The following is a 72,089-nucleotide window of genomic DNA, read 5'->3' on the forward strand; positions in this document are numbered from 1 at the left end:
GCCCATCACGATGAGAATCACCCGTTCCACCTCATCACCATGTGAATCTCCCGTTCCACCTCATCGCCATGACAATCTCCCGTTCCACCTCATCATGATGAGAATCTCCTGTTCCACCTCATCATGATGAGAATCTCCCGTTCCACCACATCATGATGAGAATCTCCTGTTCCACCTCATCACCATGAGAATCTCCCGTTCCACCTCATCGCCATGAGAATCTCCCGTTCCACCTCATCACCATGAGAATCTCCCATTCCACCTCATCACCATGAGAATCTCCCGTTCCACCTCATCATGATGAGAATCTGCCGTTCCACCACATCACCATGAGAATCTCCAGTTCCACCACATCATGATGAGAATCTCCCGTTCCACATCATCAAGATGAGAATCTCCCATTCCACCACATCATGATGAAAATCTCCCGTTCCACCACATCACCATGAGAATCTCCCGTTCCACCTCATCACCAGGAGAATCTCCCGTTCTAACTCTTCATGATGAGAATCTTCCGTTCCACCTCATCACCATGAGAATTTCCAGTTCCACCCCATCACGATGAGAATCACCCGTTCCACCTCATCACCATGTGAATCTCCCGTTCCACCTCATCGCCATGACAATCTCCCGTTCCACCTCATCATGATGAGAATCTCCTGTTCCACCTCATCATGATGAGAATCTCCCGTTCCACCACATCATGATGAAAATCTCCCGTTCCACCACATCACCATGAGAATCTCCCGTTCCACCTCATCACCAGGAGAATCTCCCGTTCCAACTCTTCATGATGAGAATCTTCCGTTCCACCTCATCGCCATGAGAATCTCCCGTTCCACCTCATCACCATGAGAATCTCCCATTCCACCTCATCACCATGAGAATCTCCCGTTCCACCTCATCATGATGAGAATCTCCCGTTCCACCACATCACCATCAGAATCTCCAGTTCCACCACATCATGATGAGAATCTCCCGTTCCACCACATCATGATGAAAATCTCCCGTTCCACCACATCACCATGAGAATCTCCCGTTCCACCTCATCACCAGGAGAATCTCCCGTTCCACCTCATCATGATGAGAATCTTCCGTTCCACCTCATCACCATGAGAATTTCCAGTTCCACCCCATCACGATGAGAATCACCCGTTCCACCTCATCACCATGTGAATCTCCCGTTCCACCTCATCGCCATGACAATCTCCCGTTCCACCTCATCATGATGAGAATCTCCTGTTCCACCTTATCATGATGAGAATCTCCCGTTCCACCACATCATGATGAGAATCTCCCGTTCCACCTCATCACCATGAGAATCTCCCGTTCCACTTCATCATGATGAGAATCTCCCTTTCCACCTCATCACCATGAGAATCTCCCGTTCCACCACATCACCATGAGAATCTCCCGTTCCACCTCATCACCATGAGAATCTCCCTATCCACCACATCACGATGAGAATCTCCCGTTCCACCTCATCATGATGAGAATCTTCCGTTCCCCCTCATCACCATGAGAATCTCCCGATCGACCCCATCACGATGAGAATCACCCGTTCCACCTCATCACCATGAGAATCACCCGTTCCACCTCATCAACATGAGAATCTCCCGTTCCACCTCATCACAATGAGAATCTCCCGTTCCACCACATCACCATGAGAATCTCCCGTTCCACCCCATCACGTTGAGAATCACCCGTTCCATCTCATCACCATGAGAATCACCCGTTCCACCTCATCATGATGAGAATCTCCCATTCCACCACATCATGATGAGAATCTCCCGTTCCACCTCATCACCATGAGAATCTCCCGTTCCACCTCATCATGATGAGAATCTCCCGTTCCACCTCATCACCATGAGAATATCCCGTTCCACCTCATCGCCATGAGAATCTCCCGTTCCACCTCATCACCATGAGAATCTCCAATTCCACCTCATCGCCATGAGAATCTCCCGTTCCACCTCATCACCATGAGAATCTCCCGTTCCACCACATCATGATGAGAATCTCCCGTTCCACCTAATCATGATGAGAATCTCCCATTCCACAACATCACCATGAGAATCTGCCGTTCCACCTCATCACCATGAGCATCTCCCGTTCCACCTCATCACCATGAGAATCTCCCGTTCCACCTCATCACCATGAGAATCTCCCGTTCCACCTCATAAGCATGAGAATCTCCCCTTCCACCACATCATGATGAGAATCTCCCGTTCCACATCATCAAGATGAAAAACTCCCATTTTAACCACATCATGATGAAAATCTCCCGTTCCACCACATCACCATGAGAATCTCCCGTTCCACCTCATCACCATGAGAATCTCCCGTTCCACCTCATCATGATAAGAATCTTCCGTTCCACCTCATCAAGATGAGAATCTCCCGTTCCACCTCATCACCATGAGAATCTCCCGTTCCACCTCATTACCATAAGAATCTCCCGTTCCACCACATCACCATGAGAATCTCCCGTTCCACCTCATCATGATGAGAATCTCCCGTTCCACCTCATCACCATGAGAATCTCCCGTTCCCCCTCATCACCATGAGAATCTCCCGTTCCACCTCATCACGATGAGAATCTCCCATTCCACCTCATCACCATGAGAATTCCTCGTTCCACCTCATCACCATGAGAATCTCCCGTTCCACCTCATCATGATGAGAATCTCCTGTTCCACCAAATCATGATGAGAATCTCCCATTCCACCTCATCACCATGAGAATCTCCCGTTCCACCTCATCATGATGAGAATCTCCCGTTCCACCTCATCACCATGAGAATCTCCCATTCCCCCTCATCACCATGAGAATCTCCCGTTCCACCCCATCACGATGAGAATCACCCGTTCCACCTCGTCACCATGAGAATCTCCCGTTCCACCTCATCGCCATGATCATCTCCCGTTCCACCTCATCATGATGAGAATCTCCTGTTCCACCTCATCATGATGAGAATCTCCCGTTCCACCACATCATGATGAGAATCTCCCGTTCCACCTCATCACCATGAGAATCTCCCGTTCCACCTCATCATGATGAGAATCTCCCGTTCCACCTCATCAAGATGAGAATCTCCCGTTCCACCACATCATGATGAAAATCTCCCGTTTCACCACATCACCATGAGAATCTCCCGTTCCACCTCATCACCATGAGAATCTCCCGTTCCACCTCATCATGATGAGAATCTTCCGTTCCACCTCATCACCATGAGAATCTCCCGTTCCACCCCATCACGATGAGAATCACCCTTTCCACCTCATCACCATGAGAATCTCCCGTTCCACCTCATCGCCATGAGAATCTCCCGTTCCACCTCATCATGATGAAAATCTCCCGTTCCACCACATCACCATGAGAATCTCCCGTTCCACCTCATCACCAGGAGAATCTCCCGTTCCACCTCATCATGATGAGAATCTTCCGTTCCACCTCATCACCATGAGAATTTCCAGTTCCACCCCATCACGATGAGAATCACCCGTTCCACCTCATCACCATGTGAATCTCCCGTTCCACCTCATCGCCATGACAATCTCCCGTTCCACCTCATCATGATTAGAATCTCCTGTTCCACCTCATCATGATGAGAATCTCCCGTTCCACCACATCATGATGAGAATCTCCCGTTCCACCTCATCACCATGAGAATCTCCCGTTCCACTTCATCATGATGAGAATCTCCCGTTCCACCTCATCACCATGAGAATCTCCCGTTCCACCACATCACCATGAGAATCTCCCGTTCCACCTCATCACCATGAGAATCTCCCGATCCACCACATCATGATGAGAATCTCCCGTTCCACCTCATCATGATGAGAATCTTCCGTTCCCCCTCATCACCATGAGAATCTCCCGATCCACCCCATCACGATGAGAATCACCCGTTCCACCTCATCACCATGAGAATCACCCGTTCCACCTCATCAACATGAGAATCTCCCGTTCCACCTCATCACGATGAGAATCTCCCGTTCCACCACATCACCATGAGAATCTCCCGTTCCACCCCATCACGTTGAGAATCACCCGTTCCATCTCATCACCATGAGAATCACCCGTTCCACCTCATCATGATGAGAATCTCCCATTCCACCACATCATGATGAGAATCTCCCGTTCCACCTCATCACCATGAGAATCTCCCGTTCCACCTCATCATGATGAGAATCTCCCGTTCCACCTCATCACCATGAGAATATCCCGTTCCACCTCATCGCCATGAGAATCTCCCGTTCCACCTCATCACCATGAGAATCTCCAATTCCACCTCATCGCCATTAGAATCTCCCGTTCCACCTCATCACCATGAGAATCTCCCGTTCCACCACATCATGATGAGAATCTCCCGTTCCACCTAATCATGATGAGAATCTCCCATTCCACAACATCACCATGAGAATCTGCCGTTCCACCTCATCACCATGAGCATCTCCCGTTCCACCTCATCACCATGAGAATCTCCCGTTCCACCTCATCACCATGAGAATCTCCCGTTCCACCTCATAAGTATGAGAATCTCCCCTTCCACCACATCATGATGAGAATCTCCCGTTCCACATCATCAAGATGAAAAACTCCCATTTTAACCACATCATGATGAAAATCTCCCGTTCCACCACATCACCATGAGAATCTCCCGTTCCACCTCATCACCATGAGAATCTCCCGTTCCACCTCATCATGATAAGAATCTTCCGTTCCACCTCATCAAGATGAGAATCTCCCGTTCCACCTCATCACCATGAGAATCTCCCGTTCCACCTCATTACCATAAGAATCTCCCGTTCCACCACATCACCATGAGAATCTCCCGTTCCACCTCATCATGATGAGAATCTCCCGTTCCACCTCATCACCATGAGAATCTCCCGTTCCCCCTCATCACCATGAGAATCTCCCGTTCCACCTCATCACGATGAGAATCTCCCATTCCACCTCATCACCATGAGAATTCCTCGTTCCACCTCATCACCATGAGAATCTCCCGTTCCACCTCATCATGATGAGAATCTCCTGTTCCACCAAATCATGATGAGAATCTCCCATTCCACCTCATCACCATGAGAATCTCCCGTTCCACCTCATCATGATGAGAATCTCCCGTTCCACCTCATCACCATGAGAATCTCCCATTCCCCCTCATCACCATGAGAATCTCCCGTTCCACCCCATCACGATGAGAATCACCCGTTCCACCTCGTCACCATGAGAATCTCCCGTTCCACCTCATCGCCATGATCATCTCCCGTTCCACCTCATCATGATGAGAATCTCCTGTTCCACCTCATCATGATGAGAATCTCCCGTTCCACCACATCATGATGAGAATCTCCCGTTCCACCTCATCACCATGAGAATCTCCCGTTCCACCTCATCATGATGAGAATCTCCCGTTCCACCTCATCAAGATGAGAATCTCCCGTTCCACCACATCATGATGAAAATCTCCCGTTTCACCACATCACCATGAGAATCTCCCGTTCCACCTCATCACCATGAGAATCTCCCGTTCCACCTCATCATGATGAGAATCTTCCGTTCCACCTCATCACCATGAGAATCTCCCGTTCCACCCCATCACGATGAGAATCACCCTTTCCACCTCATCACCATGAGAATCTCCCGTTCCACCTCATCGCCATGAGAATCTCCCGTTCCACCTCATCATGATGAAAATCTCCCGTTCCACCACATCACCATGAGAATCTCCCGTTCCACCTCATCACCAGGAGAATCTCCCGTTCCACCTCATCATGATGAGAATCTTCCGTTCCACCTCATCACCATGAGAATTTCCAGTTCCACCCCATCACGATGAGAATCACCCGTTCCACCTCATCACCATGTGAATCTCCCGTTCCACCTCATCGCCATGACAATCTCCCGTTCCACCTCATCATGATTAGAATCTCCCGTTCCACCACATCACCATGAGAATCTCCCGTTCCACCCCATCACGTTGAGAATCACCCGTTCCATCTCATCACCATGAGAATCTCCCGTTCCACCTCATCACCATGAGAATCTCCCGTTCCACCACATCACCATGAGAATCTCCCGTTCCACCTCATCACCATGAGAATCTCCCGATCCACCACATCATGATGAGAATCTCCCGTTCCACCTCATCATGATGAGAATCTTCCGTTCCCCCTCATCACCATGAGAATCTCCCGATCCACCCCATCACGATGAGAATCACCCGTTCCACCTCATCACCATGAGAATCACCCGTTCCACCTCATCAACATGAGAATCTCCCGTTCCACCTCATCACGATGAGAATCTCCCGTTCCACCACATCACCATGAGAATCTCCCGTTCCACCCCATCACGTTGAGAATCACCCGTTCCATCTCATCACCATGAGAATCACCCGTTCCACCTCATCATGATGAGAATCTCCCATTCCACCACATCATGATGAGAATCTCCCGTTCCACCTCATCACCATGAGAATCTCCCGTTCCACCTCATCATGATGAGAATCTCCCGTTCCACCTCATCACCATGAGAATATCCCGTTCCACCTCATCGCCATGAGAATCTCCCGTTCCACCTCATCACCATGAGAATCTCCAATTCCACCTCATCGCCATGAGAATCTCCCGTTCCACCTCATCACCATGAGAATCTCCCGTTCCACCACATCATGATGAGAATCTCCCGTTCCACCTAATCATGATGAGAATCTCCCATTCCACAACATCACCATGAGAATCTGCCGTTCCACCTCATCACCATGAGCATCTCCCGTTCCACCTCATCACCATGAGAATCTCCCGTTCCACCTCATCACCATGAGAATCTCCCGTTCCACCTCATAAGTATGAGAATCTCCCCTTCCACCACATCATGATGAGAATCTCCCGTTCCACATCATCAAGATGAAAAACTCCCATTTTAACCACATCATGATGAAAATCTCCCGTTCCACCACATCACCATGAGAATCTCCCGTTCCACCTCATCACCATGAGAATCTCCCGTTCCACCTCATCATGATAAGAATCTTCCGTTCCACCTCATCAAGATGAGAATCTCCCGTTCCACCTCATCACCATGAGAATCTCCCGTTCCACCTCATTACCATAAGAATCTCCCGTTCCACCACATCACCATGAGAATCTCCCGTTCCACCTCATCATGATGAGAATCTCCCGTTCCACCTCATCACCATGAGAATCTCCCGTTCCCCCTCATCACCATGAGAATCTCCCGTTCCACCTCATCACGATGAGAATCTCCCATTCCACCTCATCACCATGAGAATTCCTCGTTCCACCTCATCACCATGAGAATCTCCCGTTCCACCTCATCATGATGAGAATCTCCTGTTCCACCAAATCATGATGAGAATCTCCCATTCCACCTCATCACCATGAGAATCTCCCGTTCCACCTCATCATGATGAGAATCTCCCGTTCCACCTCATCACCATGAGAATCTCCCATTCCCCCTCATCACCATGAGAATCTCCCGTTCCACCCCATCACGATGAGAATCACCCGTTCCACCTCGTCACCATGAGAATCTCCCGTTCCACCTCATCGCCATGATCATCTCCCGTTCCACCTCATCATGATGAGAATCTCCTGTTCCACCTCATCATGATGAGAATCTCCCGTTCCACCACATCATGATGAGAATCTCCCGTTCCACCTCATCACCATGAGAATCTCCCGTTCCACCTCATCATGATGAGAATCTCCCGTTCCACCTCATCAAGATGAGAATCTCCCGTTCCACCACATCATGATGAAAATCTCCCGTTTCACCACATCACCATGAGAATCTCCCGTTCCACCTCATCACCATGAGAATCTCCCGTTCCACCTCATCATGATGAGAATCTTCCGTTCCACCTCATCACCATGAGAATCTCCCGTTCCACCCCATCACGATGAGAATCACCCTTTCCACCTCATCACCATGAGAATCTCCCGTTCCACCTCATCGCCATGAGAATCTCCCGTTCCACCTCATCATGATGAAAATCTCCCGTTCCACCACATCACCATGAGAATCTCCCGTTCCACCTCATCACCAGGAGAATCTCCCGTTCCACCTCATCATGATGAGAATCTTCCGTTCCACCTCATCACCATGAGAATTTCCAGTTCCACCCCATCACGATGAGAATCACCCGTTCCACCTCATCACCATGTGAATCTCCCGTTCCACCTCATCGCCATGACAATCTCCCGTTCCACCTCATCATGATTAGAATCTCCTGTTCCACCTCATCATGATGAGAATCTCCCGTTCCACCACATCATGATGAGAATCTCCCGTTCCACCTCATCACCATGAGAATCTCCCGTTCCACTTCATCATGATGAGAATCTCCCGTTCCACCTCATCACCATGAGAATCTCCCGTTCCACCACATCACCATGAGAATCTCCCGTTCCACCTCATCACCATGAGAATCTCCCGATCCACCACATCATGATGAGAATCTCCCGTTCCACCTCATCATGATGAGAATCTTCCGTTCCCCCTCATCACCATGAGAATCTCCCGATCCACCCCATCACGATGAGAATCACCCGTTCCACCACATCACCATGAGAATAACCCGTTCCACCTCATCAACATGAGAATCTCCCGTTCCACCTCATCACCATGAGAATCTCCCGTTCCACCTCATCACGATGAGAATCTCCCGTTCCACCACATCACCATGAGAATCTCCCGTTCCACCCCATCACGTTGAGAATCACCCGTTCCATCTCATCACCATGAGAATCACCCGTTCCACCTCATCATGATGAGAATCTCCCATTCCACCACATCATGATGAGAATCTCCCGTTCCACCTCATCACCATGAGAATCTCCCGTTCCACCTCATCATGATGAGAATCTCCCGTTCCACCTCATCACCATGAGAATCTCCCGTTCCACTTCATCATGATGAGAATCTCCCGTTCTACCTCATCACCATGAGAATCTCCCGTTCCACCACATCACCATGAGAATCTCCCGTTCCACCTCATCACCATGAGAATCTCCCGATCCACCACATCACGATGAGAATCTCCCGTTCCACCTCATCATGATGAGAATCTTCCGTTCCCCCTCATCACCATGAGAATCTCCCGATCCACCCCATCACGATGAGAATCACCCGTTCCACCTCATCACCATGAGAATCACCCGTTCCACCTCATCAACATGAGAATCTCCCGTTCCACCTCATCACCATGAGAATCTCCCGTTCCACCTCATCACGATGAGAATCTCCCGTTCCACCACATCACCATGAGAATCTCCCGTTCCACCCCATCACGTTGAGAATCACCCGTTCCATCTCATCACCATGAGAATCACCCGTTCCACCTCATCATGATGAGAATCTCCCATTCCACCACATCATGATGAGAATCTCCCGTTCCACCTCATCACCATGAGAATCTCCCGTTCCACCTCATCATGATGAGAATCTCCCGTTCCACCTCATCACCATGAGAATCTCCCGTTCCACCTCATCGCCATGAGAATCTACCGTTCCACCTCATCACCATGAGAATCTCCCGTTCCACCTCATCATGATGAGAATCTCCCGTTCCACCTCATCACCATGAGATTCTCCCGTTCCACCTCATCGCCATAAGAATCTCCCGTTCCACCTCATCACCATGAGAATCTCCAATTCCACCTCATGACCATGAGAATCTCCCGTTCCACCTCATCACCATGAGAATCTCCCATTCCACCACATCATGATGAGAATCTCCCGTTCCACCTAATCTTGATGAGAATCTCCCATTCCACCTCATCACCATGAGAATCTGCCGTTCCACCTCATCGCCATGAGAATCTCCCGTTCCACCTCATCACCATGAGAATCTCCCGTTCCACCACATCATGATGAGAATCTCCCGTTCCACCTAATCATGATGAGAATCTCCCATTCCACAACATCACCATGAGAATCTGCCGTTCCACCTCATCACCATGAGCATCTCCCGTTCCACCTCATCACCATGAGAATCTCGCGTTCCACCTCATCACCATGAGAATCTCCCGTTCCACCTCATAACCATGAGAATCTCCCCTTCCACCACATCATGATGAGAATCTCCCGTTCCACCTCATCATGATGAGAATCACCCGTTCCACCTCATCACCATGAGAATCACCCGTTCCACCTCATCAACATGAGAATCTCCCGTTCCACCTCATCACCATGAGAATCTCCCGTTCCACCTCATCACGATGAGAATCTCCCGTTCCACCTCATCGCCATGAGAATCTCCCGTTCCACCTCATCACCATGAGAATCTCCTATTCCACCTCATCACCATGAGAATCTCCCGTTCCACCTCATCACCATGAGAATCTCCCGTTCCACCACATCACCATGAAAATCTCCAGTTCCACCACATCATGATGAGAATCTCCCGTTCCACATCATCAAGATGAGAAACTCCCATTTTAACCACATCATGATGAAAATCTCCCGTTCCACCACATCACCATGAGAATCTCCCGTTCCACCTCATCACCATGAGAATCTCCCGTTCCACCTCATCATGATAAGAATCTTCCGTTCCACCTCATCAAGATGAGACTCTCCCGTTCCACCTCATCACCATGAGAATCTCCCGTTCCACCTCATTACCATAAGAATCTCCCGTTCCACCACATCACCATGAGAATCTCCCGTTCCACCTCATTGTGATGAGAATCTCCCGTTCCACCTCATCACCATGAGAATCTCCCGTTCCCCCTCATCACCATGAGAATCTCCCGTTCCACCTCATCACGATGAGAATCTCCCATTCCACCTCATCACCATGAGAATTCCTCGTTCCACCTCATCACCATGAGAATCTCCCGTTCCACCTCATCATGATGAGAATCTCCTGTTCCACCAAATCATGATGAGAATCTCCCGTTCCACCTCATCACCATGAGAATCTCCCGTTCCACCCCATCATGATGAGAATCTCCCGTTCCACCTCATCACCATGAGAATCTCCCGTTCCCCCTCATCACCATGAGAATCTCCCGTTCCACCCCATCACGATGAGAATCACCCGTTCCACCTCGTCACCATGACAATCTCCCGTTCCACCTCATCGCCGTGAGAATCTCCCGTTCCACCTCATCATGATGAGAATCTCCTGTTCCACCTCATCATGATGAGAATCTCCCGTTCCACCACATCATGATGAGAATCTCCCGTTCCACCTCATCACCATGAGAATCTCCCGTTCCACCTCATCATGATGAGAATCTCCCGTTCCACCTCATCAAGATGAGAATCTCCCGTTCCACCACATCATGATGAAAATCTCCCGTTTCACCACATCACCATGAGAATCTCCCGTTCCACCTCATCACCATGAGAATCTCCCGTTCCACCTCATCATGATGAGAATCTCCCGTTCCACCTCATCACCATGAGAATCTCCCGTTCCACCCCATCACGATGAGAATCACCCGTTCCACCTCATCACCATGTGAATCTCCCGTTCCACCTCATCGCCATGACAATCTCCCGTTCCACCTCATCATGATTAGAATCTCCTGTTCCACCTCATCATGATGAGAATCTCCCGTTCCACCACATCATGATGAGAATCTCCCGTTCCACCTCATCACCATGAGAATCTCCCGTTCCACTTAATCATGATGAGAATCTCCCGTTCCACCTCATCATGATGAGAATCTCCCGTTCCACCACATCATGATGAGAATCTCCCGTTCCACCTCATCACCATGAGAATCTCCCGTTCCACTTCATCATGATGAGAATCTCCCGTTCCACCTCATCACCATGAGAGTCTCCCGTTCCACCACATCACCATGAGAATCTCCCGTTCCACCTCATCACCATGAGAATCTCCCGATCCACCACATCATGATGAGAATCTCCCGTTCCACCTCATCATGATGAGAATCTTCCGTTCCCCCTCATCACCATGAGAATCTCCCGATCCACCCCATCACGATGAGAATCACCCGTTCCACCTCATCACCATGAGAATAACCCGTTCCACCTCATCAACATGAGAATCTCCCGTTCCACCTCATTACCATGAGAATCTCCCGTTCCACCTCATCACGATGAGAATCTCCCGTTCCACCACATCACCATGAGAATCTCCCGTTCCACCCCATCACGATGAGAATCACCCGTTCCATCTCATCACCATGAGAATCACCCGTTCCACCTCATCATGATGAGAATCTCCCATTCCACCACATCATGATGAGAATCTCCCGTTCCACCTCATCACCATGAGAATCTCCCGTTCCACCTCATCATGATGAGAATCTCCCGTTCCACCTCATCACCATGAGAATCTCCCGTTCCACCTCATCGCCATGAGAATCTCCCGTTCCACCTCATCACCATGAGAATCTCCCGTTCCACCTCATCATGATGAGAATCTCCCGTTCCACCTCATCACCATGAGAATCTCCCGTTCCACTTCATCATGATGAGAATCTCCCGTTCCACCTCATCACCATGAGAATCTCCCGTTCCACCACATCACCATGAGAATCTCCCGTTCCACCTCATCACCATGAGAATCTCCCGATCCACCACATCACGATGAGAATCTCCCGTTCCACCTCATCATGATGAGAATCTTCCGTTCCCCCTCATCACCATGAGAATCTCCCGATCCACCCCATCACGATGAGAATCACCCGTTCCACCTCATCACCATGAGAATCACCCGTTCCACCTCATCAACATGAGAATCTCCAGTTCCACCTCATCACCATGAGAATCTCCCGTTCCACCTCATCACGATGAGAATCTCCCGTTCCACCTCATCACCATGAGAATCTCCCGTTCCACCTCATCACCATGAGAATCTCCTATTCCACCTCATCACCATGAGAATCTCCCGTTCCACCTCATCACCATGAGAATTTCCCGTTCCACCACATCACCATGAAAATCTCCAGTTCCACCACATCATGATGAGAATCTCCCGTTCCACCTCATCATGATGAGAATCTTCCGTTCCACCTCATCACCATGAGAAACTCCCGTTCCACCCCATCACGACAAGAATCACCCGTTCCACCTCATCACCATGAGAATGTCCCGTTCCACCTCATCGCCATGAGAATCTCCCGTTCCACCTCATCATGATGAAAATCTCCCGTTCCACCACATCACCATGAGAATCTCCCGTTCCACCTCATCACCAGGAGAATCTCCCGTTCCACCTCATCATGATGAGAATCTTCCGTTCCACCTCCTCACCATGAGAATTTCCAGTTCCACCCCATCACGATGAGAATCACCCGTTCCACCTCATCACCATGTGAATCTCCCGTTCCACCTCATCGCCATGACAATCTCCCGTTCCACCTCATCATGATTAGAATCTCCTGTTCCACCTCATCATGATGAGAATCTCCCGTTCCACCACATCATGATGAGAATCTCCCGTTCCACCTCATCACCATGAGAATCTCCCGTTCCACTTCATCATGATGAGAATCTCCCGTTCCACCTCTTCACCATGAGAATCTCCCGTTCCACCACATCACCATGAGAATCTCCCGTTCCACCTCATCACCATGAGAATCTCCCGATCCACCACATCATGATGAGAATCTCCCGTTCCACCTCATCATGATGAGAATCTTCCGTTCCCCCTCATCACCATGAGAATCTCCCGATCCACCACATCACGATGAGAATCACCCGTTCCACCTCATCACCATGAGAATAACCCGTTCCACCTCATCAACATGAGAATCTCCCGTTCCACCTCATCACCATGAGAATCTCCCGTTCCACCTCATCACGATGAGAATCTCCCGTTCCACCACATCACCATGAGAATCTCCCGTTCCACCCCATCACGTTGAGAATCACCCGTTCCATCTCATCACCATGAGAATCACCCGTTCCACCTCATCATGATGAGAATCTCCCATTCCACCACATCATGATGAGAATCTCCCGTTCCACCTCATCACCATGAGAATCTACCGTTCCACCTCATCATGATGAGAATCTCCCGTTCCACCTCATCACCATGAGAATCTCCCGTTCCACCTCATCGCCATGAGAATCTCCCGTTCCACCTCATCACCATGAGAATCTCCCGTTCCACCTCATCATGATGAGAATCTCCCGTTCCACCTCATCACCATGAGAATCTCCCGTTCCACTTCATCATGATGAGAATCTCCCGTTCCACCTCATCACCATGAGAATCTCCCGTTCCACCACATCACCATGAGAATCTCCCGTTCCACCTCATCACCATGAGAATCTCCCGATCCACCACATCACGATGAGAATCTCCCGTTCCACCTCATCATGATGAGAATCTTCCGTTCCCCCTCATCACCATGAGAATCTCCCGATCCACCCCATCACGATGAGAATCACCCGTTCCACCTCATCACCATGAGAATCTCCCGTTCCACTTCATCACCATGAGAATCTCCCGTTCCACCTCATCACCATGAGAATCTCGCGTTCCACGTCATCACCATGAGAATCTCCCGTTCCACCTCATAACCATGAGAATCTCCCCTTCCACCACATCATGATGAGAATCTCCCGTTCCACCTCATCATGATGAGAATCTTCCGTTCCACCTCATCACCATGAGAATCTCCCGTTCCACCCCATCACGATGAGAATCACCCGTTCCACCTCATCACCATGAGAATCACCCGTTCCACCTCATCAACATGAGAATCTCCCGTTCCACCTCATCACCATGAGAATCTCCCGTTCCACCTCATCACGATGAGAATCTCCCGTTCCACCTCATCGCCATGAGAATCTCCCGTTCCACCTCATCACCATGAGCATCTCCTATTCCACCTCATCACCATGAGAATCTCCTATTCCACCTCATCACCATGAGAATCTCCCGTTCCACCTCATCACCATGAGAATTTCCCGTTCCACCACATCACCATGAAAATCTCCAGTTCCACCACATCACCATGAGAATCTCCCGTTCCACCTCATCATGATGAGAATCTTCCGTTCCACCTCATCACGATGAGAATCACCCGTTCCACCTCATCACGATGAGAATCTCCCGTTCCACCTCATCACCATGAGAATCTCCCGTTCCACCTCATCGCCATGAGAATCTCCCGTTCCACCTCATCATGATGAAAATCTCCCGTTCCACCACATCACCATGAGAATCTCCCGTTCCACCTCATCACCAGGAGAATCTCCCGTTCCACCTCATCATGATGAGAATCTTCCGTTCCACCTCATCACCATGAGAATTTCCAGTTCCACCCCATCATGATGAGAATCTCCCGTTCCACCTCATCACCATGAGAATCTCCCGTTCCACCTCATCACCATGAGAATTTCCCGTTCCACCACATCACCATGAAAATCTCCAGTTCCACCACATCATGATGAGAATCTCCCGTTCCACCTCATCATGATGAGAATCTTCCGTTCCACCTCATCACGATGAGAATCACCAGGTCCACCTCATCACGATGAGAATCTCCCGTTCCACCTAATCACCATGAGAATCTCCCGTTCCACCTCATTGCCATGAGAATCTCCCGTTCCACCTCATCATGATGAAAATCTCCTGTTCCACCACATCACCATGAGAATCTCCCGTTCCACCTCATCACCAGGAGAATCTCCCGTTCCACCTCATCATGATGAGAATCTTCCGTTCCACCTCATCACCATGAGAATTTCCAGTTCCACCCCATCATGATGAGAATCTCCCGTTCCACCTCATCACCATGAGAATCTCCCGTTCCACTTCATCACCAGGAGAATCTCCCGTTCCACCTCATCATGATGAGAATCTTCCGTTCCACCTCATCACCATGAGAATTTCCAGTTCCACCCCATCATGATGAGAATCTCCCGTTCCACCTCATCACCATGAGAATCTCCCGTTCCACTTCATCATGATGAGAATCTCCCGTTCCACCTCATCACCATGATAATCTCCCGTTCCACCACATCACCATGAGAATCTCCCGTTCCACCTCATCACCATGAGAATCTCCCGATCCACCACATCACGATGAGAATCTCCCGTTCCACCTCATCACGATGAGAATCTCCCGTTCCACCTCATCACCATGAGAATCTCCCGTTCCACCTCATCGCCATGAGAATCTCCCGTTCCACCTCATCATGATGAAAATCTCCCGTTCCACCACATCACCATGAGAATCTCCCGTTCCACCTCATCACCAGGAGAATCTCCCGTTCCACCTCATCATGATGAGAATCTTCCGTTCCACCTCATCACCATGAGAATTTCCAGTTCCACCCCATCATGATGAGAATCTCCCGTTCCACCTCATCACCATGAGAATTTCCCGTTCCACTTCATCATGATGAGAATCTCCCGTTCCACCTCATCACCATGAGAATCTTCCGTTCCACCACATCACCATGAGAATCTCCCGTTCCACCTCATCACCATGAGAATCTCCCGATCCACCACATCACGATGAGAATCTCCCGTTCCACCTCATCATGATGAGAATCTTCCGTTCCCCCTCATCACCATGAGAATCTCCCGATCCACCCCATCACGATGAGAATCACCCGTTCCACCTCATCACCATGAGAATCACCCGTTCCACCTCATCACCATGAGAATCACCCGTTCCACCTCATCACCATGAGAATCACCCGTTCCACCTCATCACCATGAGAATCTCCCGTTCCACCTTATCGCCATGAGAATCTCCCGTTCCACCTCATCACCATGAGCATCTCCTATTCCACCTCATCACCATGAGAATCTCCCGTTCCACCTCATCACCATGAGAATTTCCCGTTCCACCACATCACTATGAAAATCTCCAGTTCCACCACATCATGATGAGAATCTCCCGCTCCACCTCATCATGATGAGAATCTTCCGTTCCACCTCATCACCATGAGAATCTCCCGTTCCACCCCATCACGATGAGAATCACCCGTTCCACCTCATCACCATGAGAATCTCCCGTTCCACCTCATCGCCATGAGAATCTCGCGTTCCACCTCATCATGATGAAAATCTCCCGTTCCACCTCATCACCATGAGAATTTCCAGTTCCACCCCATCACGATGAGAATCACCCGTTCCACCTCATCACCATGTGAATCTCCCGTTCCACCTCATCGCCATGACAATCTCCCGTTCCACCTCATCATGATGAGAATCTCCCGTTCCACCACATCATGATGAGAATCTCCCGTTCCACCTCATCACCATGAGAATCTCCCGTTCCACTTCATCATGATGAGAATCTCCCGTTCCACCTCATCACCATGAGAATCTCCCGTTCCACCACATCACCATGAGAATCTCCCGATCCACCCCGTCACGATGAGAATCACCCGTTCCACCTCATCACCATGAGAATAAACCGTTCCACCTCATCAACATGAGAATCTCCCGTTCCACCTCATCACCATGAGAATCTCCGGTTCCACCTCATCACGATGAGAATCTCCCGTTCCACCACATCACCATGAGAATCTCCCGTTCCACCCCATCACGTTGAGAATCACCCGTTCCATCTCATCACCATGAGAATCACCCGTTCCACCTCATCATGATGAGAATCTCCCATTCCACCACATCATGATGAGAATCTCCCGTTCCACCTCATCACCATGAGAATCTCCCGTTCCACCACATCATGATGAGAATCTCCCGTTCCACCTCATCACCATGAGAATCTCCCGTTCCACCTCATCATGATGAGAATCTCCCGTTCCACCTCATCACCATGAGAATCTCCCGTTCCACCTCATCGCCATGAGAATCTCCCGTTCCACCTCATCACCATGAGAATCTCCCGTTCCACCTCATCATGATGAGAATCTCCCGTTCCACCTCATCACCATGAGAATCTCCCGTTCCACTTCATCATGATGAGAATCTCCCGTTCCACCTCATCACCATGAGAATCTCCCGATCCACCACATCACCATGAGAATCTCCCGTTCCACCTCATAACCATGAGAATCTCCCGATCCACCACATCACGATGAGAATCTCCCGTTCCACCTCATCATGATGAGAATCACCCGTTCCCCCTTCATCACCATGAGAATCTCCCGATCCACCCCATCACGATGAGAATCACCCGTTCCACCTCATCACCATGAGAATCACCCGTTCCACCTCATCAACATGAGAATCTCCCGTTCCACCTCATCACCATGAGAATCTCCCGTTCCACCTCATCACGATGAGAATCTCCCGTTCCACCACATCACCATGAGAATCTCCCGTTCCACCCCATCACGTTGAGAATCACCCGTTCCATCTCATCACCATGAGAATCACCCGTTCCACCTCATCATGATGAGAATCTCCCATTCCACCACATCATGATGAGAATCTCCCGTTCCACCTCATCACCATGAGAATCTCCCGTTCCACCTCATCATGATGAGAATCTCCCGTTCCACCTCATCACCATGAGAATCTCCCGTTCCACCTCATCGCCATGAGAATCTACCGTTCCACCTCATCACCATGAGAATCTCCCGTTCCACCTCATCATGATGAGAATCTCCCGTTCCACCTCATCACCATTAGAATCTCCCGTTCCACCTCATCGCCATGAGAATCTCCCGTTCCACCTCATCACCATGAGAATCTCCAATTCCACCTCATGACCATGAGAATCTCCCGTTCCACCTCATCACCATGAGAATCTCCCGTTCCACCACATCATGATGAGAATCTCCCGTTCCACCTAATCATGATGAGAATCTCCTATTCCACAACATCACCATGAGAATCTGCCGTACCACCTCATCACCATGAGAATCTCCCGTTCCACCACATCACCATGAAAATCTCCCGTTCCACCTCATCACCATGAGAATCTCCCGATCCACCACATCACGATGAGAATCTCCCGTTCCACCTCATCATGATGAGAATCTTTCGTTCCCCCTCATCACCATGAGAATCTCCCGATCCACCCCATCACGATGAGAATCACCCGTTCCACCTCATCACCATGAGAATCACCCGTTCCACCTCATCAACATGAGAATCTCCCGTTCCACCTCATCACCATGAGAATCTCCCGTTCCACCTCATCACGATGAGAATCTCCCGTTCCACCTCATCACCATGAGAATCTCCCGTTCCACCTCATCACCATGAGAATCTCCTATTCCACCTCATCACCATGAGAATCTCCCGTTCCACCTCATCACCATGAGAATTTCCCGTTCCACCACATCACCATGAAAATCTCCAGTTCCACCACATCATGATGAGAATCTCCAGTTCCACCTCATCATGATGAGAATCTTCCGTTCCACCTCATCACCATGAGAATCTCCCGTTCCACCTCATCGCCATGAGAATCTCCCGTTCCACCTCATCATGATGAAAATCTCCCGTTCCACCACATCACCATGAGAATCTCCCGTTCCACCTCATCACCAGGAGAATCTCCCGTTCCACCTCATCATGATGAGAATCTTCCGTTCCACCTCATCACCATGAGAATTTCCAGTTCCACCCCATCACGATGAGAATCACCCGTTCCACCTCATCACTATGTGAATCTCCCGTTCCACCTCATCGCCATGACAATCTCCCGTTCCACCTCATCATGATTAGAATCTCCTGTTCCACCTCATCATGATGAGAATCTCCCGTTCCACCACATCATGATGAGAATCTCCCGTTCCACCTCATCACCATGAGAATCTCCAGATCCACCACATCATGATGAGAATCTCCCGTTCCACCTCATCATGATGAGAATCTTCCGTTCCCCCTCATCACCATGAGAATCTCCCGATCCACCACATCACGATGAGAATCACCCGTTCCACCTCATCACCATGAGAATAACCCGTTCCACCTCATCAACATGAGAATCTCCCGTTCCACCTCATCACCATGATAATCTCCCGTTCCACCTCATCACGATGAGAATCTCCCGTTCCACCACATCACCATGAGAATCTCCCGTTCCACCCCATCACGTTGAGAATCACCCGTTCCATCTCATCACCATGAGAATCACCCGTTCCACCTCATCATGATGAGAATCTCCCATTCCACCACATCATGATGAGAATCTCCCGTTCCACCTCATCACCATGAGAATCTACCGTTCCACCTCATCATGATGAGAATCTCCCGTTCCACCTCATCACCATGAGAATCTCCCTTTCCACCTCATCGCCATGAGAATCTCCCGTTCCACCTCATCACCATGAGAATCTCCCGTTCCACCTCATCATGATGAGAATCTCCCGTTCCACCTCATCACCATGAGAATCTCCCGTTCCACTTCATCATGATGAGAATCTCCCGTTCCACCTCATCACCATGAGAATCTCCCGTTCCACCACATCACCATGAGAATCTCCCGTTCCACCTCATCACCATGAGAATCTCCCGATCCACCACATCACGATGAGAATCTCCCGTTCCACCTCATCATGATGAGAATCTTCCGTTCCCCCTCATCACCATGAGAATCTCCCGATCCACCCCATCACGATGAGAATCACCCGTTCCACATCATCACCATGAGAATCTCCCGTTCCACTTCATCACCATGAGAATCTCCCGTTCCACCTCATCACCATGAGAATCTCGCGTTCCACCTCATCACCATGAGAATCTCCCGTTCCACCTCATAACCATGAGAATCTCCCCTTCCACCACATCATGATGAGAATCTCCCGTTCCACCTCATCATGATGAGAATCTTCCGTTCCACCTCATCACCATGAGAATCTCCCGTTCCACCCCATCACGATGAGAATCACCCGTTCCACCTCATCACCATGAGAATCACCCGTTCCACCTCATCAACATGAGAATCACCCGTTCCACCTCATCACCATGAGAATCACCCGTTCCACCTCATCAACATGAGAATCTCCCGTTCCACCTCATCACCATGAGAATCTCCCGTTCCACCTCATCACCATGAGCATCTCCTATTCCACCTCATCACCATGAGAATCTCCTATTCCACCTCATCACCATGAGAATCTCCCGTTCCACCTCATCACCATGAGAATTTCCCGTTCCACCACATCACCATGAAAATCTCCAGTTCCACCACATCATGATGAGAATCTCCCGTTCCACCTCATCATGATGAGAATCTTCCGTTCCACCTCATCACGATGAGAATCACCCGTTCCACCTCATCACGATGAGAATCTCCCGTTCCACCTCATCACCATGAGAATCTCCCGTTCCACCTCATCGCCATGAGAATCTCCCGTTCCACCTCATCATGATGAAAATCTCCCGTTCCACCACATCACCATGAGAATCTCCCGTTCCACCTCATCACCAGGAGAATCTCCCGTTCCACCTCATCACCATGAAAATCTCCCGTTCCACCTCATCACCATGAGAATCTCCCGATCCACCACATCACGATGAGAATCTCCCGTTCCACCTCATCATGATGAGAATCTTCCGTTCCCCCTCATCACCATGAGAATCTCCCGATCCACCCCATCACGATGAGAATCACCCGTTCCACCTCATCACCATGAGAATCACCCGTTCCACCTCATCAACATGAGAATCTCCCGTTCCACCTCATCACCATGAGAATCTCCCGTTCCACCTCATCACGATGAGAATCTCCCGTTCCACCTCATCACCATGAGAATCTCCCGTTCCACCTCATCACCATGAGAATCTCCTATTCCACCTCATCACCATGAGAATCTCCCGTTCCACCTCATCACCATGAGAATTTCCCGTTCCACCACATCACCATGAAAATCTCCAGTTCCACCACATCATGATGAGAATCTCCAGTTCCACCTCATCATGATGAGAATCTTCCGTTCCACCTCATCACCATGAGAAACTCCCGTTCCACCCCATCACGATAAGAATCACCCGTTCCACCTCATCACCATGAGAATCTCCCGTTCCACCTCATCGCCATGAGAATCTCCCGTTCCACCTCATCATGATGAAAATCTCCCGTTCCACCACATCACCATGAGAATCTCCCGTTCCACCTCATCACCAGGAGAATCTCCCGTTCCACCTCATCATGATGAGAATCTTCCGTTCCACCTCATCACCATGAGAATTTCCAGTTCCACCCCATCACGATGAGAATCACCCGTTCCACCTCATCACTATGTGAATCTCCCGTTCCACCTCATCGCCATGACAATCTCCCGTTCCACCTCATCATGATTAGAATCTCCTGTTCCACCTCATCATGATGAGAATCTCCCGTTCCACCACATCATGATGAGAATCTCCCGTTCCACCTCATCACCATGAGAATCTCCCGTTCCACTTCATCATGATGAGAATCTCCCGTTCCACCTCATCACCATGAGAATCTCCCGTTCCACCACATCACCATGAGAATCTCCCGTTCCACCTCATCACCATGAGAATCTCCCGATCCACCACATCATGATGAGAATCTCCCGTTCCACCTCATCATGATGAGAATCTTCCGTTCCCCCTCATCACCATGAGAATCTCCCGATCCACCACATCACGATGAGAATCACCCGTTCCACCTCATCACCATGAGAATAACCCGTTCCACCTCATCAACATGAGAATCTCCCGTTCCACCTCATCACCATGATAATCTCCCGTTCCACCTCATCACGATGAGAATCTCCCGTTCCACCACATCACCATGAGAATCTCCCGTTCCACCCCATCACGTTGAGAATCACCCGTTCCATCTCATCACCATGAGAATCACCCGTTCCACCTCATCATGATGAGAATCTCCCATTCCACCACATCATGATGAGAATCTCCCGTTCCACCTCATCACCATGAGAATCTACCGTTCCACCTCATCATGATGAGAATCTCCCGTTCCACCTCATCACCATGAGAATCTCCCTTTCCACCTCATCGCCATGAGAATCTCCCGTTCCACCTCATCACCATGAGAATCTCCCGTTCCACCTCATCATGATGAGAATCTCCCGTTCCACCTCTTCACCATGAGAATCTCCCGTTCCACTTCATCATGATGAGAATCTCCCGTTCCACCTCATCACCATGAGAATCTCCCGTTCCACCACATCAAGATGAGAATCTCCCGTTCCACCTCATCACCATGAGAATCTCCCGATCCACCACATCACGATGAGAATCTCCCGTTCCACCTCATCATGATGAGAATCTTCCGTTCCCCCTCATCACCATGAGAATCTCCCGATCCACCCCATCACGATGAGAATCACCCGTTCCACATCATCACCATGAGAATCTCCCGTTCCACTTCATCACCATGAGAATCTCCCGTTCCACCTCATCACCATGAGAATCTCGCGTTCCACCTCATCACCATGAGAATCTCCCGTTCCACCTCATAACCATGAGAATCTCCCCTTCCACCACATCATGATGAGAATCTCCCGTTCCACCTCATCATGATGAGAATCTTCCGTTCCACCTCATCACCATGAGAATCTCCCGTTCCACCCCATCACGATGAGAATCACCCGTTCCACCTCATCACCATGAGAATCACCCGTTCCACCTCATCAACATGAGAATCACCCGTTCCACCTCATCACCATGAGAATCACCCGTTCCACCTCATCAACATGAGAATCTCCCGTTCCACCTCATCACCATGAGAATCTCCCGTTCCACCTCATCACCATGAGCATCTCCTATTCCACCTCATCACCATGAGAATCTCCTATTCCACCTCATCACCATGAGAATCTCCCGTTCCACCTCATCACCATGAGAATTTCCCGTTCCACCACATCACCATGAAAATCTCCAGTTCCACCACATCATGATGAGAATCTCCCGTTCCACCTCATCATGATGAGAATCTTCCGTTCCACCTCATCACGATGAGAATCACCCGTTCCACCTCATCACGATGAGAATCTCCCGTTCCACCTCATCACCATGAGAATCTCCCGTTCCACCTCATCGCCATGAGAATCTCCCGTTCCACCTCATCATGATGAAAATCTCCCGTTCCACCACATCACCATGAGAATCTCCCGTTCCACCTCATCACCAGGAGAATCTCCCGTTCCACCTCATCATGATGAGAATCTTCCGTTCCACCTCATCACCATGAGAATTTCCAGTTCCACCCCATCATGATGAGAATCTCCCGTTCCACCTCATCACCATGAGAATCTCCCGTTCCACTTCATCATGATGAGAATCTCCCGTTCCACCTCATCACCATGAGAATCTCCCTTTCCACCACATCACCATGAGAATCTCCCGTTCCACCTCATCACCATGAGAATCTCCCGATCCACCACATCACGATGAGAATCTCCCGTTCCACCTCATCATGATGAGAATCTTCCGTTCCCCCTCATCACCATGAGAATCTCCCGATCCACCCCATCACGATGAGAATCACCCGTTCCACCTCATCACCATGAGAATCACGCGTTCCACCTCATCACCATGAGAATCTCCCGTTCCACTTCATCACCATGAGAATCTCCTGTTCCACCTCATCACCATGAGAATCTCGCTTTCCACCTCATCACCATGAGAATCTCCCGTTCCACCTCATAACCATGAGAATCTCCCCTTCCACCACATCATGATGAGAATCTCCCGTTCCACCTCATCATGATGAGAATCTTCCGTTCCACCTCATCACCATGAGAATCTCCCGTTCCACCCCATCACGATGAGAATCACCCGTTCCACCTCATCACCATGAGAATCACCCGTTCCACCTAATCAACATGAGAATCTCCCGTTCCACCTCATCACCATGAGAATCTCCCGTTCCACCTCATCACGATGAGAATCTCCCGTTCCACCTTATCGCCATGAGAATCTCCCGTTCCACCTCATCACCATGAGCATCTCCTATTCCACCTCATCACCATGAGAAACTCCCGTTCCACCCCATCACGATAAGAATCACCCGTTCCACCTCATCACCATGAGAATCTCCCGTTCCACCTCATCGCCATGAGAATCTCCCGTTCCACCTCATCATGATGAAAATCTCCCGTTCCACCACATCACCATGAGAATCTCCCGTTCCACCTCATCACCAGGAGAATCTCCCGTTCCACCTCATCATGATGAGAATCTTCCGTTCCACCTCATCACCATGAGAATTTCCAGTTCCACCCCATCACGATGAGAATCACCCGTTCCACCTCATCACTATGTGAATCTCCCGTTCCACCTCATCGCCATGACAATCTCCCGTTCCACCTCATCATGATTAGAATCTCCTGTTCCACCTCATCATGATGAGAATCTCCCGTTCCACCACATCATGATGAGAATCTCCCGTTCCACCTCATCACCATGAGAATCTCCCGTTCCACTTCATCATGATGAGAATCTCCCGTTCCACCTCATCACCATGAGAATCTCTCGTTCCACCACATCACCATGAGAATCTCCCGTTCCACCTCATCACCATGAGAATCTCCCGATCCACCACATCATGATGAGAATCTCCCGTTCCACCTCATCATGATGAGAATCTTCCGTTCCCCCTCATCACCATGAGAATCTCCCGATCCACCACATCACGATGAGAATCACCCGTTCCACCTCATCACCATGAGAATCTCCCGTTCCACTTCATCATGATGAGAATCTCCCGTTCCACCTCATCACCATGAGAATCTCTCGTTCCACCACATCACCATGAGAATCTCCCGTTCCACCTCATCACCATGAGAATCTCCCGATCCACCACATCATGATGAGAATCTCCCGTTCCACCTCATCATGATGAGAATCTTCCGTTCCCCCTCATCACCATGAGAATCTCCCGATCCACCACATCACGATGAGAATCACCCGTTCCACCTCATCACCATGAGAATAACCCGTTCCACCTCATCAACATGAGAATCTCCCGTTCCACCTCATCACCATGATAATCTCCCTTTCCACCTCATCACGATGAGAATCTCCCGTTCCACCACATCACCATGAGAATCTCCCGTTCCACCCCATCACGTTGAGAATCACCCGTTCCATCTCATCATGATGAGAATCTCCCATTCCACCACATCATGATGAGAATCTCCCGTTCCACCTCATCACCATGAGAATCTACCGTTCCACCTCATCATGATGAGAATCTCCCGTTCCACCTCATCACCATGAGAATCTCCCTTTCCACCTCATCGCCATGAGAATCTCCCGTTCCACCTCATCACCATGAGAATCTCCCGTTCCACCTCATCATGATGAGAATCTCCCGTTCCACCTCATCACCATGAGAATCTCCCGTTCCACTTCATCATGATGAGAATCTCCCGTTCCACCTCATCACCATGAGAATCTCCCGTTCCACCACATCACCATGAGAATCTCCCGTTCCACCTCATCACCATGAGAATCTCCCGATCCACCACATCACGATGAGAATCTCCCGTTCCACCTCATCATGATGAGAATCTTCCGTTCCCCCCCATCACCATGAGAATCTCCCGATCCACCCCATCACGATGAGAATCACCCGTTCCACATCATCACCATGAGAATCTCCCGTTCCACTTCATCACCATGAGAATCTCCCGTTCCACCTCATCACCATGAGAATCTCGCGTTCCACCTCATCACCATGAGAATCTCCCGTTCCACCTCATAACCATGAGAATCTCCCCTTCCACCACATCATGATGAGAATCTCCCGTTCCACCTCATCATGATGAGAATCTTCCGTTCCACCTCATCACCATGAGAATCTCCCGTTCCACCCCATCACGATGAGAATCACCCGTTCCACCTCATCACCATGAGAATCACCCGTTCCACCTCATCAACATGAGAATCTCCCGTTCCACCTCATCACCATGAGAATCTCCCGTTCCACCTCATCACGATGAGAATCTCCCGTTCCACCTCATCGCCATGAGAATCTCCCGTTCCACCTCATCACCATGAGCATCTCCTATTCCACCTCATCACCATGAGAATCTCCTATTCCACCTCATCACCATGAGAATCTCCCGTTCCACCTCATCACCATGAGAATTTCCCGTTCCACCACATCACCATGAAAATCTCCAGTTCCACCACATCATGATGAGAATCTCCCGTTCCACCTCATCATGATGAGAATCTTCCGTTCCACCTCATCACGATGAGAATCACCCGTTCCACCTCATCACGATGAGAATCTCCCGTTCCACCTCATCACCATGAGAATCTCCCGTTCCACCTCATCGCCATGAGAATCTCCCGTTCCACCTCATCATGATGAAAATCTCCCGTTCCACCACATCACCATGAGAATCTCCCGTTCCACCTCATCACCAGGAGAATCTCCCGTTCCACCTCATCATGATGAGAATCTTCCGTTCCACCTCATCACCATGAGAATTTCCAGTTCCACCCCATCATGATGAGAATCTCCCGTTCCACCTCATCACCATGAGAATCTCCCGTTCCACCTCATCATGATGAGAATCTCCCGTTCCACCTCATCACCATGAGAATCTCCCGTTCCACCACATCACCATGAGAATCTCCCGTTCCACCTCATCACCATGAGAATCTCCCGATCCACCACATCACGATGAGAATCTCCCGTTCCACCTCATCATGATGAGAATCTTCCGTTCCCCCTCATCACCATGAGAATCTCCCGATCCACCCCATCACGATGAGAATCACCCGTTCCACCTCATCACCATGAGAATCACCCGTTCCACCTCATCACCATGAGAATCTCCCGTTCCACTTCATCACCATGAGAATCTCCCGTTCCACCTCATCACCATGAGAATCTCGCTTTCCACCTCATCACCATGAGAATCTCCCGTTCCACCTCATAACCATGAGAATCTCCCCTTCCACCACATCATGATGAGAATCTCCCGTTCCACCTCATCATGATGAGAATCTTCCGTTCCACCTCATCACCATGAGAATCTCCCGTTCCACCCCATCACGATGAGAATCACCCGTTCCACCTCATCACCATGAGAATCACCCGTTCCACCTAATCAACATGAGAATCTCCCGTTCCACCTCATCACCATGAGAATCTCCCGTTCCACCTCATCACGATGAGAATCTCCCGTTCCACCTTATCGCCATGAGAATCTCCCGTTCCACCTCATCACCATGAGCATCTCCTATTCCACCTCATCACCATGAGAATCTCCCGTTCCACCTCATCACCATGAGAATTTCCCGTTCCACCACATCACCATGAAAATCTCCAGTTCCACCACATCATGATGAGAATCTCCCGCTCCACCTCATCATGATGAGAATCTTCCGTTCCACCTCATCACCATGAGAATCTCCCGTTCCACCCCATCACGATGAGAATCACCCGTTCCACCTCATCACCATGAGAATCTCCCGTTCCACCTCATCGCCATGAGAATCTCCCGTTCCACCTCATCATGATGAAAATCTCCCGTTCCACCACATCACCATGAGAATCTCCCGTTCCACCTCATCACCAGGAGAATCTCCCGTTCCACCTAATCATGATGAGAATCTTCCGTTCCACCTCATCACCATGAGAATTTCCAGTTCCACCCCATCACGATGAGAATCACCCGTTCCACCTCATCATGATGAGAATCTTCCGTTCCACCTCATCACGATGAGAATCACCCGTTCCACCTCATCACGATGAGAATCTCCCGTTCCACCTCATCACCATGAGAATCTCCCGTTCCACCTCATCGCCATGAGAATCTCCCGTTCCACCTCATCATGATGAAAATCTCCCGTTCCACCACATCACCATGAGAATCTCCCGTTCCACCTCATCACCAGGAGAATCTCCCGTTCCACCTCATCATGATGAGAATCTTCCGTTCCACCTCATCACCATGAGAATTTCCAGTTCCACCCCATCATGATGAGAATCTCCCGTTCCACCTCATCACCATGAGAATCTCCCGTTCCACTTCATCATGATGAGAATCTCCCGTTCCACCTCATCACCATGAGAATCTCCCGTTCCACCACATCACCATGAGAATCTCCCGTTCCACCTCATCACCATGAGAATCTCCCGATCCACCACATCACGATGAGAATCTCCCGTTCCACCTCATCATGATGAGAATCTTCCGTTCCCCCTCATCACCATGAGAATCTCCCGATCCACCCCATCACGATGAGAATCACCCGTTCCACCTCATCACCATGAGAATCACCCGTTCCACCTCATCACCATGAGAATCTCCCGTTCCACTTCATCACCATGAGAATCTCCCGTTCCACCTCATCACCATGAGAATCTCGCTTTCCACCTCATCACCATGAGAATCTCCCGTTCCACCTCATAACCATGAGAATCTCCCCTTCCACCACATCATGATGAGAATCTCCCGTTCCACCTCATCATGATGAGAATCTTCCGTTCCACCTCATCACCATGAGAATCTCCCGTTCCACCCCATCACGATGAGAATCACCCGTTCCACCTCATCACCATGAGAATCACCCGTTCCACCTAATCAACATGAGAATCTCCCGTTCCACCTCATCACCATGAGAATCTCCCGTTCCACCTCATCACGATGAGAATCTCCCGTTCCACCTTATCGCCATGAGAATCTCCCGTTCCACCTCATCACCATGAGCATCTCCTATTCCACCTCATCACCATGAGAATCTCCCGTTCCACCTCATCACCATGAGAATTTCCCGTTCCACCACATCACCATGAAAATCTCCAGTTCCACCACATCATGATGAGAATCTCCCGCTCCACCTCATCATGATGAGAATCTTCCGTTCCACCTCATCACCATGAGAATCTCCCGTTCCACCCCATCACGATGAGAATCACCCGTTCCACCTCATCACCATGAGAATCTCCCGTTCCACCTCATCGCCATGAGAATCTCCCGTTCCACCTCATCATGATGAAAATCTCCCGTTCCACCACATCACCATGAGAATCTCCCGTTCCACCTCATCACCAGGAGAATCTCCCGTTCCACCTAATCATGATGAGAATCTTCCGTTCCACCTCATCACCATGAGAATTTCCAGTTCCACCCCATCACGATGAGAATCACCCGTTCCACCTCATCACCATGTGAATCTCCCGTTCCACCTCATCGCCATGACAATCTCCCGTTCCACCTCATCATGATTAGAATCTCCTGTTCCACCTCATCATGATGAGAATCTCCCGTTCCACCACATCATGATGAGAATCTCCCGTTCCACCTCATCACCATGAGAATCTCCCGTTCCACTTCATCATGATGAGAATCTCCCGTTCCACCTCATCGCCATGAGAATCTCCCGTTCCACCACATCACCATGAGAATCTCCCGTTCCACCTCATCACCATGAGAATCTCCCGATCCACCACATCATGATGAGAATCTCCCGTTCCACCTCATCATGATGAGAATCTTCCGTTCCCCCTCATCACCATGAGAATCTCCCGATCCACCCCATCACGATGAGAATCACCCGTTCCACCTCATCATCATGAGAATAACCCGTTCCACCTAATCAACATGAGAATCTCCCGTTCCACCTCATCACCATGAGAATCTCCGGTTCCACCTCATCACGATGAGAATCTCCCGTTCCACCACATCACCATGAGAATCTCCCGTTCCACCCCATCACGTTGAGAATCACCCGTTCCATCTCATCACCATGAGAATCACCCGTTCCACCTCATCATGATGAGAATCTCCCATTCCACCACATCATGATGAGAATCTCCCGTTCCACCTCATCACCATGAGAATCTCCCGTTCCACCACATCATGATGAGAATCTCCCGTTCCACCTCATCACCATGAGAATCTCCCGTTCCACCTCATCATGATGAGAATCTCCCGTTCCACGTCATCACCATGAGAATCTCCCGTTCCACCTCATCGCCATGAGAATCTCCCGTTCCACCTCATCACCATGAGAATTTCCCGTTCCACCTCATCATGATGAGAATCTCCCGTTCCACCTCATCACCATGAGAATCTCCCGTTCCACCTCATCATGATTAGAATCTCCTGTTCCACCTCATCATGATGAGAATCTCCCGTTCCACCACATCATGATGAGAATCTCCCGTTCCACCTCATCACCATGAGAATCTCCCGTTCCACTTCATCATGATGAGAATCTCCCGTTCCACCTCATCACCATGAGAATCTCCCGTTCCACCACATCACCATGAGAATCTCCCGTTCCACCTCATCACCATGAGAATCTCCCGATCCACCACATCATGATGAGAATCTCCCGTTCCACCTCATCATGATGAGAATCTTCCGTTCCCCCTCATCACCATGAGAATCTCCCGATCCACCCCATCACGATGAGAATCACCCGTTCCACCTCATCACCATGAGAATAACCCGTTCCACCTAATCAACATGAGAATCTCCCGTTCCACCTCATCACCATGAGAATCTCCGGTTCCACCTCATCACGATGAGAATCTCCCGTTCCACCACATCACCATGAGAATCTCCCGTTCCACCCCATCACGTTGAGAATCACCCGTTCCATCTCATCACCATGAGAATCACCCGTTCCACCTCATCATGATGAGAATCTCCCATTCCACCACATCATGATGAGAATCTCCCGTTCCACCTCATCACCATGAGAATCTCCCGTTCCACCACATCATGATGAGAATCTCCCGTTCCACCTCATCACCATGAGAATCTCCCGTTCCACCTCATCATGATGAGAATCTCCCGTTCCACCTCATCACCATGAGAATCTCCCGTTCCACCTCATCGCCATGAGAATCTCCCGTTCCACCTCATCACCATGAGAATTTCCCGTTCCACCTCATCATGATGAGAATCTCCCGTTCCACCTCATCACCATGAGAATCTCCCGTTCCACTTCATCATGATGAGAATCTCCCGTTCCACCTCATCACCATGAGAATCTCCCGTTCCACCACATCACCATGAGAATCTCCCGTTCCACCTCATCACCATGAGAATCTCCCGATCCACCACATCACGATGAGAATCTCCCGTTCCACCTCATCATGATGAGAATCTTCCGTTCCCCCTCATCACCATGAGAATCTCCCGTTCCACCTCATCACGATGAGAATCTCCCGTTCCACCACATCACCATGAGAATCTCCCGTTCCACCCCATCACGTTGAGAATCACCCGTTCCATCTCATCACCATGAGAATCACCCGTTCCACCTCATCATGATGAGAATCTCCCATTCCACCACATCATGATGAGAATCTCCCGTTCCACCTCATCACCATGAGAATCTCCCGTTCCACCTCATCATGATGAGAATCTCCCGTTCCACCTCATCACCATGAGAATCTCCCGTTCCACCTCATCGCCATGAGAATCTACCGTTCCACCTCATCACCATGAGAATCTCCCGTTCCACCTCATCATGATGAGAATCTCCCGTTCCACCTCATCACCATGAGAATCTCCCGTTCCACCTCATCGCCATGAGAATCTCCCGTTCCACCTCATCACCATGAGAATCTCCAATTCCACCTCATGACCATGAGAATCTCCCGTTCCACCTCATCACCATGAGAATCTCCCGTTCCACCACATCATGATGAGAATCTCCCGTTCCACCTAATCATGATGAGAATCTCCCATTCCACAACATCACCATGAGAATCTGCCGTACCACCTCATCACCATGAGAATCTCCCGTTCCACCTCATCACCATGAGAATCTCGCGTTCCACCTCATCACCATGAGAATCTCCCGTTCCACCTCATAACCATGAGAATCTCCCCTTCCACCACATCATGATGAGAATCTCCCGTTCCACCTCATCACCATGAGAATCTCCCGTTCCACCCCATCACGATGAGAATCACCCGTTCCACTTCATCACCATGAGAATCACCCGTTCCACCTCATCAACATGAGAATCTCCCGTTCCACCTAATCACCATGAGAATCTCCCGTTCCACCTCATCACGATGAGAATCTCCCGTTCCACCTCATCGCCATGAGAATCTCCCGTTCCACCTCATCACCATGAGAATCTCCTATTCCTTCTCATCACCATGAGAATCTCCCGTTCCACCTCATCACCATGAGAATTTCCCGTTCCACCACATCACCATGAAAATCTCCAGTTCCACCACATCACCATGAGAATCTCCCGTTCCACATCATCAAGATGAGAAACTCCCATTTTAACCACATCATGATGAAAATCTCCCGTTCCACCACATCACCATGAGAATCTCCCGTTCCACCTCATCACCATGAGAATCTACCGTTCCACCTCATCATGATAAGAATCTTCCGTTCCATATCATCAAGATGAGAATCTCCCGTTCCACCTCATCACCATGAGAATCTCCCGTTCCACCTCATTACCATAAGAATCTCCCGTTCCACCTCATCACGATGAGAATCTCCCATTCCACCTCATCACCATGAGAATTCCTCATTCCACCTCATCACCATGAGAATCTCCCGTTCCACCTCATCATGATGAGAATCTCCTGTTCCACCAAATCATGATGAGAATCTCCCGTTCCACCTCATCACCATGATAATCTCCCGTTCCACCTAATCACCATGAGAATCTCCCGTTCCACCTCATCACCATGAGAATCTCCCGTTCCACCTCATCATGATGAGAATCTCCCGTTCCACCTCATCACCATGAGAATCTCCCGTTCCACCTCATCGCCATGAGAATCTCCCGTTCCACCTCATCACCATGAGAATTTCCCGTTCCACCTCATCATGATGAGAATCTCCCGTTCCACCTCATCACCATGAGAATCTCCCGTTCCACTTCATCATGATGAGAATCTCCCGTTCCACCTCATCACCATGAGAATCTCCCGTTCCACCACATCACCATGAGAATCTCCCGTTCCACCTCATCACCATGAGAATCTCCCGATCCACCACATCACGATGAGAATCTCCCGTTCCACCTCATCATGATGAGAATCTTCCGTTCCCCCTCATCACCATGAGAATCTCCCGTTCCACCTCATCACGATGAGAATCTCCCGTTCCACCACATCACCATGAGAATCTCCCGTTCCACCCCATCACGTTGAGAATCACCCGTTCCATCTCATCACCATGAGAATCACCCGTTCCACCTCATCATGATGAGAATCTCCCATTCCACCACATCATGATGAGAATCTCCCGTTCCACCTCATCACCATGAGAATCTCCCGTTCCACCTCATCATGATGAGAATCTCCCGTTCCACCTCATCACCATGAGAATCTCCCGTTCCACCTCATCGCCATGAGAATCTACCGTTCCACCTCATCACCATGAGAATCTCCCGTTCCACCTCATCATGATGAGAATCTCCCGTTCCACCTCATCACCATGAGAATCTCCCGTTCCACCTCATCGCCATGAGAATCTCCCGTTCCACCTCATCACCATGAGAATCTCCAATTCCACCTCATGACCATGAGAATCTCCCGTTCCACCTCATCACCATGAGAATCTCCCGTTCCACCACATCATGATGAGAATCTCCCGTTCCACCTAATCATGATGAGAATCTCCCATTCCACAACATCACCATGAGAATCTGCCGTACCACCTCATCACCATGAGAATCTCCCGTTCCACCTCATCACCATGAGAATCTCGCGTTCCACCTCATCACCATGAGAATCTCCCGTTCCACCTCATAACCATGAGAATCTCCCCTTCCACCACATCATGATGAGAATCTCCCGTTCCACCTCATCACCATGAGAATCTCCCGTTCCACCCCATCACGATGAGAATCACCCGTTCCACTTCATCACCATGAGAATCACCCGTTCCACCTCATCAACATGAGAATCTCCCGTTCCACCTAATCACCATGAGAATCTCCCGTTCCACCTCATCACGATGAGAATCTCCCGTTCCACCTCATCGCCATGAGAATCTCCCGTTCCACCTCATCACCATGAGAATCTCCTATTCCTTCTCATCACCATGAGAATCTCCCGTTCCACCTCATCACCATGAGAATTTCCCGTTCCACCACATCACCATGAAAATCTCCAGTTCCACCACATCACCATGAGAATCTCCCGTTCCACATCATCAAGATGAGAAACTCCCATTTTAACCACATCATGATGAAAATCTCCCGTTCCACCACATCACCATGAGAATCTCCCGTTCCACCTCATCACCATGAGAATCTACCGTTCCACCTCATCATGATAAGAATCTTCCGTTCCATATCATCAAGATGAGAATCTCCCGTTCCACCTCATCACCATGAGAATCTCCCGTTCCACCTCATTACCATAAGAATCTCCCGTTCCACCTCATCACGATGAGAATCTCCCATTCCACCTCATCACCATGAGAATTCCTCATTCCACCTCATCACCATGAGAATCTCCCGTTCCACCTCATCATGATGAGAATCTCCTGTTCCACCAAATCATGATGAGAATCTCCCGTTCCACCTCATCACCATGATAATCTCCCGTTCCACCTAATCACCATGAGAATCTCCCGTTCCACCTCATCGCCATGAGAATCTCCCGTTCCAGCTCATCATGATGAGAATCTCCTGTTCCACCTCATCATGATGAGAATCTCCCGTTCCAACACATCATGATGAGAATCTCCCGTTCCACCTCATCACCATGAGAATCTCCCGTTCCACCTCATCATGATGAGAATCTCCCGTTCCACGTCATCAAGATGAGAATCTCCCGTTCCACCACATCATGATGAAAATCTCCCGTTCCACCACATCACCATGAGAATCTCCCGTTCCACCTCATCACCATGAGAATCTCCCGTTCCACCTCATCATGATGAGAATCTTCCGTTCCACCTCATCACCATGAGAATCTCCCGTTCCACCCCATCACGATGAGAATCACCCGTTCAGCCTCATCACCATGAGAATCTCCCGTTCCACCTCATCGCCATGAGAATCTCCCGTTCCACCTCATCATGATGAGAATCTCCTGTTCCACCTCATCAAGATGAGAATCTCCCGTTCCACCACATCATGATGAGAATCTCCCGTTCCACCTCATCACCATGAGAATCTCCCGTTCCACCTCATCATGATGAGAATCTCCCGTTCCACCTCATCACCATGAGAATCTCCCGTTCCACCACATCACCATGAGAATCTCCAGTTCCACCACATCATGATGAGATTCTCCCGTTCCACATCATCAAGATGAGAATCTCCCATTTAAACCACATCATGATGAAAATCTCCTGTTCCACCACATCACCATGAGAATCTCCAGTTCCACCTCATCACCATGAGAATCTCCCGTTCCACCCCATCACCATGAGAATCTGCCGTTCCACCCCATCACGATGAGAATCTCCCGTTCCACCTCATCACCATGAGAATCTCCCATTCCACCTCATCACCATGAGAATCTCCCGTTCCACCTCATCACCATGAGAATCTCCCGTTCCACCTCGTCACCATGAGAATCTCCCGTTCCACTTCATCACCATGAGAATCTCCAGTTCCACCACATCACGATGAGAATCTCCCGTTCCACCTCATCATGATGAGAATCTTCCGTTCCACCTCATCACCATGAGAATCTCCCGCTCCACCCCATCACGATGAGAATCACCCGTTCCACCTCATCACCATGAGAATCACCCGTTCCACCTCATCAACATGAGAATCTCCCGTTCCACCTCATCACGATGAGAATCTCCCGTTCCACCTCATCACGATGAGAATCTCCCGTTCCACCACATCACCATGAGAATCTCCCGTTCCACCTCATCGCCATGAGAGTCTCCCGTTCCACCTCATCGCCATGAGAATCTCCCTTTCCACCTTATCACAAGAGAATCTCCCGTTCCACCTCATCACCATGAGAATCTCCCGTTCCACCACATCACCATGAGAATCTCCAGTTCCACCACATCATGATGAGAATCTCCCGTTCCACATCATCAAGATGAGAAACTCCCATTTTAACCACATCATGATGAAAATCTCCCGTTCCACCACATCACCATGAGAATCTCCCGTTCCACCTCATCATGATAAGAATCGTCTGTTCCACCTCATCAAGATTAGAATCTCCCGTTCCACCTCATCACCATGAGAATCTCCCGTTCCACCTCATCACCATAAGAATCTCCCGTTCCACCACATCACCATGAGAATCTCCCGTTCCACCTCATCATGATGAGAATCTCCCGTTCCACCTTATCATGATGAGAATCTCCCGTTCCACCTCATCACCATGGGAATCTCCCGTTCCACCTCATCACCATGAGAATCTCCCGTTCCACCTCATCACCATGAGAATCTCCCGTTCCACCCCATCACGGTGAGAATCTCCCGTTCCACCTCATCACCATGAGAATCTCCCGTTCCACCTCATCGCCATGAGAATCTCCCGTTCCACCTCATCACCATGAGAATCTCCCGTTCCACCTCATCGCCATGAGAATCTCCCGTTCCACCTCATCACCATGAGAATCTCCCGTTCCACCTCATCGCCATGAGAATCTCCCGTTCCCCCTCATCACCATGAGAATCTCCCTTTCCACCTCATCATGATGAGAATCTCCCGTTCCCCCTCATCACCATGAGAATCTCCCTTTCCACCTCATCATGATGAGAATCTCCCGTTCCCCCTCATCACCATGAGAATCTCCCGTTCCACCCCATCACCATGAGAATCACCCGTTCCACCTCATCACGATGAGAATCTCCCGTTCCACCTCATCGCCATGAGAATCTCCAGTTCCACCACATCATGATGATAATCTCCCGTTCCACATCATCAAGATGAGAATCTCCCATTTAAACCACATCATGATGAAAATCTCCTGTTCCACCTCATCATGATGAGAATCTCCTTTTCCACCTCATCATGATGTGAATCTCCCGTTCCACCACATCATGATGAGAATCTCCCGTTCCACCTCATCACCATGAGAATCTCCCGTTCCACCTCATCATGATGAGAATCTCCCGTTCCACGTCATCAAGATGAGAATCTCCCGTTCCACCACATCATGATGAAAATCTCCCGTTCCACCACATCACCATGAGAATCTCCCGTTCCACCCCATCACCATGAGAATCTGCCGTTCCACCCCATCACGATGAGAATCTCCCGTTCCACCTCATCAAGATGAGAATCTCCCATTTAAACCACATCATGATGAAAATCTCCTGTTCCACCTCATCACAATGAGAATGTCCCGTTCCACCACATCATGATGAGAATCTCCCGTTCCACCTCATCACATTGAGAATGTCCGGTTCCACCTCATCACCATGAGAATCTACCGTTCCACCCCATCACGATGAGAATCGCCCGTTCCACCTCACCACCATGAGAATCTCCCGTTCCACCTCATCGCCATGAGAATCTCCCGTTCCACCTCATCACCATGACAATCTCCCGTTCCACCTCATCATGATGAGAGTCTCCTGTTCCACCTCATCATGATGAGAATCTCCCGTTCCACCTCATCACAATGAGAATGTCCCGTTCCACCTCATCATGATGAGAATCTCCAGTTCCACCTCATCACCATGAGAATCTCCCGTTCCCCCTCATTACCATGAGAATTTCCCTTTCCACCTTATCACGATGAGAATCTACCGTTCCACCTCATCACCATGAGAATCTCCCGTTCCACCTCATCACCATGAGAATCTCCCGTTCCACCCCATCACGATGAGAATCTCCCGTTCCACCTCATCACCATGAGAATCTCCCGTTCCACCTCATCATGATGAGAATCTCCCGTTCCACCTCATCACCATGAGAATCTGCCGTTCCACCTCATCACCATGAGAATCTCCCGTTCCACCTCATCGCCATGAGCATCACCCGTTCCACCTCATCGCCATGAGAATCTCCCATTCCACCTCATCACCATGAGAATCTCCCGTTCCACCTCATCATGATGAGAATCTCCCGTTCCCCATCATCACCATGAGAATATCCCTTTCCACCTCATCACATGAGAATGTCCCGTTCCACCTCATCGCCATGAGCATCACCCGTTCCACCTCATCGCCATGAGAATCTCCCGTTCCACCTGATCACCATGAGAATCTCCCATTCCACCTCATCACCATGAGAATCTACCGTTCCACCCCATCACGATGAGAATCGCCCGTTCCACCTCATCACCATGACAATCTCCCGTTCCACCTCATCATGATGAGAATCTCTTGTTCCACCTCATCACCATGAGAATCTCCCGTTCCACCTCATCATGATGAGAATCTTCCGTTCCACCTCATCACCATGAGAATCTCCCGTTCCACCCCATCACGATGAGAATCACCCGTTCAGCCTCATCACCATGAGAATCTCCCGTTCCACCTCATCGCCATGAGAATCTCCCGTTCCACCTCATCATGATGAGAATCTCCTGTTCCACCTCATCAAGATGAGAATCTCCCGTTCCACCACATCATGATGAGAATCTCCCGTTCCACCTCATCACCATGAGAATCTCCCGTTCCACCTCATCATGATGAGAATCTCCCGTTCCACCTCATCACCATGAGAATCTCCCGTTCCACCACATCACCATGAGAATCTCCAGTTCCACCACATCATGATGAGATTCTCCCGTTCCACATCATCAAGATGAGAATCTCCCATTTAAACCACATCATGATGAAAATCTCCTGTTCCACCACATCACCATGAGAATCTCCAGTTCCACCTCATCACCATGAGAATCTCCCGTTCCACCCCATCACCATGAGAATCTGCCGTTCCACCCCATCACGATGAGAATCTCCCGTTCCACCTCATCACCATGAGAATCTCCCATTCCACCTCATCACCATGAGAATCTCCCGTTCCACCTCATCACCATGAGAATCTCCCGTTCCACCTCGTCACCATGAGAATCTCCCGTTCCACTTCATCACCATGAGAATCTCCAGTTCCACCACATCACGATGAGAATCTCCCGTTCCACCTCATCATGATGAGAATCTTCCGTTCCACCTCATCACCATGAGAATCTCCCGCTCCACCCCATCACGATGAGAATCACCCGTTCCACCTCATCACCATGAGAATCACCCGTTCCACCTCATCAACATGAGAATCTCCCGTTCCACCTCATCACGATGAGAATCTCCCGTTCCACCTCATCACGATGAGAATCTCCCGTTCCACCACATCACCATGAGAATCTCCCGTTCCACCTCATCGCCATGAGAGTCTCCCGTTCCACCTCATCGCCATGAGAATCTCCCTTTCCACCTTATCACAAGAGAATCTCCCGTTCCACCTCATCACCATGAGAATCTCCCGTTCCACCACATCACCATGAGAATCTCCAGTTCCACCACATCATGATGAGAATCTCCCGTTCCACATCATCAAGATGAGAAACTCCCATTTTAACCACATCATGATGAAAATCTCCCGTTCCACCACATCACCATGAGAATCTCCCGTTCCACCTCATCATGATAAGAATCGTCTGTTCCACCTCATCAAGATTAGAATCTCCCGTTCCACCTCATCACCATGAGAATCTCCCGTTCCACCTCATCACCATAAGAATCTCCCGTTCCACCACATCACCATGAGAATCTCCCGTTCCACCTCATCATGATGAGAATCTCCCGTTCCACCTTATCATGATGAGAATCTCCCGTTCCACCTCATCACCATGGGAATCTCCCGTTCCACCTCATCACCATGAGAATCTCCCGTTCCACCTCATCACCATGAGAATCTCCCGTTCCACCCCATCACGGTGAGAATCTCCCGTTCCACCTCATCACCATGAGAATCTCCCGTTCCACCTCATCGCCATGAGAATCTCCCGTTCCACCTCATCACCATGAGAATCTCCCGTTCCACCTCATCGCCATGAGAATCTCCCGTTCCACCTCATCACCATGAGAATCTCCCGTTCCACCTCATCGCCATGAGAATCTCCCGTTCCCCCTCATCACCATGAGAATCTCCCTTTCCACCTCATCATGATGAGAATCTCCCGTTCCCCCTCATCACCATGAGAATCTCCCTTTCCACCTCATCATGATGAGAATCTCCCGTTCCCCCTCATCACCATGAGAATCTCCCGTTCCACCCCATCACCATGAGAATCACCCGTTCCACCTCATCACGATGAGAATCTCCCGTTCCACCTCATCGCCATGAGAATCTCCAGTTCCACCACATCATGATGATAATCTCCCGTTCCACATCATCAAGATGAGAATCTCCCATTTAAACCACATCATGATGAAAATCTCCTGTTCCACCTCATCATGATGAGAATCTCCTTTTCCACCTCATCATGATGTGAATCTCCCGTTCCACCACATCATGATGAGAATCTCCCGTTCCACCTCATCACCATGAGAATCTCCCGTTCCACCTCATCATGATGAGAATCTCCCGTTCCACGTCATCAAGATGAGAATCTCCCGTTCCACCACATCATGATGAAAATCTCCCGTTCCACCACATCACCATGAGAATCTCCCGTTCCACCCCATCACCATGAGAATCTGCCGTTCCACCCCATCACGATGAGAATCTCCCGTTCCACCTCATCAAGATGAGAATCTCCCATTTAAACCACATCATGATGAAAATCTCCTGTTCCACCTCATCACAATGAGAATGTCCCGTTCCACCACATCATGATGAGAATCTCCCGTTCCACCTCATCACATTGAGAATGTCCGGTTCCACCTCATCACCATGAGAATCTACCGTTCCACCCCATCACGATGAGAATCGCCCGTTCCACCTCACCACCATGAGAATCTCCCGTTCCACCTCATCGCCATGAGAATCTCCCGTTCCACCTCATCACCATGACAATCTCCCGTTCCACCTCATCATGATGAGAGTCTCCTGTTCCACCTCATCATGATGAGAATCTCCCGTTCCACCTCATCACAATGAGAATGTCCCGTTCCACCTCATCATGATGAGAATCTCCAGTTCCACCTCATCACCATGAGAATCTCCCGTTCCCCCTCATTACCATGAGAATTTCCCTTTCCACCTTATCACGATGAGAATCTACCGTTCCACCTCATCACCATGAGAATCTCCCGTTCCACCTCATCACCATGAGAATCTCCCGTTCCACCCCATCACGATGAGAATCTCCCGTTCCACCTCATCACCATGAGAATCTCCCGTTCCACCTCATCATGATGAGAATCTCCCGTTCCACCTCATCACCATGAGAATCTGCCGTTCCACCTCATCACCATGAGAATCTCCCGTTCCACCTCATCGCCATGAGCATCACCCGTTCCACCTCATCGCCATGAGAATCTCCCATTCCACCTCATCACCATGAGAATCTCCCGTTCCACCTCATCATGATGAGAATCTCCCGTTCCCCATCATCACCATGAGAATATCCCTTTCCACCTCATCACATGAGAATGTCCCGTTCCACCTCATCGCCATGAGCATCACCCGTTCCACCTCATCGCCATGAGAATCTCCCGTTCCACCTGATCACCATGAGAATCTCCCATTCCACCTCATCACCATGAGAATCTACCGTTCCACCCCATCACGATGAGAATCGCCCGTTCCACCTCATCACCATGACAATCTCCCGTTCCACCTCATCATGATGAGAATCTCTTGTTCCACCTCATCATGATGAGAATCTCTTGTTCCACCTCATCATGATGAGAATCTCCCGTTCCACCTCATCACCATGAGAATCTCCCGTTCCACCTCTTCACCATGAAAATCTCCCATTCCACCTCATCACCATGAGAATTTCTCGTTCCACCTCATCACCATGAGAATGTCCCGTTCCACCTCATCATGATGAGAAGCTCCTGTTCCACCTCATCATGATGAGAATCTCCCGTTCCACCTCATCACCATGAAAATCGCCCGTTCCACCTCATCACCATGAGAATCTCCCGTTCCACCTCATCACCATGAGAATGTCTGGTTCCACCTCATCACCATGAGAATCTACCGTTCCACCCCATCACGATGAGAATCGCCCGTTCCACCACATCATGATGAGAATCTCCCGTTCCACCTCATCACAATGAGAATGTCCCGTTCCACCTCATCATGATGAGAATCTCCCGTTCCACCTCATCACCATGAGAATCTCCCGTTCCATCTCATCACCATGAGAATCTCCCGTTCCCCCTCATCACCATGAGAATTTCCCTTTCCACCTTATCACGATGAGAATCTCCCGTTCCACCTCATCACCATGAGAATCTCCTATTCCACCTCATCACCATGAGAATCTCCCGTTCCACCTCATCACCATAAGAATCTCCCGTTCCACCACATCACCATGAGAATCTCCCGTTCCACCTCATCATGATGAGAATCTCCCGTTCCACCTGATCATGATGAGAATCTCCGGTTCCACCTCATCACCATGGGAATCTCCCGTTCCACCTCATCACCATGAGAATCTCCCGTTCCACCTCATCACCATGAGAATCTCCCGTTCCACCCCATCACGATGAGAATCTCCCGTTCCACCTCATAACCATGAGAATCTCCCGTTCCACCTCATCGCCATGAGAATCACCCGTTCCACCTCGTCACCATGACAATCTCCCGTTCCACCTCATCATGATGAGAATCTCCTTTTCCACCTCATCATGATGAGAATCTCCCATTCCATCTCATCACCATGAGAATCTCCCGTTCCACCTCATCACGATGAGAATCTCCCGTTCCACCTCATCACCATGAGAATTCCTCGTTCCACCTCATCACCATGAGAATCTCCCGTTCCACCTCATCATGATGAGAATCACCTGTTCCACCACATCATGATGAGAATCTCCCGTTCCACCTCATCACCATGAGAATCTCCCGTTCCACCTCATCATGATGAGAATCTCCCGTTCCACCTCATCACCATGAGATTCTCCCGTTCCACCTCATCACCATGAGAATCTCCCGTTCCACCTCATCGCCATGAGCATCACCCGTTCCACCTCATCACCATGACAATCTCCCGTTCCACCTCATCATGATGAGAATGTCCTGTTCCACCTCATCATGATGAGAATCTCTCATTCCATCTCATCACCATGAGAATCTCCCGTTCCACCTCATCACGATGAGAATCTCCCATTCCACCTCATCACCATGAGAATTCCTCGTTCCACCTCATCACCATGAGAATCTCCCTTTCCACCTCATCATGATGAGAATCTCCCGTTCCACCACATCATGATGAGAATCTCCCGTTCCACCTCATCACCATGAGAATCTCCCGTTGCACCTCATCATGATGAGAATCTCCCGTTCCACCACATCATGATGAGAATCTCCCGTTCCACCTCATCACCATGAGAATCTCCCGTTCTACCTCATCATGATGAGAATCTATGGTTTCACCACATCATGATGAGAATCTCCCGTTCCACCTCATCACCATGAGAATGTCCCGTTCCACCTCATCATGATGTGAATCTCCCGTTCCACCACATCATGATGAGAATCTCCCATTCCAAAACATCACCATGAGAATCTCCCGTTCCACCTCATCACCATGAGAATCTCCCGTTCCACCTCATCACCATGAGAATCTCCCGTTCCACCTCATCATCATGACAATCTCCCGTTCCACCTCATCATGATGAGAATCTCCCGTTCCACCTCATCATGATGAGAATCTCCCATTCCACAACATCACCATGAAAATCTGCCGTTCCACCTCATCACCATGAGAATCTCCCGTTCCACCTCATCACCATGAGAATCTCCCGTTCCACCTCATCACCATGAGAATCTCCCGTTCCACCACATCATGATGAGAATCTCCCGTTCCACCTCATCATGATGAGAATCTTCCGTTCCACTTCATCACCATGAGAATCTCCCGTTCCACCTCATCACCATGAGAATCTCCCATTCCACCTCATCACGATGAGAATCTCCCGTTCCACCACATCACCATGAGAATCTCCCGTTCCACCTCATCGCCTTGAGAATCTCCCGTTCCACCTCATCCCCATGAGAATCTGCCATTCCACCTCATCGCCATGAGAATCTCCCGTTCCACCACATCACCATGAGAATCTCCAGTTCCACCTCATCATGATGAGAATCTCCCTTTCCACCTCATCACCATGAGAATCTCCCGTTCCACCTCATCGCCATGAGAATATCCCGTTCCACCTCATCGCCATGAGAATCTCCCGTTCCACCTCATCACCATAAGAATCTCCCATTCCACCTCATCACCATGAGAATCTCCCGTTCCACGTCATCACCATGAGAATCTCCCGTTCCACCACATAACCATGAGAATCTCCAGTTCCACCACATCATGATGAGAATCTCCCATTCGACATCATCAAGATGAGAATCTCCCGTTCCACCACATCATGATGAAAATCTCCCGTTCCACCACATCACCATGAGAATCTCCCTTTCCACATCATCAAGATGAGAATGTCCCGTTCCACCACATCATGATGAAAATGTCCCGTTCCACCACATCACCATGAGAATCTCCCGTTCCACCTCATCACCATGAGAATCTTCCGTTCCACCTCATCACCATGAGAATCTCCCGTTCCACCCCATCGCCATGACAATCTCCCGTTCCACCTCATCATGATGAGAATCTTACGTTCCACCTCATCACCATGAGAATTTCCAGTTCCACCCCATCACGATGAGAATCACCCGTTCCACCTCATCACCATGTGAATCTCCCGTTCCACCTCATCGCCATGACAATCTCCCGTTCCAATTCATCATGATGAGAATCTCCTGTTCCACCTCATCATGATGGGAATCTCCCGTTCCACCACATCATGATGAGAATCTCCCGTTCCACCTCATCACCATGAGAATCTCCAGTTCCACTTCATCATGATGAGAATCTCCCGTTCCACCTCATCCCCATGAGAATCTGCCATTCCACCTCATCGCCATGAGAATCTCCCGTTCCACCTCATCACCATGAGAATCTCCCGTTCCACCACATCACCATGAGAATCTCCAGTTCCACCACATCATGATGAGAATCTCCCGTTCCATATCATCAAGATGAGAATCTCCCGTTCCACCACATCATGATGAAAATCTCCCATTCCACCACATCACCATGAGAATCTCCCGTTCCACCTCATCACCATGAGAATCTCCCGTTCCAGCACATCATGATGAGAATCTCCCGTTCCACCTCATCATGATGAGAATCTTCCGTTCCACCTCATCACCATGAGAATCTCCCGTTCCACCCCATCACGATGAGAATCACCCGTTCCACCTCATCACCATGAGAATCACCCGTTCCACCTCATCAACATGAGAATCTCCCGTTCCACCTCATCACCATGAGAATCTCCCGTTCCACCTCATCATGATGAGAATCTCCCGTTCCACCTCATCACAATGAGAATCTCCCGTTCCACCTCATCGCCATGAGAATCTCCCGTTCCACCTCATCACCATGAGAATCTCCCATTCCACCTCATCACCATGAGAATCTCCCGTTCCACCTCATCACCATGAGAATCTCCCGTTCCACCACATAACCATGAGAATCTCCAGTTCCACCACATCATGATGAGAATCTCCCGTTCCACATCATCAAGATGAGAATCTCCCGTTCCACCACATCATGATTAAAATCTCCCGTTCCACCACATCACCATGAGAATCTCCCTTTCCACATCATCAAGATGAGAATGTCCCGTTCCACCACATCATGATGAAAATCTCCCGTTCCACCACATCACCATGAGAATCTCCCGTTCCACCTCATCACCATGAGAATCTTCCGTTCCACCTCATCACCATGAGAATCTCCCGTTCCACCCCATCGCCATGACAATCTCCCGTTCCACCTCATCATGATGAGAATCTTCCGTTCCACCTCATCACCATGAGAATTTCCAGTTCCACCCCATCACGATGAGAATCACCCGTTCCACCTCATCACCATGTGAATCTCCCGTTCCACCTCATCGCCATGACAATCTCCCGTTCCACCTCATCATGATGAGAATCTCCTGTTCCACCTCATCATGATGGGAATCTCCCGTTCCACCACATCATGATGAGAATCTCCCGTTCCACCTCATCACCATGAGAATCTCCAGTTCCACTTCATCATGATGAGAATCTCCCGTTCCACAACATCACCATGAGAATCTCCCATTCCACCACATCACCATGAGAATCTCCCATTCCACCACATCACGATGAGAATCTCCCGTTCCACCTCATCATGATGAGAATCTTCCGTTCCCCCTCATCACCATGAGAATCTCGCGATCCACCCCATCACGATGAGAATCACCCGTTCCACCTCATCACCATGAGAATCACCCGTTCCACCTCATCAACATGAGAATCTCCCGTTCCACCTCATCACCATGAGAATCTCCCGTTCCACCTCATCACGATGAGAATCTCCCGTTCCACCACATCAACATGAGAATCTCCCGTTCCAACCCATCATGATGAGAATCACCCGTTCCATCTCATCACCATGAGAATCACCCGTTCCACCTCATCATGATGAGAATCTCCAATTCCACCACATCATGATGAGAATCTCCCGTTCCACCTCATCACCATGAGAATCTCCTGTTCCACCTCATCATGATGAGAATCTCCCTTTCCACCTCATCACCATGAGAATCTCCCGTTCCACCTCATCGCCATGAGAATATCCCGTTCCACCACATCATGATGAAAATCTCCCGTTCCACCACATCACCATGAGAATCTCCCGTTCCACCTCATCACCATGAGAATCTTCCGTTCCACCTCATCACCATGAGAATCTCCCGTTCCACCCCATCGCCATGACAATCTCCCGTTCCACCTCATCATGATGAGAATCTTCCGTTCCACCTCATCACCATGAGAATTTCCAGTTCCACCCCATCACGATGAGAATCACCCGTTCCACCTCATCACCATGTGAATCTCCCGTTCCACCTCATCGCCATGACAATCTCCCGTTCCACCTCATCATGATGAGAATCTCCTGTTCCACCTCATCATGATGGGAATCTCCCGTTCCACCACATCATGATGAGAATCTCCCGTTCCACCTCATCACCATGAGAATCTCCAGTTCCACTTCATCATGATGAGAATCTCCCGTTCCACAACATCACCATGAGAATCTCCCATTCCACCACATCACCATGAGAATCTCCCATTCCACCACATCACGATGAGAATCTCCCGTTCCACCTCATCATGATGAGAATCTTCCGTTCCCCCTCATCACCATGAGAATCTCGCGATCCACCCCATCACGATGAGAATCACCCGTTCCACCTCATCACCATGAGAATCACCCGTTCCACCTCATCAACATGAGAATCTCCCGTTCCACCTCATCACCATGAGAATCTCCCGTTCCACCTCATCACGATGAGAATCTCCCGTTCCACCACATCACCATGAGAATCTCGCGTTCCAACCCATCATGATGAGAATCACCCGTTCCATCTCATCACCATGAGAATCACCCGTTCCACCTCATCATGATGAGAATCTCCAATTCCACCACATCATGATGAGAATCTCCCGTTCCACCTCATCACCATGAGAATCTCCTGTTCCACCTCATCATGATGAGAATCTCCCTTTCCACCTCATCACCATGAGAATCTCCCGTTCCACCTCATCGCCATGAGAATATCCCGTTCCACCTCATCGCCATGAGAATCTCCCGTTCCACCTCATCACCATAAGAATCTCCCATTCCACCTCATCACCATGAGAATCTCCCGTTCCACGTCATCACCATGAGAATCTCCCGTTCCACCACATAACCATGAGAATCTCCAGTTCCACCACATCATGATGAGAATCTCCCATTCGACATCATCAAGATGAGAATCTCCCGTTCCACCACATCATGATGAAAATCTCCCGTTCCACCACATCACCATGAGAATCTCCCTTTCCACATCATCAAGATGAGAATGTCCCGTTCCACCACATCATGATGAAAATGTCCCGTTCCACCACATCACCATGAGAATCTCCCGTTCCACCTCATCACCATGAGAATCTTCCGTTCCACCTCATCACCATGAGAATCTCCCGTTCCACCCCATCGCCATGACAATCTCCCGTTCCACCTCATCATGATGAGAATCTTCCGTTCCACCTCATCACCATGAGAATTTCCAGTTCCACCCTATCACGATGAGAATCACCCGTTCCACCTCATCACCATGTGAATCTCCCGTTCCACCTCATCGCCATGACAATCTCCCGTTCCACCTCATCATGATGAGAATCTCCTGTTCCACCTCATCATGATGGGAATCTCCCGTTCCACCACATCATGATGAGAATCTCCCGTTCCACCTCATCACCATGAGAATCTCCAGTTCCACTTCATCATGATGAGAATCTCCCGTTCCACCACATCACCATGAGAATCTCCCATTCCACCACATCACCATGAGAATCTCCCGTTCCACCACATCACGATGAGAATCTCCCGTTCCACCACATCATGATGAGAATCTTCCGTTCCCCCTCATCACCATGAGAATCTCCCGATCCACCCCATCACGATGAGAATCTCCCGTTCCACCTCATCACCATGAGAATCTCCCATTCCACCTCATCACCATGAGAATCTCCTATTCCACCTCATCACCATGAGAATCTCCCGTTCCACCACATAACCATGAGAATCTCCAGTTCCACCACATCATGATGAGAATCTCCCGTTCCACATCATCAAGATGAGAATCTCCCGTTCCACCACATCATGATGAAAATCTCCCGTTCCACCACATCACCATGAGAATCTCCCTTTCCACATCATCAAGATGAGAATGTCCCGTTCCACCACATCATGATGAAAATCTCCCGTTCCACCACATCACCATGAGAATCTCTCGTTCCACCTCATCACCATGAGAATCTTCCGTTCCACCTCATCACCATGAGAATCTCCCGTTCCACCCCATCGCCATGACAATCTCCCGTTCCACCTCATCATGATGAGAATCTTCCGTTCCACCTCATCACCATGAGAATTTCCAGTTCCACCCCATCACGATGAGAATCACCCGTTCCACCTCATCACCATGTGAATCTCCCGTTCCACCTCATCGCCATGACAATCTCCCGTTCCACCTCATCATGATGAGAATCTCCTGTTCCACCTCATCATGATGGGAATCTCTCGTTCCACCACATCATGATGAGAATCTCCCGTTCCACCTCATCACCATGAGAATCTCCAGTTCCACTTCATCATGATGAGAATCTCCCGTTCCACCACATCACCATGAGAATCTCCCATTCCACCACATCACCATGAGAATCTCCCGTTCCACCACATCACGATGAGAATCTCCCGTTCCACCTCATCATGATGAGAATCTTCCGTTCCCCCTCATCACCATGAGAATCTCCCGATCCACCCCATCACGATGAGAATCACCCGTTCCACCTCATCACCATGAGAATCACCCGTTCCACCTCATCAACATGAGAATCTACCGTTCCACCTCATCACCATGAGAATCTCCCATTCCACCTCATCACGATGAGAATCTCCCGTTCCACCACATCACCATGAGAATCTCCCGTTCCACCCCATCACGATGAGAATCACCCGTTCCATCTCATCACCATGAGAATCACCCGTTCCACCTCATCATGATGAGAATCTCCCATTCCACCACATCATGATGAGAATCTCCCGTTCCACCTCATCACCATGAGAATCTCCTGTTCCACCTCATCATGATGAGAATCTCCCTTTCCACCTCATCACCATGAGAATCTCCCGTTCCACCTCATCGCCATGAGAATCTCCCGTTCCACCTCATCACCATGAGAATCTCCCGTTCCACCTCATCGCCATGAGAATCTCCCGTTCCACCTCATCACCATGAGAATCTCCAATTCCACCTCATCACCATGAGAATCTCCCGTTCCACCTCATCACCATGAGAATCTCCCGTTCCACCACATCACCATGAGAATCTCCAGTTCCAGCACATCATGATGAGAATCTCCCTTTCCACATCATCAAGATGAGAATGTCCCGTTCCACCACATCATGATGAAAATCTCCCGTTCCACCACATCAACATGAGAATCTCCCGTTCCACCTCATCACCATGAGAATCTCCCGTTCCACCTCATCGCCATGAGAATCTCCTGTTCCACCACATCACGATGAGAATCTCCCGTTCCACCTCATCATGATGAGAATCTTCCGTTCCCCCTCATCACCATGAGAATCTCCCGATCCACCACATCAACATGAGAATCTCCCGTTCCACCCCATCACGATGAGAATCACCCGTTCCATCTCATCACCATGAGAATCACCCGTTCCACCTCATCATGATGAGAATCTCCCATTCCACCACATCATGATGAGAATCTCCCGTTCCACCTCATCACCATGAGAATCTCCTGTTCCACCTCATCATGATGAGAATCTCCCTTTCCACCTCATCACCATGAGAATCTCCCGTTCCACCTCATCGCCATGAGAATCTCCCGTTCCACCTCATCGCCATGAGAATCTCCCGTTCCACCTCATCACCATGAGAATCTCCCATTCCACCTCATCACCATGAGAATCTCCTATTCCACCTCATCACCATGAGAATCTCCCGTTCCACCACATAACCATGAGAATCTCCAGTTCCACCACATCATGATGAGAATCTCCCGTTCCACATCATCAAGATGAGAATCTCCCGTTCCACCACATCATGATGAAAATCTCCCGTTCCACCACATCACCATGAGAATCTCCCTTTCCACATCATCAAGATGAGAATGTCCCGTTCCACCACATCATGATGAAAATCTCCCGTTCCACCACATCACCATGAGAATCTCTCGTTCCACCTCATCACCATGAGAATCTTCCGTTCCACCTCATCACCATGAGAATCTCCCGTTCCACCCCATCGCCATGACAATCTCCCGTTCCACCTCATCATGATGAGAATCTTCCGTTCCACCTCATCACCATGAGAATTTCCAGTTCCACCCCATCACGATGAGAATCACCCGTTCCACCTCATCACCATGTGAATCTCCCGTTCCACCTCATCGCCATGACAATCTCCCGTTCCACCTCATCATGATGAGAATCTCCTGTTCCACCTCATCATGATGGGAATCTCTCGTTCCACCACATCATGATGAGAATCTCCCGTTCCACCTCATCACCATGAGAATCTCCAGTTCCACTTCATCATGATGAGAATCTCCCGTTCCACCACATCACCATGAGAATCTCCCATTCCACCACATCACCATGAGAATCTCCCGTTCCACCACATCACGATGAGAATCTCCCGTTCCACCTCATCATGATGAGAATCTTCCGTTCCCCCTCATCACCATGAGAATCTCCCGATCCACCCCATCACGATGAGAATCACCCGTTCCACCTCATCACCATGAGAATCACCCGTTCCACCTCATCAACATGAGAATCTACCGTTCCACCTCATCACCATGAGAATCTCCCATTCCACCTCATCACGATGAGAATCTCCCGTTCCACCACATCACCATGAGAATCTCCCGTTCCACCCCATCACGATGAGAATCACCCGTTCCATCTCATCACCATGAGAATCACCCGTTCCACCTCATCATGATGAGAATCTCCCATTCCACCACATCATGATGAGAATCTCCCGTTCCACCTCATCACCATGAGAATCTCCTGTTCCACCTCATCATGATGAGAATCTCCCTTTCCACCTCATCACCATGAGAATCTCCCGTTCCACCTCATCGCCATGAGAATCTCCCGTTCCACCTCATCACCATGAGAATCTCCCGTTCCACCTCATCGCCATGAGAATCTCCCGTTCCACCTCATCACCATGAGAATCTCCAATTCCACCTCATCACCATGAGAATCTCCCGTTCCACCTCATCACCATGAGAATCTCCCGTTCCACCACATCACCATGAGAATCTCCAGTTCCAGCACATCATGATGAGAATCTCCCTTTCCACATCATCAAGATGAGAATGTCCCGTTCCACCACATCATGATGAAAATCTCCCGTTCCACCACATCACCATGAGAATCTCCCGTTCCACCTCATCACCATGAGAATCTTCCGTTCCACCTCATCACCATGAGAATCTCCCGTTCCACCCCATCGCCATGACAATCTCCCGTTCCACCTCATCATGATGAGAATCTCCTGTTCCACCTCATCATGATGAGAATCTCCCGTTCCACCACATCATGATGAGAATCTCCCGTTCCACCCCATCACCATGAGAATCTCCCGTTCCACTTCATCATGATGAGAATCTCCCGTTCCACCTCATCACCATGAGAATCTCCCGTTCCACCTCATCACCATGAGAATCTGCCGTTCCACCACATCACCATGAGAATCTCCAGTTCCAGCACATCATGATGAGAATCTCCCTTTCCACATCATCAAGATGAGAATGTCCCGTTCCACCACATCATGATGAAAATCTCCCGTTCCACCACATCACCATGAGAATCTCCCGTTCCACCTCATCACCATGAGAATCTTCCGTTCCACCTCATAACCATGAGAATCTCCCGTTCCACCCCATCGCCATGACAATCTCCCGTTCCACCTCATCATGATGAAAATCTCCCGTTCCACCACATCACCATGAGAATCTCCCTTTCCACATCATCAAGATGAGAATGTCCCGTTCCACCACATCATGATGAAAATCTCCCGTTCCACCACATCACCATGAGAATCTCTCGTTCCACCTCATCACCATGAGAATCTTCCGTTCCACCTCATCACCATGAGAATCTCCCGTTCCACCCCATCTCCATGACGATCTCCCGTTCCACCTCATCATGATGAGAATCTTCCGTTCCACCTCATCACCATGAGAATTTCCAGTTCCACCCCATCACGATGAGAATCACCCGTTCCACCTCATCACCATGTGAATCTCCCGTTCCACCTCATCGCCATGACAATCTCCCGTTCCACCTCATCATGATGAGAATCTCCTGTTCCACCTCATCATGATGGGAATCTCTCGTTCCACCACATCATGATGAGAATCTCCCGTTCCACCTCATCACCATGAGAATCTCCAGTTCCACTTCATCATGATGAGAATCTCCCGTTCCACCACATCACCATGAGAATCTCCCATTCCACCACATCACCATGAGAATCTCCCGTTCCACCACATCACGATGAGAATCTCCCGTTCCACCTCATCATGATGAGAATCTTCCGTTCCCCCTCATCACCATGAGAATCTCCCGATCCACCCCATCACGATGAGAATCACCCGTTCCACCTCATCACCATGAGAATCACCCGTTCCACCTCATCAACATGAGAATCTACCGTTCCACCTCATCACCATGAGAATCTCCCATTCCACCTCATCACGATGAGAATCTCCCGTTCCACCACATCACCATGAGAATCTCCCGTTCCACCCCATCACGATGAGAATCACCCGTTCCATCTCATCACCATGAGAATCACCCGTTCCACCTCATCATGATGAGAATCTCCCATTCCACCACATCATGATGAGAATCTCCCGTTCCACCTCATCACCATGAGAATCTCCTGTTCCACCTCATCATGATGAGAATCTCCCTTTCCACCTCATCACCATGAGAATCTCCCGTTCCACCTCATCGCCATGAGAATCTCCCGTTCCACCTCATCACCATGAGAATCTCCCGTTCCACCTCATCGCCATGAGAATCTCCCGTTCCACCTCATCACCATGAGAATCTCCAATTCCACCTCATCACCATGAGAATCTCCCATTCCACCTCATCACCATGAGAATCTCCCGTTCCACCACATCACCATGAGAATCTCCAGTTCCAGCACATCATGATGAGAATCTCCCTTTCCACATCATCAAGATGAGAATGTCCCGTTCCACCACATCATGATGAAAATCTCCCGTTCCACCACATCACCATGAGAATCTCCCGTTCCACCTCATCACCATGAGAATATTCCGTTCCACCTCATCACCATGAGAATCTCCCGTTCCACCCCATCGCCATGACAATCTCCCGTTCCACCTCATCATGATGAGAATCTCCTGTTCCACCTCATCATGATGAGAATCTCCCGTTCCACCACATCATGATGAGAATCTCCCGTTCCACCCCATCACCATGAGAATCTCCCGTTCCACTTCATCATGATGAGAATCTCCCGTTCCACCTCATCACCATGAGAATCTCCCGTTCCACCTCATCACCATGAGAATCTGCCGTTCCACCACATCACCATGAGAATCTCCAGTTCCAGCACATCATGATGAGAATCTCCCTTTCCACATCATCAAGATGAGAATGTCCCGTTCCACCACATCATGATGAAAATCTCCCGTTCCACCACATCACCATGAGAATCTCCCGTTCCACCTCATCACCATGAGAATCTTCCGTTCCACCTCATAACCATGAGAATCTCCCGTTCCACCCCATCGCCATGACAATCTCCCGTTCCACCTCATCATGATGAGAATCTACCGTTCCACCTCATCAACATGAGAATCTCCCATTCCACCTCATCACCATGAGAATTTCTCGTTCCACCTCATCACCATGAGAATGTCCCGTTCCACCTCATCATGATGAGAATCTCCTGTTCCACCTCATCATGATGAGAATCTCCCGTTCCACCACATAATGATGAGAATCTCCCGTTCCACCTCATCACAATGAGAATGTCCCGTTCCACCTCATCACAATGAGAATGTCCCGTTCCACCTCATCATGATGAGAATCTCCCGTTCCACCTCATCACCATGAGAATCTCCCGTTCCATCTCATCACCATGAGAATCTCCCGTTCCCCCTCATCACCATGAGAATTTCCCTTTCCACCTTATCACGATGAGAATCTCCCGTTCCACCTCATCACCATGAGAATCTCCCGTTCCACCTCATCACCATGAGAATCTCCCGTTCCACCTCATCACCATAAGAATCTCCCGTTCCACCACATCACCATGAGAATCTCCCGTTCCACCTCATCATGATGAGAATCTCCCGTTCCACCTGATCATGATGAGAATCTCCCGTTCCACCTCATCACCATGGAAATCTCCCGTTCCACCTCATCACCATGAGAATCTCCCGTTCCACCTCATCACCATGAGAATCTCCCGTTCCACCCCATCACGATGAGAATCTCCCGTTCCACCTCATAACCATGAGAATCTCCCGTTCCACCTCATCGCCATGAGAATCACCCGTTCCACCTCGTCACCATGACAATCTCCCGTTCCACCTCATCATGATGAGAATCTCCTGTTCCACCTCATCATGATGAGAATCTCCCATTCCATCTCATCACCATGAGAATCTCCCGTTCCACCTCATCACGATGAGAATCTCCCATTCCACCTCATCACCATGAGAATTCCTCGTTCCACCTCATCACCATGAGAATCTCCCGTTCCACCTCATCATGATGAGAATCGCCTGTTCCACCACATCATGATGAGAATCTCCCGTTCCACCTCATCACCATGAGAATCTCCCGTTCCACCTCATCATGATGAGAATCTCCCGTTCCACCTCATCACCATGAGATTCTCCCGTTCCACCTCATCACCATGAGAATCTCCCGTTCCACCTCATCGCCATGAGCATCACCCGTTCCACCTCATCACCATGACAATCTCCCGTTCCACCTCATCATGATGAGAATGTCCTGTTCCACCTCATCATGATGAGAATCTCTCATTCCATCTCATCTCCATGAGAATCTCCCGTTCCACCTCATCACGATGAGAATCTCCCATTCCACCTCATCACCATGAGAATTCCTCATTCCACCTCATCACCATGAGAATCTCCCGTTCCACCTCATCATGATGAGAATCTCCCGTTCCACCACATCATGATGAGAATCTCCCGATCCACCTCATCACCATGAGAAACTCCCGTTCCACCTCATCATGATGAGAATCTATGGTTTCACCACATCATGATGAGAATCTCCCGTTCCACCTCATCACCATGAGAATCTCCCGTTCCATCTCATCACGATGAGAATCTCCCGTTCCACCTCATCATGATGAGAATCTCCTGTTCCACCTCATCATGATGAGAATCTCCCGTTCCACCACATCATGATGAGAATCTCCCGTTCCACCTCATCATGATGAGCATCTTCCGTTCCACCTTATCACCATGAGAATCTCCCGTTCCACCCCATCACGATAATAATCACCCGTTCCACCTCATCACCATTAGAATCTCCCATTCCACCTCATCACCATGAGAATTTCTCGTTCCACCTCATCACCATGAGAATGTCCCGTTCCACCTCATCATGATGAGAATCTCCCGTTCCACCTCATCATGATGTGAATCTCCCGTTCCACCACATCATGATGAGAATCTCCCATTCCAAAACATCACCATGAGAATCTCCCGTTCCACCTCATCACCATGAGAATCTCCCGTTCCACCTCATCACCATGAGAATCTCCCGTTCCACCTCATCATCATGACAATCTCCCGTTCCACCTCATCATGATGAGAATCTCCCGTTCCACCTCATCATGATGAGAATCTCCCATTCCACAACATCACCATGAAAATCTGACGTTCCACCTCATCACCATGAGAATCTCCCGTTCCACCTCATCACCATGAGAATCTCCCGTTCCACCTCATCACCATGAGAATCTCCCGTTCCACCACATCATGATGAGAATCTCCCGTTCCACCTCATCATGATGAGAATCTTCCGTTCCACTTCATCACCATGAGAATCTCCCGTTCCACCTCATCACCATGAAAATCTCCCATTCCACCTCATCACGATGAGAATCTCCCGTTCCACCACATCACCATGAGAATCTCCCGTTCCACCTCATCGCCTTGAGAATCTCCCGTTCCACCTTATCCCCATGAGAATCTGCCATTCCACCTCATCGCAATGAGAATCTCCCGTTCCACCTCATCACCATGAGAATCTCCCGTTCCACCACATCACCATGAGAATCTCCAGTTCCACCACATCATGATGAGAATCTCCCGTTCCATATCATCAAGATGAGAATCTCCCGTTCCACCACATCATGATGAAAATCTCCCATTCCACCACATCACCATGAGAATCTCCCGTTCCACCTCATCACCATGAGAATCTCCCGTTCCAGCACATCATGATGAGAATCTCCCGTTCCACCTCATCATGATGAGAATCTTCCGTTCCACCTCATCACCATGAGAATCTCCCGTTCCACCCCATCACAATGAGAATCACCCGTTCCACCTCATCACCATGAGAATCACCCGTTCCACCTCATCAACATGAGAATCTCCCGTTCCACCTCATCACCATGAGAATCTCCCGTTCCACCTCATCATGATGAGAATCTCCCGTTCCACCTCATCACCATGAGAATCTCCCCGTTCCACCTCATCGCCATGAGAATCTCCCGTTCCACCTCATCACCATGAGAATCTCCCATTCCACCTCATCACCATGACAATCTCCCGTTCCACCTCATCATGATGAGAATCTCCCGTTCCACCTCATCATGATGAGAATCTCCCATTCCACAACATCACCATGAAAATCTGACGTTCCACCTCATCACCATGAGAATCTCCCGTTCCACCTCATCACCATGAGAATCTCCCGTTCCACCTCATCACCATGAGAATCTCCCGTTCCACCACATCATGATGAGAATCTCCCGTTCCACCTCATCATGATGAGAATCTTCCGTTCCACTTCATCACCATGAGAATCTCCCGTTCCACCTCATCACCATGAAAATCTCCCATTCCACCTCATCACGATGAGAATCTCCCGTTCCACCACATCACCATGAGAATCTCCCGTTCCACCTCATCGCCTTGAGAATCTCCCGTTCCACCTTATCCCCATGAGAATCTGCCATTCCACCTCATCGCAATGAGAATCTCCCGTTCCACCTCATCACCATGAGAATCTCCCGTTCCACCACATCACCATGAGAATCTCCAGTTCCACCACATCATGATGAGAATCTCCCGTTCCATATCATCAAGATGAGAATCTCCCGTTCCACCACATCATGATGAAAATCTCCCATTCCACCACATCACCATGAGAATCTCCCGTTCCACCTCATCACCATGAGAATCTCCCGTTCCAGCACATCATGATGAGAATCTCCCGTTCCACCTCATCATGATGAGAATCTTCCGTTCCACCTCATCACCATGAGAATCTCCCGTTCCACCCCATCACAATGAGAATCACCCGTTCCACCTCATCACCATGAGAATCACCCGTTCCACCTCATCAACATGAGAATCTCCCGTTCCACCTCATCACCATGAGAATCTCCCGTTCCACCTCATCATGATGAGAATCTCCCGTTCCACCTCATCACCATGAGAATCTCCCCGTTCCACCTCATCGCCATGAGAATCTCCCGTTCCACCTCATCACCATGAGAATCTCCCATTCCACCTCATCACCATGAGAATCTCCCGTTCCACCTCATCACCATGAGAATCTCCCGTTCCACCACATAACCATGAGAATCTCCAGTTCCACCACATCATGATGAGAATTTCCCGTTCCACATCATCAAGATGAGAATCTCCCGTTCCACCACATCATGATGAAAATCTCCCGTTCCACCACATCACCATGAGAATCTCCCTTTCCACATCATAAAGATGAGAATGTCCCGTTCCACCACATCATGATGAAAATCTCCCGTTCCACCACATCACCATGAGAATCTCCCGTTCCACCTCATCACCATGAGAATCTTCCGTTCCACCTCATCACCATGAGAATCTCCCGTTCCACCCCATCGCCATGACAATCTCCCGTTCCACCTCATCATGATGAGAATCTTCCGTTCCACCTCATCACCATGAGAATTTCCAGTTCCACCACATCACGATTAGAATCACCCGTTCCACCTCATCACCATGTGAATCTCCCGTTCCACCTCATCGCCATGACAATCTCCCGTTCCACCTCATCACCATGAGAATCTCCCATTCCACCTCATCACCATGAGAATCTCCCGTTCCACGTAATCACCATGAGAATCTCCCGTTCCACCACATAACCATGAGAATCTCCAGTTTCACCACATCATGATGAGAATCTCCCATTCGACATCATCAAGATGAGAATCTCCCGTTCCACCACATCATGATGAAAATCTCCCGTTCCACCACATCACCATGAGAATCTCCCTTTCCACATCATCAAGATGAGAATGTCCCGTTCCACCACATCATGATGAAAATCTCCAGTTCCACCACATCACCATGAGAATCTCCCGTTCCACCTCATCACCATGAGAATCTTCCGATCCACCTCATCACCATGAGAATCTCCCGTTCCACCTCATCGCCATGACAATCTCCCGTACCACCTCATCATGAATAGAATCTTCCGTTCCACCTCATCACCATGAGAATTTCCAGTTCCACCCCATCACGATGAGAATCACCCGTTCCACCTCATCACCATGTGAATCTCCCGTTCCACCTCATCGCCATGACAATCTCCCGTTCCACCTCATCATGATGAGAATCTCCTGTTCCACCTCATCATGATGGGAATCTCCCGTTCCACCACATCATGATGAGAATCTCCCGTTCCACCTCATCACCATGAGAATCTCCAGTTCCACTTCATCATGATGAGAATCTCCCGTTCCACCACATCACCATGAGAATCTCCCATTCCACCACATCACCATGAGAATCTCCCGTTCCACCACATCACGATGAGAATCTCCCGTTCCACATCATCATGATGAGAATCTTCCGTTCCCCCTCATCACCATGAGAATCTCCCGATCCACCCCATCACGATGAGAATCACCCGTTCCACCTCATCGCCATGAGAATTTCCCGTTCCACCTCATCACCATGAGAATCTCCCGTTCCACCACATCACCATGAGAATCTCCAGTTCCACCACATCATGATGAGAATCTCCCGTTCCATATCATCAAGATGAGAATCTCCCGTTCCACCACATCATGAATAAAATCTCCCATTCCACCACATCACCATGAGAATCACCCGTTCCACCTCATCACCATGAGAATCTCCCGTTCCAGCACATCATGATGAGAATCTCCCGTTCCACCTCATCATGATGAGAATCTTCCGTTCCACCTCATCACCATGAGAATCTCCCGTTCCACCCCATCACGATGAGAATCACCCGTTCCACCTCATCACCATGAGAATCACCCGTTCCACCTCATCATGATGAGAATCTCCCGTTCCACCTCATCACCATGAGAATCTCCCGTTCCACCTCATCGCCATGAGAATCTCCCGTTCCACCTCATCACCATGAGAATCTCCCATTCCACCTCATCACCATGAGAATCTCCCGTTCCACCTCATCACCATGAGAATCTCCCGTTCCACCACATAACCATGAGAATCTCCAGTTCCACCACATCATGATGAGAATCTCCCGTTCCACATCATCAAGATGAGAATCTCCCATTCCACCACATCATGATGAAAATCTCCCGTTCCACCACATCACCATGAGAATCTCCCTTTCCACATCATCAAGATGAGAATGTCCCGTTCCACCACATCATGATGAAAATCTCCCGTTCCACCACATCACCATGAGAATCTCCCGTTCCACCTCATCACCATGAGAATCTTCCGTTCCACCTCATCACCATGAGAATCTCCCGTTCCACCCCATCGCCATGACAATCTCCCGTTCCACCTCATCATGATGAGAATCTTCCGTTCCACCTCATCACCATGAGAATTTCCAGTTCCACCCCATCACGATGAGAATCACCCGTTCCACCTCATCACCATGTGAATCTCCCGTTCCACCTCATCGCCATGACAATCTCCCGTTCCACCTCATCATGATGAGAATCTCCTGTTCCACCTCATCATGATGGGAATCTCCCGTTCCACCACATCATGATGAGAATCTCCCGTTCCACCTCATCACCATGAGAATCTCCAGTTCCACTTCATCATGATGAGAATCTCCCGTTCCACCACATCACCATGAGAATATCCCAATCCACCACATCACCATGATAATCTCCCGTTCCACCACATCACGATGAGAATCTCCCGTTCCACCTCATCATGATGAGAATCTTCCGTTCCCCCTCATCACCATGAGAATCTCCCGATCCACCCCATCACGATGAGAATCACCCGTTCCACCTCATCACCATGAGAATCACCCGTTCCACCTCATCAACATGAGAATCTCCCGTTCCACCTCATCACCATGAGAATCTCCCGTTCCACCTCATCACGATGAGAATCTCCCGTTCCACCACATCACCATGAGAATCTCCCGTTCCACCCCATCACGATGAGAATCACCCGTTCCATTTCATCACCATGAGAATCATCCGTTCCACCTCATCATGATGAGAATCTCCCATTCCACCACATCATGATGAGAATCTCCCGTTCCACCTCATCACCATGAGAATCTCCTGTTCCACCTCATCATGATGAGAATCTCCCTTTCCACCTCATCACCATTAGAATCTCCCGTTCCACCTCATCGCCATGAGAATCTCCCGTTCCACGTCATCACCATGAGAATCTCCCGTTCCACCTCATCATGATGAGAATCTCCCGTTCCACCTCATCACCATGAGAATCTCACGTTCCACCTCATCGCCATGAGAATCTCCCGTTCCACCTCATCACCATGAGAATCTCCAATTCCACCTCATCACCATGAGAATCTCCCGTTCCACCTCATCACCATGAGAATCTCCCGTTCCACCACATCACCATGAGAATCTCCAGTTCCAGCACATCATGATGAGAATCTCCCTTTCCACATCATCAAGATGAGAATGTCCCGTTCCACCACATCATGATGAAAATCTCCCGTTCCACCACATCACCATGAGAATCTCCCGTTCCACCTCATCACCATGAGAATCTTCCGTTCCACCTCATCACCATGAGAATCTCCCGTTCCACCCCATCGCCATGACAATCTCCCGTTCCACCTCATCATGATGAGAATCTCCTGTTCCACCTCATCATGATGAGAATCTCCCGTTCCACCACATCATGATGAGGATCTCCCGTTCCACCCCATCATGATGAGAATCTCCCGTTCCACCTCATCACCATGAGAATCTCCCGTTCCACCTCATCACCATGAGAATCTCCCGTTCCACCACATCACCATGAGAATCTCCAGTTCCAGCACATCATGATGAGAATCTCCCTTTCCACATCATCAAGATGAGAATGTCCCGTTCCACCACATCATGATGAAAATGTCCCGTTCCACCACATCACCATGAGAATCTCCCGTTCCACCTCATCACCATGAGAATCTTCCGTTCCACCTCATCACCCTGAGAATCTCCCGTTCCACCTCATCACGATGAGAATCTCCTGTTCCACCTCATCATGATGAGAATTACCCGTTCCACCACATCATAATGAGAATCTCCCGTTCCACCTCATCACCATGAGAATCTCCCGTTCCACCTCATCATGATGAGAATCTCCCGTTCCACCTCATCACCATGAGAATCTCCCGTTCCACCACATCACCATGAGAATCTCCCGTTCCCCCTCATCACCATGAGAATCTCCCTTTCCACCTCATCATGATGAGAATCTCCCGTTCCCCCTCATCACCATGATATTCTCCCTTTCCACCTTATCACAAGAGAATCTCCCGTTCCACCTCATCACCCTGAGAATTTCTCGTTACACCTCATCACCATGAGAATCTCCCGTTCCACCTCATCATGATGAGAATCTCCTGTTCCACCTCATCATGATGAGAATCTCCCGTTCCACCACATCATGATGAGAATCTCCCATTCCAAAACATCACCATGAGAATCTCCCGTTCCACCTCATCACCATGAGAATCTCCTGTTCCACCTCATCACCATGAGAATCTCCCGTTCCACCTCATCACCATGAGAATCTCCCGTTCCACCTCATCATCATGACAATCTCCCGTTCCACCTCATCATGACAGTCTCCCGTTCCACCTCATCATGATGAGAATCTCCCATTCCACAACATCACCATGAGAATCTACCGTTCCACCTCATCACCATGAGAATCTCCCGTTCCACCTCATCACCATGAGAATCTCCCGTTCCACCTCATCACCATGAGAATCTCCCGTTCCACCTCATCACCATGAGAATCTCCCGTTCCACCACATCATGATGAGAATCCCCCGTTCCACCTCATCATGATGAGAATCTTCCGTTCCACCTCATCACCATGAGACTATCCCTTTCCACCTTATCACATGAGAATCTCCCGTTCCACCTCATCACCATGAGAATCTCCCGTTCCACCTCATCACCATGAGAATCTTCCGTTCCACCTCATCACCATGAGAATCTACCGTTCCACCCCATCACGATGAGAATCGCCCGTTCCACCTCACCACCATGAGAATCTCCCGTTCCACCTCATCGCCATGAGAATCACCCGTTCCACCTCATCATGATGAGAATCTCCCGTTCCACCTCATCACCATGAGAATCTCCCGTTCCACCTCATCGCCATGAGAATCTCCCGTTCCACCTCATCACCATGAGAATCTCCCATTCCACCTCATCACCATGAGAATCTCCCGTTCCACCTCATCACCATGAGAATCTCCCGTTCCACCACATAACCATGAGAATCTCCAGTTCCACCACATCATGATGAGAATCTCCCGTTCCACATCATCAAGATGAGAATCTCCCATTCCACCACATCATGATGAAAATCTCCCGTTCCACCACATCACCATGAGAATCTCCCTTTCCACATCATCAAGATGAGAATGTCCCGTTCCACCACATCATGATGAAAATCTCCCGTTCCACCACATCACCATGAGAATCTCCCGTTCCACCTCATCACCATGAGAATCTTCCGTTCCACCTCATCACCATGAGAATCTCCCGTTCCACCCCATCGCCATGACAATCTCCCGTTCCACCTCATCATGATGAGAATCTTCCGTTCCACCTCATCACCATGAGAATTTCCAGTTCCACCCCATCACGATGAGAATCACCCGTTCCACCTCATCACCATGTGAATCTCCCGTTCCACCTCATCGCCATGACAATCTCCCGTTCCACCTCATCATGATGAGAATCTCCTGTTCCACCTCATCATGATGGGAATCTCCCGTTCCACCACATCATGATGAGAATCTCCCGTTCCACCTCATCACCATGAGAATCTCCAGTTCCACTTCATCATGATGAGAATCTCCCGTTCCACCACATCACCATGAGAATATCCCAATCCACCACATCACCATGATAATCTCCCGTTCCACCACATCACGATGAGAATCTCCCGTTCCACCTCATCATGATGAGAATCTTCCGTTCCCCCTCATCACCATGAGAATCTCCCGATCCACCCCATCACGATGAGAATCACCCGTTCCACCTCATCACCATGAGAATCACCCGTTCCACCTCATCAACATGAGAATCTCCCGTTCCACCTCATCACCATGAGAATCTCCCGTTCCACCTCATCACGATGAGAATCTCCCGTTCCACCACATCACCATGAGAATCTCCCGTTCCACCCCATCACGATGAGAATCACCCGTTCCATTTCATCACCATGAGAATCATCCGTTCCACCTCATCATGATGAGAATCTCCCATTCCACCACATCATGATGAGAATCTCCCGTTCCACCTCATCACCATGAGAATCTCCTGTTCCACCTCATCATGATGAGAATCTCCCTTTCCACCTCATCACCATTAGAATCTCCCGTTCCACCTCATCGCCATGAGAATCTCCCGTTCCACGTCATCACCATGAGAATCTCCCGTTCCACCTCATCATGATGAGAATCTCCCGTTCCACCTCATCACCATGAGAATCTCACGTTCCACCTCATCGCCATGAGAATCTCCCGTTCCACCTCATCACCATGAGAATCTCCAATTCCACCTCATCACCATGAGAATCTCCCGTTCCACCTCATCACCATGAGAATCTCCCGTTCCACCACATCACCATGAGAATCTCCAGTTCCAGCACATCATGATGAGAATCTCCCTTTCCACATCATCAAGATGAGAATGTCCCGTTCCACCACATCATGATGAAAATCTCCCGTTCCACCACATCACCATGAGAATCTCCCGTTCCACCTCATCACCATGAGAATCTTCCGTTCCACCTCATCACCATGAGAATCTCCCGTTCCACCCCATCGCCATGACAATCTCCCGTTCCACCTCATCATGATGAGAATCTCCTGTTCCACCTCATCATGATGAGAATCTCCCGTTCCACCACATCATGATGAGGATCTCCCGTTCCACCCCATCATGATGAGAATCTCCCGTTCCACCTCATCACCATGAGAATCTCCCGTTCCACCTCATCACCATGAGAATCTCCCGTTCCACCACATCACCATGAGAATCTCCAGTTCCAGCACATCATGATGAGAATCTCCCTTTCCACATCATCAAGATGAGAATGTCCCGTTCCACCACATCATGATGAAAATGTCCCGTTCCACCACATCACCATGAGAATCTCCCGTTCCACCTCATCACCATGAGAATCTTCCGTTCCACCTCATCACCCTGAGAATCTCCCGTTCCACCTCATCACGATGAGAATCTCCTGTTCCACCTCATCATGATGAGAATTACCCGTTCCACCACATCATAATGAGAATCTCCCGTTCCACCTCATCACCATGAGAATCTCCCGTTCCACCTCATCATGATGAGAATCTCCCGTTCCACCTCATCACCATGAGAATCTCCCGTTCCACCACATCACCATGAGAATCTCCCGTTCCCCCTCATCACCATGAGAATCTCCCTTTCCACCTCATCATGATGAGAATCTCCCGTTCCCCCTCATCACCATGATATTCTCCCTTTCCACCTTATCACAAGAGAATCTCCCGTTCCACCTCATCACCCTGAGAATTTCTCGTTACACCTCATCACCATGAGAATCTCCCGTTCCACCTCATCATGATGAGAATCTCCTGTTCCACCTCATCATGATGAGAATCTCCCGTTCCACCACATCATGATGAGAATCTCCCATTCCAAAACATCACCATGAGAATCTCCCGTTCCACCTCATCACCATGAGAATCTCCTGTTCCACCTCATCACCATGAGAATCTCCCGTTCCACCTCATCACCATGAGAATCTCCCGTTCCACCTCATCATCATGACAATCTCCCGTTCCACCTCATCATGACAGTCTCCCGTTCCACCTCATCATGATGAGAATCTCCCATTCCACAACATCACCATGAGAATCTACCGTTCCACCTCATCACCATGAGAATCTCCCGTTCCACCTCATCACCATGAGAATCTCCCGTTCCACCTCATCACCATGAGAATCTCCCGTTCCACCTCATCACCATGAGAATCTCCCGTTCCACCACATCATGATGAGAATCCCCCGTTCCACCTCATCATGATGAGAATCTTCCGTTCCACCTCATCACCATGAGACTATCCCTTTCCACCTTATCACATGAGAATCTCCCGTTCCACCTCATCACCATGAGAATCTCCCGTTCCACCTCATCACCATGAGAATCTTCCGTTCCACCTCATCACCATGAGAATCTACCGTTCCACCCCATCACGATGAGAATCGCCCGTTCCACCTCACCACCATGAGAATCTCCCGTTCCACCTCATCGCCATGAGAATCTCCCGTTACACCTCATTACCATGACAATCTCCCGTTCCACCTCATCATGATGAGAATCTCCAGTTCCACCTCATCATGATGAGAATCTCCCGTTCCACCTCATCACCATGAGAATCTCCCGTTCCACCTCATCACCATGAGAATCTCCCATTCCACCTCATCACCATGAGAATTTCTCGTTCCACCTCATCACCATGAGAATGTCCCGTTCCTCCTCATCATGATGAGAATCTCCTGTTCCACCTCATCATGATGAGAATCTCCCGTTCCACCACATCATGATGAGAATCTCCCGTTCCACCTCATCACCATAAGAATCTCCCGTTCCACCACATCACCATGAGAATCTCCCGTTCCACCTAATCATGATGAGAATCTCCCGTTCCACCTGATCATCATGAGAATCTCCCGTTCCACCTCATCACCATGGGAATCTCCCGTTCCACCTCATCACCATGAGAATCTCCCGTTCCACCTCATCACCATGAGAATCTCCCGTTCCACCCCATCACCATGAGAATCACCCGTTCCACCTCATCACCATGACAATCTCCCGTTCCACCTCATCATGATGAGAATCTCCTGTTCCAACTCATCATGATGAGAATCTCCCATTCCATCTCATCACCATGAGAATCTCCCGTTCCACCTCATCACGATGAGAATCTCACATTCCACCTCATCACCATGAGAATTCCTTGTTCCACCTCATCACCATGAGAATCTCCCGTTCCACCTCATCATGATGAGAATCGCCTGTTCCACCACATCATGATGAGAATCTCCCGTTCCACCTCATCACCATGAGAATCTCCCGTTCCACCTCATCATGATGAGAATCTCCCGTTCCACCTCATCACCATGAGAATCTCCTGTTCCACCTCATAACCATGAGAATCTCCCGTTCCACCTCATCGCCATGAGAATCACCTGTTCCACCTCATCACCATGACAATCTCCCGTTCCACCTCATCATGATGAGAATCTCCTGTTCCACCTCATCATGATGAGAATCTCTCATTCCATCTCATCACCATGAGAATCTCCCGTTCCACCTCATCACAATGAGAATCTCCCATTCCACCTCATCACCATGAGAATTCCTCGTTCCACCTCATCACCATGAGAATCTCCCGTTCCACCTCATCACGATGAGAATCTCCCGTTCCACCTCATCGCCATGAGAATCTCCCGTTCCACCTCATCACCATGAGAATCTCCCATTCCACCTCATCACCATGAGAATCTCCCGTTCCACGTCATCACCATGAGAATCTCCCGTTCCACCACATAACCATGAGAATCTCCAGTTTCACCACATCATGATGAGAATCTCCCATTCGACATCATCAAGATGAGAATCTCCCGTTTCACCACATCATGATGAAAATCTCCCGTTCCACCACATCACCATGAGAATCTCCCTTTCCACATCATCAAGATGAGAATGTCCCGTTCCACCACATCATGATGAAAATCTCCCGTTCCACCATATCACCATGAGAATCTCCCGTTCCACCTCATCACCATGAGAATCTTCCGATCCACCTCATCACCATGAGAATCTCCCGTTCCACCCCATCGCCATGACAATCTCCCGTACCACCTCATCATGAATAGAATCTTCCGTTCCACCTCATCACCATGAGAATTTCCAGTTCCACCCCATCACGATGAGAATCACCCGTTCCACCTCATCACCATGTGAATCTCCCGTTCCACCTCATCGCCATGACAATCTCCCGTTCCACCTCATCATGATGAGAATCTCCTGTTCCACCTCATCATGATGGGAATCTCCCGTTCCACCACATCATGATGAGAATCTCCCGTTCCACCTCATCACCATGAGAATCTCCAGTTCCACTTCATCATGATGAGAATCTCCCGTTCCACCACATCACCATGAGAATCTCCCATTCCACCACATCACCATGAGAATCTCCCGTTCCACCACATCACGATGAGAATCTCCCGTTCCACCTCATCATGATGAGAATCTTCCGTTCCCTGTCATCACCATGAGAATCTCCCGATCCACCACATCACGATGAGAATCACCCGTTCCACCTCATCGCCATGAGAATCTCCCGTTCCACCTCATCACCATGAGAATCTCCCGTTCCACCACATCACCATGAGAATCTCCAGTTCCACCACATCATGATGAGAATCTCCCGTTCCATATCATCAAGATGAGAATCTCCCGTTCCACCACATCATGATGAAAATCTCCCATTCCACCCCATCACGATGAGAATCACCCGTTCCACCTCATCACCATGTGAATCTCCCGTTCCACCTCATCGCCATGACAATCTCCCGTTCCACCTCATCATGATGAGAATCTCCTGTTCCACCTCATCATGATGGGAATCTCCCGTTCCACCACATCATGATGAGAATCTCCCGTTCCACCTCATCACCATGAGAATCTCCAGTTCCACTTCATCATGATGAGAATCTCCCGTTCCACCACATCACCATGGGAATCTCCCATTCCACCACATCACCATGAGAATCTCCCGTTCCACCACGTCACGATGAGAATCTCCCGTTCCACCTCATCATGATGAGAATCTTCCGTTCCCCCTCATCACCATGAGAATCTCCCGATCCACCCCATCACGATGAGAATCACCCGTTCCACCTCATCGCCATGAGAATCTCCCGTTCCACCTCATCACCATGAGAATCTCCCGTTCCACCACATCACCATGAGAATCTCCAGTTCCACCACATCATGATGAGAATCTCCCGTTCCATATCATCAAGATGAGAATCTCCCGTTCCACCACATCATGATGAAAATCTCCCATTCCACCACATCACCATGAGAATCTCCCGTTCCACCTCATCACCATGAGAATCTCCCGTTCCAGCACATCATGATGAGAATCTCCCGTTCCACCTCATCATGATGAGAATCTTCCGTTCCACCTCATCACCATGAGAATCTCCCGTTCCACCCCATCACGATGAGAATCACCCGTTCCACCTCATCACCATGAGAATCACCCGTTCCACCTCATCAACATGAGAATCTCCCGTTCCACCTCATCACCATGTGAATCTCCCGTTCCACCTCATCGCCATGACAATCTCCCGTTCCACCTCATCATGATGAGAATCTCCTGTTCCACCTCATCATGATGGGAATCTCCCGTTCCACCACATCATGATGAGAATCTCCCGTTCCACCTCATCACCATGAGAATCTCCAGTTCCACTTCATCATGATGAGACTCTCCCGTTCCACCACATCACCATGAGAATCTCCCATTCCACCACATCACCATGAGAATCTCCCGTTCCACCACATCACGATGAGAATCTCCCGTTCCACCTCATCATGATGAGAATCTTCCGTTCCCCCTCATCACCATGAGAATCTCCCGATCCACCCCATCACGATGAGAATCACCCGTTCCACCTCATCGCCATGAGAATCTCCCGTTCCACCTCATCACCATGAGAATCTCCCGTTCCACCACATCACCATGAGAATCTCCAGTTCCACCACATCATGATGAGAATCTCCCGTTCCATATCATCAAGATGAGAATCTCCCGTTCCACCACATCATGATGAAAATCTCCCATTCCACCACATCACCATGAGAATCTCCCGTTCCACCTCATCACCATGAGAATCTCCCGTTCCAGCACATCATGATGAGAATCTCCCGTTCCACCTCATCATGATGAGAATCTTCCGTTCCACCTCATCACCATGAGAATCTCCCGTTCCACCCCATCACGATGAGAATCACCCGTTCCACCTCATCACCATGAGAATCACCCGTTCCACCTCATCAACATGAGAATCTCCCGTTCCACCTCATCACCATGAGAATCTCCCGTTCCACCTCATCGCCATGAGAATCTCCCGTTCCACCTCATCACCATGAGAATCTCCCGTTCCACCTCATCACCATGAGAATCTCCCGTTCCACCTCATCACCATGAGAATCTCCCGTTCCACCACATAACCATGAGAATCTCCAGTTCCACCACATCATGATGAGAATCTCCCGTTCCACATCATCAAGATGAGAATCTCCCATTCCACCACATCATGATGAAAATCTCCCGTTCCACCACATCACCATGAGAATCTCCCTTTCCACATCATCAAGATGAGAATGTCCCGTTCCACCACATCATGATGAAAATCTCCCATTCCACCACATCACCATGAGAATCTCCCGTTCCACCTCATCACCATGAGAATCTCCCGTTCCAGCACATCATGATGAGAATCTCCCGTTCCACCTCATCATGATGAGAATCTTCCGTTCCACCTCATCACCATGAGAATCTCCCGTTCCACCCCATCACGATGAGAATCACCCATTCCACCTCATCACCATGAGAATGTCCCGTTCCACCACATCATGATGAAAATCTCCCGTTCCACCACATCACCATGAGAATCTCCCGTTCCACCTCATCACCATGAGAATCTT

The sequence above is a fragment of the Telmatherina bonti genome (assembly GCF_933228915.1).
Source record: "Telmatherina bonti genome assembly, chromosome: 9".
NCBI lineage: Eukaryota > Metazoa > Chordata > Actinopteri > Atheriniformes > Telmatherinidae > Telmatherina > Telmatherina bonti.